The sequence below is a fragment of the Cajanus cajan genome, chromosome 7 (assembly GCF_000230855.2).
Source record: "Cajanus cajan strain Asha chromosome 7, NIPB_CcT2T_4, whole genome shotgun sequence".
NCBI classification, from domain to species: Eukaryota; Viridiplantae; Streptophyta; class Magnoliopsida; order Fabales; family Fabaceae; genus Cajanus; species Cajanus cajan.
In genome coordinates this window covers 6,427,552-6,499,640 of record NC_138523.1, presented here as the reverse complement: position 1 = coordinate 6,499,640, position 72,089 = coordinate 6,427,552, and the positions used below count along the sequence as shown (strand labels likewise).

At 34.3% G+C, this 72,089-nt stretch overlaps 4 protein-coding genes and 2 pseudogenes across 8 annotated transcripts in view; 5 read left to right on the top strand and 1 right to left on the bottom strand.

Moving 5' to 3' along the window:
• The window catches only part of LOC109813736 (serine/threonine-protein kinase CTR1), a 34,844-nt gene extending 5,088 nt beyond the window's left edge, over positions 1–29,756 (bottom strand). Inside the window, exons 1-9 of one of the 3 annotated variants that reach the window (XM_020377984.3) lie at positions 29,371–29,756; positions 27,833–28,134; positions 27,590–27,731; positions 27,242–27,345; positions 25,577–25,782; positions 19,729–19,824; positions 19,388–19,516; positions 19,251–19,291; positions 40–108 (exon numbers count right to left, since the gene is read on the bottom strand). In XM_020377984.3, the coding sequence (XP_020233573.1) occupies positions 40–108; positions 19,251–19,291; positions 19,388–19,516; positions 19,729–19,824; positions 25,577–25,782; positions 27,242–27,345; positions 27,590–27,731; positions 27,833–28,134; positions 29,371–29,583 (1,302 nt within the window). In that variant the 5' untranslated portion in view covers positions 29,584–29,756. Of the gene's footprint in view, positions 1–39; positions 109–19,250; positions 19,292–19,387; positions 19,529–19,728; positions 19,825–25,576; positions 25,783–27,241; positions 27,346–27,589; positions 27,732–27,832; positions 28,135–29,370 lie in introns of all 3 variants that reach the window. The other 2 variants (XM_020377985.3, XM_020377983.3) reach the window with 2 other exon arrangements.
• LOC145949574 (protein SIEVE ELEMENT OCCLUSION C-like) lies at positions 22,926–24,545 on the top strand (annotated as a pseudogene).
• Positions 29,757–37,673: 7,917 nt separating the features above from the next.
• On the top strand, positions 37,674–47,650 carry LOC109813725 (erythroid differentiation factor-like protein). 2 transcript variants are annotated; one of them, XM_020377971.3, is made up of 9 exons: positions 37,674–38,017; positions 38,130–38,260; positions 41,613–41,820; positions 42,562–43,090; positions 43,169–43,420; positions 43,551–43,742; positions 43,821–43,895; positions 44,009–46,525; positions 47,163–47,650. In XM_020377971.3, exons 1-9 carry the CDS (start codon positions 37,851–37,853, stop codon positions 47,460–47,462), a joined length of 4,371 nt encoding a protein of 1,456 aa, XP_020233560.1. In that variant the 5' UTR covers positions 37,674–37,850; the 3' UTR covers positions 47,463–47,650. The 2 variants fall into 2 exon arrangements, with proteins under 2 accessions (XP_020233560.1, XP_082916615.1); XM_083060489.1 differs by lacking the exons at positions 37,674–38,017; positions 38,130–38,260 and adding an exon at positions 41,452–41,506.
• Positions 47,651–51,608: 3,958 nt separating this feature from the next.
• LOC109813744 (putative small nuclear ribonucleoprotein F) lies at positions 51,609–53,890 on the top strand. The gene is made up of 5 exons (XM_020377996.3): positions 51,609–51,767; positions 51,922–52,009; positions 52,153–52,190; positions 52,277–52,341; positions 53,600–53,890. Exons 1-5 carry the CDS (start codon positions 51,762–51,764, stop codon positions 53,667–53,669), a joined length of 267 nt encoding a protein of 88 aa, XP_020233585.1. The 5' UTR covers positions 51,609–51,761; the 3' UTR covers positions 53,670–53,890.
• A 5,994-nt stretch (positions 53,891–59,884) lies between these two features.
• LOC145949782 (uncharacterized) lies at positions 59,885–63,135 on the top strand (annotated as a pseudogene). The gene is made up of 9 exons (XR_014428178.1): positions 59,885–59,941; positions 60,213–60,305; positions 60,413–60,472; positions 60,576–60,698; positions 60,786–60,845; positions 60,941–61,018; positions 61,461–61,572; positions 61,653–61,730; positions 62,866–63,135. The product of XR_014428178.1 is annotated as an uncharacterized LOC145949782 (transcript).
• Positions 63,136–66,579: 3,444 nt separating this feature from the next.
• On the top strand, positions 66,580–69,949 carry LOC109813742 (subtilisin-like protease SBT3.11). Its single transcript, XM_020377993.3, has 3 exons — positions 66,580–66,850; positions 67,576–67,673; positions 69,730–69,949. Exons 1-3 carry the CDS (start codon positions 66,648–66,650, stop codon positions 69,801–69,803), a joined length of 375 nt encoding a protein of 124 aa, XP_020233582.1. The 5' UTR covers positions 66,580–66,647; the 3' UTR covers positions 69,804–69,949.
• The last annotated feature ends 2,140 nt before the right edge of the window (positions 69,950–72,089 follow it).

Sequence of the window (72,089 nt, the reverse complement as noted above, 5' to 3'; positions counted from 1 at the left end):
ACATAAATATAAATTATAAAAAACAATAATGATGCATACCTCCTTCAGAAATTCTTCAAATCGCTCATGATCAAAACCTTGCACTTTAAGAATCTTCACAGCAACATCCTAAAAGATGTGAAGTTCATTGTAAGAGTGCAATTTCTAAGTTCTAACTGACTGTCAGGTTGTTATTTTGGTATCATTTTGTCAGCTGTTTGTAACTGTATTAAGACAGTTCTATTAAGATGTAAAGTATATAAAAAACAGAATTCAGAAATATCATAAAAGTCTTTCCAATTCTCTCTATCTCTCTCAAATTTCTTTTCACTCTATGTTTAACACTTGAATGGGTATCAAGAGCCTGAAAGATCCTCAAATGTTGACATCGTCTTCTTCACCTTCCTCTGCACAAATCACTTTTACGCATGCAATCTCTACTAAGTTAGATGAGACTAATTCTCATCCGAGACCAACAGGTAGAACTTGTTATCAAGGTACACCGTCTTCAACGTTCCATTGCAATTCAAGAACAAATTAGATCGCAATAAAGGAAAACCTAATCTAGAGTATATTGGTTGGGAGCAACCAGATCAAATGTGATGGAAGACCATCCTTGAAAGTCATAGGACCTTTGACAAGGTCTATGGTTAGGAGGCTACAGAAAGCTACTAGAGAGGATGTACTTCTTAAACTTTTGCTTATCATGAGCATAGATTATGTGTTCTCCTCATAGTTGCTTAGTCTCCTATTGTATATACTTTGTATAACTTGCTTTCCATTCCTCTGTATATAGTAGTTAAGTGTGTAGATTGTTTTTATCCTTGTATTTAGCGGTGTATGTGTCTTTGTTTTTAGGCCATGCCTTTAGGATTTAGAGGCATGTTCCTTTTTGAAATGTATTCCATTTGACTTTCTATAATGGTCACCATATTTTAGTTTCTTTGAGTTTAGTAGTTAGAGTGGAAGTAGCCATTCTAATGGTGTGAAAGTAGTAAAGGTATGTTGATAGACTATGGCCAAGGCCAAAGAATCCAAGAGGTGATACATTGAAGGAACCAAGAGGAATGGGATGATGGACCATGGGCCAAGGGCCCAATCTCTAGAACTATGGCCACCTTGAAGACCAGTGGACACCTTGAAGACCAGTGGGCTTTCCAAGCCTAAGGTACTCTTCAATTTGGACCACTCTATCATGAAGAGAAGGCATAGTTCTAGTTGTAAATATCTTGTACATAGTTTTCTTGTATAGGCTTATTTTTGCCTTTGTATTTCTAAGGCACTTTAGTTTCTTTTATTAGTCATTGTATATTGATTCTAGGGTAGGTTACTTGGAGAGTTTGACTCCATTTAACCTCCTTTGTTGATACACTCATTTTCTATTTTTTCAGTAGGAAAAGAGGGGTGGCATTTAGCAATGCTTGAGGGTGTGACTAGTAATTGGGCCTAGGCAAAATTTTACATATTGGACTCATTTTGCTCCTAATTTTTCATAGATTTGATTTAGCTAGGTTTCATCATCATTGGATGAACCTAACTAAACCAAATCAAAGAAATTAATTCAAGGAGCCAAAAGAGACCAAATCCGCCCACCTTGCCTAGTCTCCTTTCTTTGACCGAATTGTTTCTCTAACCTTCAAGGAGATGAGAAGCTTGTGCTACAAGCTTCTCCTTAGCTTGCTTCCCAAGCAAGCTAAGTGAGAAGCTTGCTCCACAAGTTTCTAAACTCACCTAGAAGGTCAACTAACCTTACCATGATTCCTAGTGAATCATAGTTAAGGTTAGCTTGCTCCTTAAGCTACCTACCTCTATATATTTGTAATTTCTACTCTTGTAATCACTTTTGACATTTATGAGACTTAGAATTCAAAAATTCTCTCTCATTTCAAGAGTCCAACTTCGTGGAGAATCTCCTTCTCCTAGAAGTTTCACAAAGGAACTTCTCCTTTGTGCTTGGTTCGTCAAGTTTCTCTCCTTCAAGAGAAACCGAACCACTTTGGGAAGCATCTTCAAGCTTTTGGAGCTTGAACTCATCCAAATCTTCCATTGGCGTGAAGAACCTCAAGAGAAGAAGGGACTTAGCATGGTTCAACTTGAAGAAACATCAATCTTCTCCAAGTAGTTCCATCATATGTGTTAAGATTTTGTGGAGATTTATTAGGGTTAATCATATCTTAGCTAATTATATCATATCATATCATGAAAATCCTTATTTTTTTCATTATAAAAAAGAGTTATGTGTGTTGAAGATTGACACACAATTCCTAAATCACAACATGGTATATAGAGCTTAAAATATTTTTACTGCATGAATAGTGCCCCCACGCATGAGCAATACTGTGCGTGAATAGTACCACAACATGAGCAGTACCTGCATGTGTTGTCATTTTTCGACGACCTCTTAGCAGCAGTTGACTGCTTTCGATGACCTTGTTTAGCTTTGTTTGGCCTCTACTTGACCCTGTTTGGTTTTGGTCTCTCTTTGCCTCATCTCCCATGGCTACTCCCACTTCTACTTCGTCCACAACATTTACCAACATTGCCCAAGTGACCAATGTTGCCTCTCCTGCAAATGTCACTATTTTTGCCTCTGACTATCATGATTTCTTTCAATTTCGGGCAGCCCAACAATTTGCCTTGCCTATCACTACCGTGACTCAGTTCGGTAATCATGTAACTTTTATTTCTTAGTCTCCTTTTGAACCTTGAATTCCTGATTTCGGTGCTTCTGATCATATAACTAATAACCAATTCTCGGATTAAAGTTCATGACATTGAACATACACGCCCACTCCCTAACCTCTCTTTACATTTCGTATTGTTTGTTCTTGGTTGTCCTTTTAATTTAATTTCCATTAGTAAACTCACTCGCACCCTTAATTTCTCTGTCTTGATTGTTAATAATTTTGTTCTTCTTCAAGATCGACATACCAGACAGACGATTGGAGCAAGACATTAGTTAAGGAGATTGTATCATCTTTCACCACTAGTTGCTTGTGTCTCCACTAGTTGTCGATCTTTGCTCATCAATGTCTTGATCACCCCATCTTGGAGAAATTGCGTCTTAGTTCCTAGTTTTTCTCCGATTAAATCCATTCAATGTGAGTCGTGTCAGTTAGGAAAATATGCCCATCAGTCTTATAGATCTAGTGTCAATATATGTGCTACGTCACCTTTTACTCTGGTTCACTCTAATATTTGGGGACCTAGTCGAGTTAGTTCAACTTTATGTTATTCTTATTTTGTTATGTTTATTGATGATTTTTCGCATTACACTTGGGTTTTCTTAATAAAACACCATTATGATGTTTTCAAAATTTTTCCATTGGAATTGCTACTCAATTTGGGACATCAATTAAAATTTTGTGCACTGATAATGCTAAAGAATATTTGTCTTCTAAATTCTAATATTTTCTCTCTTCACAGGGTATTCTTCATCAGACCTCTTATGCTCTTACACCACAACAAAATGGTGTAACTAAGCACAAAAAAGTCATTTGGTTGAGACAGCTCATACTTTTCTTCTTCATCATAAAGTTTCACTTTGCTTCTGGGGCGATGTGATTCTCACTACATGTTCCTTATTTAATCGCATGCCCTTCTATGTTTTCAACATTCAAATTCCATACATTATCTTGTATCCACAACATGACCTTTATCCTGTTCCACTTCGTGCCTTTGGATGTACATGTTTTGTCAATGATCTCACTTTAGGAAGAGATAAACTTTCAACATAGTCCCTTAAGTGTGTCTTTTTTGAATATTCTCATCTCCATAAAGGATATCGTTGCTTTTGTCCACAACTTCAATGGTACCTTGTTTCAGCAGACGTTATTTCTTTGAGTCCTCTCCTTTCTTCTCTAAGTATGTTGATAGTCATCCTCCTTTGGATGTTCAACCTGATGTTCCAACTCCGACGGTAGTCGCTAATCCACCACCTTTACTTATTTATCAGTGTTGAGAGTAATGGTGAATGGAGAGAACATATTCCTTGTGTATTGCAAAGCAAAAGATGTGTTTAAATACAAAGCAGTGGGCCTAGGCCCATAAGATAAAAAAACTATAAGATAAAACTATATATCTAACACTCCCCCTCAAGCTGGTGTATATAGATCATATGCACCAAGCTTGTTACAAATATAATCAATCCTAGGACCCCGTAATGATTTGGTGAAGATATCTGCCAACTGATCAGTAGAGTTAACAAACTGAGTAGTAATGTCCCCAGATAAAATCTTCTCACGAATGAAGTGACAATCTATTTCAATGTGTTTGGTCCTCTCGTGAAATACTGGATTTGAGGCAATATGAAGGGCAGCTTGGTTATCACATATGAGAGTCATCTGTGTAACTTCGCCAAATCTCAGTTCTTTAAGAAATTGTTTGAGCCAAATAAGCTCACACGTAGCAGAGGCCATAGCACGGTATTCTGCTTCTGCACTAGATCTTGCCACTACATTCTGCTTCTTACTTTTCCAGGAAATCAAGTTATCACCGATAAAGACACAATAACCTGAGGTGGATCTCCTGTCAGAGGGAGAGCCTGCCCAATCTGCATCTGAGTATCCCACAACTTGGGTATGATTGTTGTAGCCATATAATAAACCTTTTCCTGGAGCACCTTTGATATACTTCAGAATGCGGATGACTGCATTTCAATGTCCTGCACATGGAGAATTGAGAAATTGACTCACCACACTAACCGCAAAAGAGATGTCAGGATGAGTTACCGTGAGATAATTCAATTTCTCAACCAGTCTTCTGTACCTCTCAGGATCTGAGAAAGGCTCCCCCTGACTTGGTAGAAGTTTAGCATTAGGATCCATAGGTGTATCAACGGGCTTGGAATTCATTAGCCCAGTTTCCTCTAAAATATCCAATGCATACTTTCTTTGAGATATTACAATTCCATTTGTAGATTGCGCTACCTCAATCCCCAAGAAATACCTAAGTTTACCAAGGTCTTTTGTCTGAAAGTGATGGCAAAGATGTTGTTTTATCTGAGAAATGCCATGATGATCATTACCAGTAAGAACAATATCATCAACATACACTATCAAGTAGATGCACCCAACAGTGGAATGTCGATAAAAGGCCGAATGATCAGCTTCGCTTCGAGTCATACCAAACTGTTGGACTACAGTACTGAATCTACCAAACCATGCCCTTGGAGACTGCTTAAGACCATAAAGTGATTTGCGGAGACGACATATCAAACCGGAAGACTCCCCCTGAGCAACAAACCCAGGAGGTTGCTCCATATAAATTTCCTCAAGCAAATCCCCATGAAGAAAGGTATTTTTAACATCCAGTTGATAGAGAGGCCAACGGCGAAGAGCAGCCATGGCTAAGAATAATCTGACAGAGGTCATCTTGGCAACAGGAGAGAAAGTGTCACCATAGTCTAATCCAAAAATTTGAGTATAACCTTTGGCGACCAAACGAGCTTTGAGTCGATCAATGGTGCCATCAGGACCAACCTTGACTATGAAGATCCATCGACATCCAACCACAGACTTCCCAGGAGGCAAAGAAACAAGATCCCAAGTACCATTGTTCTGAAGAGCACACAGTTCATCAAGTATGGCTTGTCTCCAACCAGGGTGGGCCAAGGCATCACCTACATTTTTAGGAATAGACACAGAGGAAAGAGAAGAGAGACAAGTATATTGGGAGGGAGATAACCGGTGATAACTCAGAGTAATATAATGAGGGGAAGGATTACGAGTAGAACGATTACCTTTCCGAAGGGCAATAGGGAGGTCAGACTCAAGTGGTTGGGCCGGAGGAGACGAAGGAGGTGGCACCAAAGTAGAGTTGGGTGGGGGTCCAATGGGAAGGTTGGAGCGTTGCCGACGATGATAAACTTGAAGTGGAGGCGGAGGTGGTGGGTCGGGTGACACAACAGACACAGGAGGAGTATCAAAGACAAGAGGTAAGGGTGAAGGGGCAAGGACAGGTGTAGGAGAAGAGGAAGTAGATGAAAAGTAGAGAGAAGACTCAAGAAAGGTGACATCAGCTGAAATTAAGTAGCGACGAAGGGAGGGTGAGAAACATTTATACCCTTTTTGAGACCTAGGATACCCTAAAAAGACACATTTATGAGATCGAGCGGAGAGTTTGTCAAAACCAGGACTGTGATTATGGACAAAACAGGTAGATCCAAAGACGCGAGGAGGTAGAGGGTGGAGAGGTTGAGTGGAAAATAAAATAGAGTGAGGTATTTGGTTGTTGAGGACAGAAGATGGCATTCGATTGATGAGATAGCAAGCAGTGAGAACAACATCGCCCCAAAAAGGTTGAGGAACGTGACCATGAAGTAAGAGGGTGCGAGTGGTCTCAATTAGGTGTCTATTTTTGCGCTCAGCCACTCCATTTTGTTGAGGGGTATATGCACAAGAAGTCTGATGAAGAATGCCATGGGAAGCCATGAAGGCTTTAAAGGAGTGAGAGAGGTATTCACGAGCATTATCACTACGAAAAGTACGAATAGAAACACCAAATTGAGTTTGAATTTCATTATAAAAAGATTGAAATATGGAAAATAATTCGGAACGAGATTTCATTAAAAATAGCCAAGTACATCGAGAGTAATCATCAATAAAAGTGACAAAATACTGAAATCCTAAAGTGGACGGGACCCGACTCGGCCCCCAAATATTAGAATGAACTAAAGCAAAAGGAGACAATGCTCAGTTGTGGATACTCGGAGAAAGGAACTACGACTATGTTTGCCTAACTGACACGACTCACACGACAAATGAGACAACTTAGACAGACGTGGTACAAGATGTTGAAGCTTGGCAAGGCTAGGATGACCTAATTAAGCATGGATGAGGGAAGGGGAATCCGCCACCAAACCAACAGGAGCAGAGGTGCGTAGGTGATAAAGGCCATGAGACTCACATCCGATGCCAATCATCCGTCCCGAACTCCGGTCCTGTAAGAAAACAGAATCTTTGATAAAAGAAATAAGGCAATCAAGAGAACGAGTAAGACAACTAAGGGATAATAAATTAAAGGGAGATTTTGGGACATAAAGGACATTGTCAATGGAGAGAGAAGGAGAAAGATGGACAGTACCAACACCATGAGATGTGGCGCGAGAACCATTAGCCATAGTGATAGAGGGTAAATAAGTAGAGGTAGAAAGAGATGAGAAAAGAGACCGATTACCAGAAATATGATTGGTAGCACCAGAATCTAGGACCCAAGGGCCAAGAGAGGTGGAGTGAGTGAGACCAACAAAAGAAGGGCCTGTGTGCGCAACAAAAGCAGTGGAATTGGAAGCTTGACGTTCTTCATACCATTTAAGGAAGTCATTGAAGAGAGCTGGGGGCCTAGAGCCAGAACTATCAGAGGGGGTAGCACCAGATGCAGTAGAGACAGGAGAGGCAGTGTGAGCAACAACAGTAAAAGGGCGAGGGGGACGACCATGTAAGACATAGCAACGGTCAATTGTGTGGCCCAGTTTGTGACAGTTATCACACTTGGGACGACCTTTGCCCGGTTTGCGAGAACGCTGACGATCATCACGTTGAGAAACCAAAGCAGAGGAGTCGCCAATGGGAGCTGAAGAAGGTATGTCAGGGGAAAACTTGCAAGGCACACGCAACAGAGTGGACCAAGCCCAGTTCAAGGTAGGCACGGTTGGAGATCCCAAAATCTGATCACGAATGGAAGAGTACTCATCAGGAAGCCCATACAATGCCATCAACATAAAGAATGTTTGGCGTTGCTCTAGTTCCTTGGCAGGAGTGTCAGCAGGAGGCAAAAGTTCATTGAAGTCATGTAGGAGGCCATGAACTTTGCCCAAATACTCAGCCATGGAGCCATCAAGGCGTCGTGGAGAGATGATATTCTGGAGATTTTGACACACACCATAGAGACGTTGAGTATCATTGGTGTATAACACTCGGGCTTGTTCCCATACACCAACACATGTCTCATGGGCACAAAAAAATTGCTTTAGGGAGGGGTGAATGGTCGACTTAAGGACACTACAATTTTGAGCGTCAATTTCCAACTATTAGAGAAGAGAATATAGGATAATAAATACTTTTATTTGCTGTCTTATTTACGTGTATCCAAATATATTTTCGGCTAAAAACCTATTTTGGTCCCTTATAATCTTTTTTTGTTTCAATTTAGTCCCTCATTAATTTTTGGTCTCAATTTGGTCTCAAACTAATTAATTGGTTTCAATTTAGTCCCAAATTAATTAATTGGTTTCAATGTGGGACTTTTCGTCCAAATTGCTTTAACGGTATTAACTTTTGGCCACGTGGAGGCCACGTAGATGCATACGTGGATGCCACGTGGATGAGAATTTTTTTGAAAACACCTGGACCCAGAACGGCCCGTTCTGAAATCGGAACGGGCTTTGGTGTATTAATTTTGCATCCGGAACGGCCCGTTCCAGGTGCAAAATTAACACACTGAAAATGTAACCAGAACGGCCCGTTCCGGTTTCAGAACGGGCCGTTCCGGTTTCTTTTTTTTATATATATATATATAAAATATTAATAATTTTATAAAATATATATTATTAATTATATTTTAATTATGTTATTATATCTAATAAAATAAATATATTAATATATTTTTATATTTAATTTTATTATGTTTATCTTATTAATTTTTATCATTTTATTCTTTTAATCTTAAATAAGTTGCAAAAAATTATAAAGTGATATTTAAATATTTCTTCAAACAAAAAAGAGAAAAAGAAAAAATTATTACTCTATTTATAAGACAATTATATTTTATAAAAATAAGTAATTTTAAAATTTTTACCATAAAAAAATATTTTTCAAAATTATTATATTTTTTAATAAAATTAATCAAGAATATTTGTTTAATTGCATTTTTATCTCTCAAGTATTACAATTGTGCAGTTTTGTGATCTCCAAGATTTTAATAATTTTAGTCCTTAAAGAATTACAATTGCGCGATTTTGGTCCTTCAATTTTTAATTGAACAATTTTAGTCCCTCGAATATCATAATAGTATGATTTTTGTTTCTCCCATTAAAAATTAATAATTTTAATATATATATATAATGTTTTAAAATTAAATAATTATTTATCTATTCAAATTAACGTATATTATAATTTTCGATATTATATCAATAATATTATTAATACATTTATAGATAAACTAATAATTTGATAAATATAACTTGTTATATATTAATATACTTTTACAAAAATATAAGTATATTAATTAGAAATATATATATCTGATCTTATATATTTATATTTTTGTAAAAGTATATTAATATATATTAAGTTATATTTATCAAATTATTAGTTTATTTATAAATATAGTAAAAATATTATTTATATTAATTTATCAGTAATATTAAAATACTAATAATATATAAATTTTATTTATTTAGTAATAATAAATATATATCATTTGATACATTAAAAAAAATAATAATATACGTTAATTTAAATAAACAAACAATTATATAGTTTTAAAATATTATATATATATATATATATATATATATTAAAATTTTAAAATTATTAAATTTTTAATGAGAAAGACTAAAAATGCACAATTATGATATTTGAGAGATTAAAATTGTTTAATTAAAAATTGTGAGACTAAAATTACACAACTATAATCTTTTAAGGACTAAAATTACTCAATTAAAACCTTAGAGATCAAAATTGCATAATTATAATATCAAAAACATAATTAAGTAAAGAATATTTTATTCACAGTTTTGGAACGGGCCGTTTTGAAAGCAGAACGGGCCGTTCTGAAAGCAGAACGGGCCGTTCTGAAAGCAGAACGGGCCGTTCTGAAAGCAGAACGGGTCGTTCTGTTTTCAGAACGTTCCGTTCTGCTTCACTGGTGGAGTTTTTATTTTGCAACCAGAACGGCCCGTTCCGATTTCAGAACGGGTCGTTCCGGTCCAGGTGTTTTCAAAAAAAATTCTCATCCACGTGGATGCAACGTATGCATCTACGTGGCATCCACGTGGCCAAAAGTTAACTCCGTTTAAATAATTTGGGCGGAAGTCCCACATTGAAACTAATTAATTAATTTGGGACTAAATTGAAACCAATTAATTAGTTTGGGACCAAATTGAGACCAAAAATTAATGAGGGACTAAATTGAAACAAAAAAAGATTATAAGGGACCAAAATAGGTTTTTTGTCTATATTTTCTGATTGTATTTTGCTATTATCTTTAGGTTAGTTACTGTTGTTGACTAACTAACTCTTGAGTTAGTTAAGTCCGTTAGGTTTATATATGTAGATAATACCTCTCTTGTATTATCTTTTCAATCAATTCAATTCTCATTCAAAATATTGAATCTCAGAAATTCTCTTGCAATTCCTTTTCTCATATTGAGCACGGTTCGTTCCGTTTCTCAACCCACCTCTCCGTCGTATCCTGCTAATTGCTCGCGCCTCTGTTGCTGTGCGAAATCTCCTCGCTGTTGTTGCTCGCGCGTTTTTCGCCGCGCCTTGTCGCTGATCTTGCTGTTCTTGCTCGCGCGTTTCGTCGCGCCTCGTCGCTGTTCTTGCTCGCGCGTTTTGTTTCGTCGCGCCTCGACGCTGATCTTGCTTGCACGTTCGGTCCTGTTTCTGTCATTCGTTCACACTCTTTTCATCGTGTGACTTCTTCCATCTTGTCGTCTCTTGCCTCCGTTGATTCAATGGCTTCCGCTTCCTCTGACCATTCCGCGTCACACTTTTTCCCAATCTGTTACATGCAAATTGGATGACAAAAATTTCATGACCTGGCAACAACAAGTCACTGCTGTGATCCGCGCTCATGACCTCGAACGTTTCGTGGTTAATCCAAAAATTCCACTCAAATTCTTGACTGCTGAAGATCATGACTCCAACAATGTCAATCCTGAGTATACTGTTTGGGACCGCAAGGATTCGCTACTCTTTTCTTGGCTGCTTTCAACCCTCTCTGAATCTATACAAGCTCGTGTCGTCTCATGTCGGCACTCCTATCAGATTTGGGATCTTGTTTTCCAACATTTCCACTCGCTCACCAAGGTTAAAGCTGCTCAACTGCGTCTTGAACTCCGCACCATCAAGAAAGGGACACGTTCATGCTCCGAGTACTTACTCCGCATTAGCACCATTATTGAAATGCTGGCTTCGATTGGCAGTCCTGTTTCACCTCGTGAGCATGCTGAATGCATCATTGGTGGTTTGCCACCCGAATACAACTCGCTCATCTCCACTGTCACTGCCTTTGCTAGCAGGGATGACACATTTTCCCCTGCAGAACTTGAGCACGTAATTCTTGCTCAAGAGGCTCGACTTGATCAAACCAAAATCGCCACTCTCCAAGAACCTGTAACAATCAATCTTGCCCAGCCTGTCCCTGTTCCTCAAGTGACTCAGAACGCTAATTTTGCCTTTCAACAATCTCAGCTCGCTCACACTCAGCCTAACACGCTTCAGAATTTTCCTAATCAGAACCGCGATAGTGGTCGTGGTCGTCGTGGTGGCAGGAATCGTGGTGCTTCGGTTCAATGTCAAATCTGTCATAAACGTGGTCATGAAGCCTCCACGTGTTATCAACGCTTCACTCCAATGCTTACTCCCTACCCTACCTTTGGCTCTGGGTCTGTCTATCCTCCTCGCACTGGCACTGTTCCACAGTTTGGCACCGCAAACATGCTTGGCCTCTCTGGTCAACCTTCGTGGCCGCCCCCCACCATCGATGGATCCTTTGGGTCTATTCCCTCTGGCTACTATCCTTCACCGCCTGGATTCCATCTTCTCACGTCACAACCTACTCAGCAAGGCTACTCTGGTTCCACTTCCTCGGCTCCAAATGCGGCGCCCACCCTAAACACTGCCACAGTTTGGATTCCAGACTCTGGCGCATCTCATCATGCCACTCCGGATCCTCAACATCTCCTTCAAAGTGCCCAGTTTACAGGAACCGAGCACATTGTTATGGCCAATGGCCAAGGTACATCTATAGCTTCAATTGGTTCTAATGTGTTTAGGTCCCCCATTCATCCCTCCACTATTTTCTGCCTGAAAGACTTATTACTTGTTCCTACTTTAACAAAAAATCTAATCAGCGTATCTAAGTTTGCCAAAGATAATAATGTCTACTTTGTATTCTATCCTCATTCATGCTTTGTCAAATCACAGAATTTGAACGAGACTCTTCTTGAGGGCAAGCTTGGTGAAGATGGTCTCTATCATTTTCAGCCAATTCTTGAAACGAATAAATCCCACTCTGGCAACATACCCAAACACTTTACTAATTCTGCACCTTGTATTTTTCTTTCTGAACAATGTAAAAATGGTGTTTCTCATACTTACAAACAATGGCATTTACGGTTAGGGCATCCTCATCATGATGCACTAATCAAAGCTCTACATTTGTGTAATATTCGGATTCCTCATATTAATAAAATTTCCAACTTTTGTGATTCGTATTGTGTGGCCAAATCTCATAAACTTCCCTCTAAATCCTCTGACCGACAGTTCCTTTGAGATATCTAAGAATTCGTTTGACAACTTTCCAATGCTCTTCCATGGGAGAGCACATGAACTGGCTTACCTTATTAACACTGAAGGCAATTTCAGGTCTTGTAATTGTAGCATACTGCAATGCACCAACTACAGACCTATACAAGGTAGGATCATCAAATGGAGTTCCTTCTTTAGCAAGTTGTTGTCCGCCAATCATGGGAGTGGAGATGCTTTTGGAGTCTTCCATTTTGACCTTAGTAAGAAGGTCAGTAATATACTTGGCCTGGGAAAGGAGCAATTTTCCCTGAGAGAGAGACTTGACTTCAATACCTAAGAAGTAGTCCAAAGCACCAAGGTCTTTGAGAGAAAAAATGTCGTTGAGTTGGGTAACAAATTTTTGCAGCATGGATGGAGAATTTCCAGTGAGAATGATGTCGTCTACATAGACAAGCATGAAAATAGTGACAGTAGAGGTGGAGAAGATGAACAAACTGGGATCACACTTGCTTTTGTTGAAACCAAGCTTGAGTAAAACAGACGTAAGTTTGTCAAACCAGGCTCGAGGAGCCTGTTTCAGTCCATAAAGAGATTTGTGCAATTTACAGACAAGATTTTTATTGGCAGAATCTGTAAAACCAGGAGGCTGAGACATGTAGATGTCTTCCTCAAGCATGCCATTGAGGAAGGCATTATTAATGTCAAGTTGTCGAAGAGACCACTGAAAGGATACAGCAAGAGAGAGAACAGTACGAATGGTAACTGGTTTTACAACAGGAGAGAATGTTTCAGAAAAGTCCAGACCAGGTAGTTGATGGAAACCTTTGGCAACCAACCGGGCCTTATATTTATTGATAGAACCATCAGGATTTTCCTTGACATGAAAAACCCATTTGCACCCAATGGGTTTTCTGCCACTAGGTAGGGTAGTTAGGCTCCAGGTGTTGTTGGTGTGTAAGGCTGTAATTTCAGCTTGCATGGCAGCACGCCAATTAGGATCAGCCAAAGCAGTTTTGACTGTTTTAGGCACAACATGCGACAGAAGAAGTGTGGGATTTCGTCTGGGTTGAACAATTCCATTTTTGGAGCGTGTAAGCATTGGATGAACATTAAGTGGTTTGGCTGGTTCTGAAGCTTCAGTCAAGGCAGTAGAGGTAGAGGAGGAGCTGTGTGATGTGATAGGTGAAGGAAGTTGAGGGTCAGCAGACTAAGTGTATGGGAGACCATCACCAGATGAAGCAGAGCTCTCAGGTAGAGTGGGTTGAGACGGGTTGATAAGAGACGGAATGGTGGAGACAGAAGTGCAAGGATCAGATGAGGTAGATTGGGAAACAAAGAGGTCATTGTAGGGGAATCTGTCTTCATTAAACACTACATCTTTGCTGATGTAGATACGGCCAGACTTGCTTAGGCATTTGTAGCCTTTGTGAGTAGGAGAGTAACCTAAGAAGAGACACTCCTCTGACCGAGGTTGAATTTTGTGCTGGTTGTAGGGTCTGAGTAGAGGAAAACAGGAGCAGCCAAAGATTTTTAGAAACTGATAGTCAGGGTCTTTGTGATGGATGAGATTGTAGGGTGAGTTGTGATCAATAGACGAAGAGGGAAGTCGATTAATGAGGTACACAGCGGTCAGAAATGCATGATCCCAGAACTTGAGGGGTAACGAAGCATGATGAAGTATGGCCAAGCCAAGTTCAACAATATGACGATGGCGCCTTTCAACCATGCCATTTTGATGATGAGTGTACGGACAGGTCAGTCGATGCAGTATGCCTTCTTGTTGCAAAAACGGAACTAACGGACGAAACTCACCACCACAATCAGTTTGAACCGCCTTAAGTGGAGTTTGAAATTGTTTCTCAGCAAGGGCTTTGAAATTCAGAAAGTGAGTATAAACATCGGACTTCCGATGAAGCAGATAAATCCAAACATATCTAGTGCAAGCATCAACACACGTTAAAAAGTACAAATAACCACAACTGGAATCTAATGATGCAGGTCCCCAAACATCAAGAAAAACGAGTTCAAGAGGTTTAGAATAAACGGTGGTAGAGGATTTAGAGGGAAGTTTATGAGATTTGGCCACACAACACGAATCACAAAAGTTGGAAATTTTATTAATATGAGGAATCCGAATATCACACAAATGTAGAGCTTTGATTAGTGCATCATGATGAGGATGCCCTAACCGTAAATGCCATTGTTTGTAAGTATGAGAAACACCATTTTTACATTGTTCAGAAAGAAAAATACAAGGTGCAGAATTAGTAAAGTGTTTGGGTATGTTGCCAGAGTGGGATTTATTCGTTTCAAGAATTGGCTGAAAATGATAGAGACCATCTTCACCAAGCTTGCCCTCAAGAAGAGTCTCGTTCAAATCCTGTGATTTGACAAAGCATGAATGAGGATAGAATACAAAGTAGACATTATTATCTTTGACAAACTTAGATACACTGATTAGATTTTTTGTTAAAGTAGGAACAAGTAATAAGTCTTTCAGGCAGAAAACAGTGGAGGGATGAATGGGGGACCTAAACACATTAGAACCAATTGAAGCTATAGATGTACCTTGGCCATTGGCCATAGCAATGTGCTCGGTTCCTGTAAACTGGGCACTTTGAAGGAGATGTTGAGGATCCGGAGTGGCATGATGAGATGCGCCAGAGTCTGGAATCCAAACTGTGGCAGTGTTTAGGGTGGGCGCCGCATTTGGAGCCGAGGAAGTGGAACCAGAGTAGCCTTGCTGAGTAGGTTGTGACGTGAGAAGATGGAATCCAGGCGGTGAAGGATAGTAGCCAGAGGGAATAGACCCAAAGGATCCACCGATGGTGGGGGGCGGCCACGAAGGTTGACCAGAGAGGCCAAGCATGTTTGCGGTGCCAAACGGTGGAACAGTGCCAGTGCGAGGAGGATCCCAGAGCCAAAGCTAGGGTAGGGAGTAAGCATTGGAGTGAAGCGTTGATAACACGTGGAGGCTTCATGACCACGTTTATGACAGATTTGACATTGAACCGAATCACCACGATTCCTGCCACCACGACGACCACGACCACCATCGCGGTTCTGATTAGGAAAATTCTGAAGCGTGTTAGGCTAAGTGTGAGCGAACTGAGATTGTTGAAAGGCAAAATTAGCGTTCTGAGTCACTTGAGGAACAGGGACAGGCTGGGCAAGATTGATTGTTACAGGTTCTTGGAGAGTGGTGATTTTGGTTTGATCAAGTCGAGCCTCTTGAGCAAGAATTACGTGCTCAAGTTCTGCAGGGGAAAATGTGTCATCCCTGCTAGCAAAGGCAGTGACAGTGGAGATGAGCGAGTCGTATTCGGGTGGCAAACCACCAATGATGCATTCAGCATGCTCACGAGGTGAAACAGGACTGCCAATCGAAGCCAGCATTTCAATAATGGTGCTAATGCGGAGTAAGTACTCGGAGCATGAACGTGTCCCTTTCTTGATGGTGCGGAGTTCAAGACGCAGTTGAGCAGCTTTAACCTTGGTGAGCGAGTGGAAATGTTGGAAAACAAGATCCCAAATCTGATAGGAGTGCCGACAGGAGACGACACGAGCTTGTATAGATTCAGAGAGGGTTGAAAGCAGCCAAGAAAAGAGTAGCGAATCCTTGCGGTCCCAAACAGTATACTCAGGATTGACATTGTTGGAGTCACGATCTTCAGCAGTCAGGAATTTGAGTGGAATTTTTGGATTAACCACGAAACGTTCGAGGTCATGAGCGCGGATCACAGCAGTGACCTGTTGTTGCCAGGTCATGAAATTTTTGTCATCCAATTTGCATGTAACAGATTGGGAAAAAGTGTGTGACGCGGAATGGTCAGAGGAAGCGGAAGCCATTGAATCAACGGAGGCAAGAGACGACAAGATGGAAGAAGTCACACGATGAAGAGAGTGTGAACGAATGACAGAAACAGGACCGAACGCGCAAGCAAGATCAGCGTCGAGGCGCGACGAAACAAAACGCGCGAGCAAGAACAGCAAGATCAGCGAAGCAAGATCAGCGACAAGGCGCGGCGAAAAACGCGCGAGCAACAACAGCGAGGAGATTTCGCGCAGCAACAGAGGCGCGAGCAATTAGCAGGATACGACGGAGAGGTGGGTTGAGAAACGGAACGAACCGTGCTCACGATGATACCATATGAGAAAAGGAATTGCAAGAGGATATCTGAGATTCAATATTTTGAATGAGAATTGAATTGATTGAAAAAGATAATACAAGAGAGGTATTATCTACATATATAAACCTAACGGACTTAACTAACTCAAGAGTTAGTTAGTCAACAACAGTAACTAACCTAAAAATAATAGCAAAATACAATCAGAAAATATATTTGGATACACGTAAATAAGACAGCAAATAAAAGTATTTATTATCCTATATTCTCTTCTCTAATAATCTTGTGCATGCCTAAAACCTATGTGGGCTGATAGCTTGCAATTGTCCCTTGAATGCCTGCTGGAAGTTCTGCTTCCACTGCATGCTCTCCTGCTACCTTTTCCAGCTGTGACACATGGAAAACCGGATAGATCATGGTCTGTCTTGTCTCTGTTCAGGAAGTTTTAATTTGAAAGTTGCAGTCCCAGTCCCCCACTTGTATTTTTATTGGTTTCTACCGAGCATTAGGTCTTGTGCTCTCCCCAAACAAAATTTGAGTTTTATGAATGATCCTTTGCAACAGCTTCTACCGAGACCTCTCCTGGTATAAACTTGGCCAAGGAAGGAGGTGGTCTGCCGTGAAAAAATCCCTAAAGGAGTGCAATGTGCAACACTTCGGAAACTGATATTGTACTAGTACTCCCAGAACAGAATTTTGGTTGTTTGGAACTAAAGCATCTGAGATAGGTCTCCAAGGTTTTGTTTAGTACCTCTGTTTGTCCATCTGGATCCAGGTGATAAGTGATACTCATGTTCAGCTTGGTTCTCTGGGATCTAATAAACTCCTGCCAAAAAGCACTAATGAAGGTAGGATCCCAGTCACTAACAATAGACCTTGGTATTCCATGGAGTTGTACAATTTCCCAAATAAACACCTCTGCTATGGACTGAGCTAAGAAAGGATGCTTCAACAAAATAAAATGCCAATATTTGTTCAACGGACCAACCACAACTAATATGACATTGAATCCCTTCAAACTTCGCAAACCCACAGTACAACCCATACTAATGCCTTCCTAAATAGCATTTGGAACAGGCAAGGGTTGGAATAATCCCTCTGGTTTGGAGGCTTGGTATTTGCTGCGTTGGCACAAATGACAAGCTGCTACAAACTGTGTTACAGTGCTTTTCATCCCTGTCCAGAAAAGAGACTGAGCCAGCCTTCGGTAAGTTCAACACACTCCCAAATGTCCTCCCATAGGTGAAGAGTGAAGCACTTGTAAAAACTTGGGAATCCATGTTGAAGTAGCAGCCAACACTAACCTTCCCTTGTAATATAGTCTCCCATGCTCCAAGGTGTATTGAGGATGAGAGTTAGGATCCAAGTTTAGCTCTTCAATTATCTTTGCCAACCCCGAGTAAGCCTTTACTTCCTCATCAATTTCTATGATATCTTGCCAATACAGTCTATAGATATCAGCTGCAACTCCTTGTCCTCTCTCTGTCTTGAGAGTGCATCAGCCACTCTAATTGAAGCCCCCATTTTATAAATAATATAGACAGAAGACTCCTGTTTATTGACAGAATGATCTTCTCCTTCCTCACAATGTGGCGTTTTTTTCAGGTTCAACATACACTCCATGATCGTTCCCATATTTTTGTCATGTTTCAATTCTCCCAATCGTATCTTCACTAGTCAACTTCTCTAGTTCCCCCACTCGATTCTCCTTCGTGATGCAGGACCCAGCAGGTCAGACCAAAACTGATAGGATCCTCCCCAAAATAAAAACACAATGCCGGCAAAGAAGAGGATGAAAGAAATCAAGAACTCAAAATGGAATTATTCAAGATTTGGAAAAGGAACTGAGTAGATAAGTGTACACCAAAGGAGCACTCTCCTTTCACACTGGTAAAAATCCAGTCGAAAGTAACAATTAGAAAAATATATCCCCACCTCTGCATTCAGAGGGGTATTTATAGCCAAAACTAAAAACTTGTGTTTTTACAACTAATCTGTCCTTTTATTTTTTTTCTCCTATAATAGACCCATAATGCCTGTTTCGGAACTGCATTCTCATGCCTAACACCTGTTATGAATGAAGAGGATAAAAAAGAAGCAACCATGGAAAATCAAAGAAAGATGAGAGTGGACAGCTGGCAAGAGGAGATTGGGGGCAGAGAATTGGAGAACCACAAGTGTAATGTTGAAAGAAATAATATAGGGGAGGGGATAGAACGTGATAGGGTATCTGAGAATTTTCAGTAGTGAAGGACTTTTCCCAGGGGGGATTGTGCACTGTTTCCTTGAGTTATTTTCTGGTTTTCTTTCCAGTTTGTTTTCTCTGTCATGGGACTGATATTTCTATAGGACAGTGAAAGGAGCTGAGCTCCACTCATCTAAGTTGAATATTGTCCACAATTTAGTTTCTATATATTTTATACCATAACTCCATCTAACAAAGAAAGAACACCATAAAAACATAAAAAAAGGGAATAAAAATGATATTAGTGATGGTCATATTTGTAAATAAATCTTCTTTCTTTTTCTGGAAAAATTCAATTGAGTTACCCATTCTTAATTATCTCTAACCATAAAGAATGGTGTAGAATTAGCAAGAGTAGGAGCACTATTATCCTTAAAATCTGGACAGATGAATATGTAAAGAATTAAAGAAACCAATGCTTACGGAACCACGCCAATCTGCACGAAGAACAGTTCCAAATGACCCTGAAAAACAGTTATCAATGTTTCATGACACATCTTCTCCAAGATAAATAGATTGCTTGGGCAAAATTGACATGCACAAGGATTCAAATATAAAACCTGTGCCAATGTTCTCCTTCAAAATAAGTTCACTCCATGGAATATCCAGATCCTCTTTGTCAAGATCAACTTCGTGACTTGGATAATCCATTACTGGCTGCTCTGCTTCATTGAAAGACTCATCTTCCTCTGCACCAGGAACTGCATAAGATGGAATATCAAATAAGGCAAATCCAATACCACTACAATAGAAACAGAGCATGCAGAGCTTATTTATTAAAAATATATTTGGTAAGCTATACATCACTCATTCCAATCATGTATGATATGCTCTTAGAGAAAGACACAGTTCCATTCTTTTCTACTTTTAATTTGGGATAGGAAAAATGGTTAGTTCTTACTCAAAGCAATCAGATGGTTGTTTCCACCAGCATAATTTGCACCCAAAGCATCAGTTTGTTGTAGATCCATTCTGTCACTATGATTAACAGCAGGTCCTGTCATGATGTAAATCAGTAATTTTAGAGGTGTATGACCACGCAGACAGGAACCATGTTTATCTCTTTATATTTCTCATACAACCCTTATATCCTAAAATTATTATTATATTATTTCTTCCCTGACCACAAAACAACAAAATATTATACACTATGTTGTAACAGTCTCACATTTGACCATATTTGTAATTAATGTAATTATTGTAAAATTGTTAGGGCAGATCATTAGTTGATGTAGATTTAGCCAGATTTTAGCAACGTAATAATTCAGTTTAGTCTGTATATAATTCTGTGTACAGTTTCATTCCTCAGAATAATATTCAGTCATGTCCTTTGTTAGGATCCTATTCTTATCTTTAGTTCTTAGGTCCTTTAAGCCCATTATATTAGTATTGATATATTTTATTCGTCTTTTAACAATACTAGGTAAATATAGATAATATTTTTTTTAGTAGATTGCAGAAGGGAATTTGTTAAGAATATGTTTTGAGTGTTTCTCATGTAAATATAGTGTATCTCTCTATCAAAAGTATGAATGAAAAATATCAATGTTAGTGTTTATTTTCTCTATAGTTTTCTTGTAACCATTTAATGGTAGATTTTAGGAGTAGTGATAGTATAGCTTTTAGAATCCTATCAAATGGTGCTTTCATAGTGCCTACTCCACCTCCCATGAATACTTACAGCCACCAATCCATCCTACTATGGTCAACACCACCACAACCATCGCTACTAATGTCATCACAACCATCACCCTACCTACCGACTCCACATCATCTTCCTTATTGGTCACAACCCCAACCCCACCCTTTGTACCACAATCACAAGCACCATCACCACCACCGTACCAACATTTATACTACCCTCCAGAAAACCCTTACACCCCTTATCAATCAAACCATTTTTTTGCAAACCCACTACACCTCCCAAACCCCAACCACCACATCATAGTACACAAACATTTTGAACCCTAACTATCTCCGCTCCCAAACTTCATATGCAGCACAGATTCATCCATTGCATTACACCTTCCAGCAACTAGAGCTGCAAATCGTGGAGAATAGGAAATTGGTGACACCACAAACAAACATATTTGCAACAACCAACAGAGAAGATACAGGCATTTGCAACCACTCCGGTAGAGAACTGTTAGGAACCAAGAATTAGGGAAGAGAAAGAAAAGAAAGATTTTATTGAATATGTTGAAAAGAACAAAAAATAGGAGAGAAATATCTCCTCAAAGGATTTCCCCTTCACAAAGGATTTCTCCTTTCACAAAGAGCTAATGCTCAATTTACAAATATGAACAAATCTCCCTCCTCCCCTCTACCAAGTAACCTCCTATTTATAGATGTGATGGGTCTAGTCCATGATATCTTTCTAACTAATAACTATTCTAATTCCCTTTATTCTATATCCTAACAATACCATCACCTTGAAAATCAACCTTGTCCTCAAGGTTGAAATCTGAAAACTGGAAAAAAAAAATGACATCAAAACACAAGGTAGTTGGGACTAAAGCGAAACAGCACCCCTAAAAAAACTACTTTTCCATAGGTTTGGGCAATTGGACCCACTTTGTAGAATTCCAAATCTACCCCTTCCTCTTTCTCATCCACCAGAGCCAAATCACTTACTCTAACAAAATGTGTCTCTTTGTTGTCTACCCATGATGGGTCAGCAGCAAACCGTTTGACCACTGCATACAAACCCATGTCTGGCGGCTTCAGTGGTAGTGGAGATAAGGGTGGACTTCGTATAACTTGAATCACAATAGCTGCCTTCTTACTTTCCTTTTGCCTAGGCTCCATTGTCTTGTTGTCATCCATAGATGCAACAATGTTTAATGATGAAGGCTTGCCTAGAAAATGGTCTTCCCCACCACACATAGTGTTTTTCTTGATTATTGAAACTTATTTATTTCTGTTTTCTAACTTCAAGAATTGCAATGGGTTACCAATACACCTTAGACAGCTACCCTTCATGTTAATTCTCTGTTCTATGCTTCCATCAAAGATAGGTAACTCCACTTCTTTTTCCCAAGAATGCACCAGGTCACCTCTGCAATCTGACTCACTGCCTTTGGTATTTTCTGCATTTTTCTTGAATCTGTCCAGAACTGGGTTGCTGGTGCCAATGTCTTTTGTCAAGTCCTGTTTTTGCAATAGGTGATCAAGATCCTCCTGAAACTTATCTTTTTCCCCAAGTTTTGTTGTGATCTCATTAACGAGTTTCTTGATCTCTGAAACCTCGTCGAGTCTCTTCTTAATCTCAGATTTTTCACCACCAGAATTCTTGATCTTCAAACTTTCTTTTCCCCTTTTCTTTTCTTTCTTCAAGAATCTTTTGATCAATGATGTGGAGAATGCCTCCCAATCAGAATCTGGGTTCTTTTGGCTCCAAAAGTAGAACCACCGCATTGTCACTCCTTCCATGCTCATGAAAGCATATTGCAACTTATGGAAAGAATGAATTTCTTGCCCTTCAAAGAATTTCTCAACCTTAGCAATCCACCCCAATGGGTCTATACCCACAAAGACTAGCAGCTTCCCCTTGGCCCAAATATGCACTTCATCCATCTCTAGTAACACTGGCTCTCCCTCGAAGATCCGGCAGATCTGACCAGCTGTTAGGAACCAAGAATTAGGAAAGGGAAAGAAAAGAAAGATTTTATTGAATAGGTTGAAAAGAAAAAAAAATAGGAGAGGGTTTCCCCTTCACAAAGGATTTCTCCTTTCACAAAGAGCTAATGCTCAATTTACAAATGTGAACAAATCACCCTCCTCCCCTCTACCAAGTAACCTCCTATTTATAGATGTGATGGGTCTAGTCCATCATATCTTTCTAACTAATAACTATTCTAGTTCTCTTTATTCTATATCCTAACAAGAACTCATTATCGATGATGACAGTGATAGCTTTGGTGAACAAAAACGTCTGCAATGCATGCTCAGATGAAGAAACAGTCACAAGGACTCTCATTGGAGGAGTTTCAACATTATTGTAAATGTAATTGTTGTCCTCTTCTACAAATGCTTTTGAGTTGTCTTCGTCTACCTCAACCTCGTCCATGTCGCTACATCCAACCTCTGTACACCGCCATGTTGCAGTTTTGTTCCAAAAGAACCACCGACATCGTCAAACTCAATTTCGCTCAGTTTCTCGTCTTCACCGAGGTCGAACTTCTCCTCACCACAACCTCTATGCTCAAGCTCATCCTATCAGAAGTCATGCTCCCTATTGTGCATTCGACATCATCATCATTGTGGTAAGGAGACACCTTCCCCACACCCTTCTCAATGAGTTAGTCACCCAGCTTTTCAAATTCCTCTGCATTTCTAAAATAATTGGTTGTGCAGTCCTCATTTCAGTGATCCCGGTTAAATTACTGTTGGAGTTCTATAATGGCCAATGATTTTTCTGCTATCTCAAATGAAGACAACAATGGAAATATCATTCCACCAACTCACCTACAAAGGACTTACCAAGTGGTAGTAGCTACCACTTAAGATTGGGGCATCAATAAGGATGAAAAAATTACCCTAGAGATTGCCTATTGATCTCAAAATTTTCAATTTGATAAGGGCAAGGCAGTATAGTTGGGATACAAAAGTAGTTCTATTACTTGCTGCTTTTGTTGTATGATATGGTGATATCTGGAAACTAATATAGCTATATCGTGGCAATAGTTTGACACCTTTAATTTCTAGTATAAAGATGTTACCCTGCAACTTAAAGCTGATGAAACTGCAACTCAAGGCATTGATCTTGTTGGTTAAGACCATGAGGATGAGGCTACGTGTATCATTAAGTTTGATAACTTGCCCCTTCAACATGTAGAGTGGGGAAATGATATATTCATTGTCACAAAATCTCAAATATTTAGAGCTGCATACTTGATCACAGGGAGCTATTTAGCATGTTTCACCACCAAGAAACATGAACAACTATTCAGATTCAAAAATAGTTGCCGCTTGGGAGTTTTCAAGTTGATTGTATAGATTAAGTGACATATGCAGCAAAATTAGAAAACAGATGGTTCTGTGTCACCAAGAAATAGAGAGAAACTTGTATGTGAAGCTGTTGAACCTTGCTTGCAAGGAGCAAATTGATAATTAGAAGATTCTTACTTTATTTTCTCCTTCCAAGAATTACTTGACATTGAATGACTGCTCAACAGAAGTAAAGGTTGGCGTATCTGAAATGATTCCACTGTTGATCTCAAAATGGCAGCTACTCAACCAGGTAGAATATTCTTATTGGTCTAGCAAACATGTGGTCATCCTCTGACTAAGAAGTTGAAGGAAAGTTATAATATTGTGTGGATTCCCCTTCCATCTACTGATATATGGACAGATGCAGCAGAGAGTAATTTTAATTTTCTGTCAGATTCCTTGCCTTGGCAGGATGTTTGGAAACCAAGGTTACTTAGCTCATCAACGGTGAAGTACATAAGGGAACAATGGAACTACAAGGGTGAGCCCATCATGGTAGCTTTCAATTCAATAGGGAAAGTTAGAAACTACAATGCTCTTGGTACGATCAAGATTTAGGGAGCCATAACATATCCATTTTCAACTTCAAAAGAGGAAGAGCTACTAGAATTTGACAATGCAAAACATGGTTTGAAGTCCTTCTACAACCTTGAGGACAAGGTTGCTTTGGATGGATGGAGTATTGTTAGGATCCTTTTCTTATCCTTAGTTCTTAGGTCCAATTAAGCCCATTATTATTAGTATTGACATTTTTTATTTGTTTTTTAACAATACTAGATAAAATATAGATGATATTTCTTTAGATGGGTTCTAGAAGGGAGTTTGTTAAGAATATGTTTTAAGTGTTTCTCATATAAATATAGTGTATCTCTCTATCAAAAGTATGAGTGAAAAATATCAATGTTAGTATTTATCTTCTCTATAACTTTCTTGTAACCCTTTAATGGTAGATTTTAGGAGTAGTAATACTAAAGCTTTTAGCATCCTATCATCCTTATCCTTTTTTATTCAAATTGATATTAGAGCTCCCAATCTACTAGATTCTGCTTCAACAAATCAACCCTCAACTGCCATTGTAACTATCATAGCAGCCACCTTTGTTACTGCAATGCTGCCTTATTTTTTGTTCTCTTGTGTGCTTAATGCACTCAATCGAATCCACCTCATGATCATCAATGAATTCTTATCCCCTAATTTTGATAAAGTATTGAACCTTATGATCCCATTCATTTTAAATTTTTAATGCGTGGGGACCTACATCCATCTGTTATTTCTAGCACCAAATAGCATGTTTCTTTTATTGATGACTTTACTTGCATGACATGACTATTTCTCATGAGAAATATATCTAAAGTACTCCAACCCTTTGTCCAGTAGGGGGAAGCAATCTTAACTGCCACTGAAAAACGATTAATCATACTCAATTTCATATTTCTAAGACTAATACAAGCCAAACTCAATAACAAAAGTTACAAGAATCAACACCATAATAATCCAAATGGTCTAATTCTATTTCCTTTTGTGCATGAACTAACTTTTAATATTTCCAGTAAAATCAAAGATAAAATACAGCTAAGGTTAGAAATTTCAGAGATATAACTATAAAAACACATGCCATCAAAACCAAGAAAGAGTGGTAATTTTCAGTGTAAAGGCAAATAAAAGGTTGCCTTATTTTTTTCTTAAGACTCTATTTCACGTGGTACTTATATTTTTTGAAGAAAAAAAAACACATCTAGAGTGACAAAGAAAACAACCTGATGTGGTATCAAATACAAGATGCAATGCTTGACTGTCCAAGAAATACAATTGAGCTAGTGTCTTTGTATATTCAGCTGTTTCAACCGGCTTGAACTTTGGATGACATAATGGTGAAGGGACCAACATTGAAGATGCAGAATTCAGTGAAGAATCAGGTTGGTAAGTTGCCCCAGGCCTCCCAACTAAATCAACCATATACTCCCTAAAATGATGTATACAATACTCCCATTTTAATTGAGCTTGTTTTTGTTTTTCTAACAAAACCATGTCATACACATTTTTCATGTAACAAAAAGTTAAAAAAGGTAAAACAATTAAACACATTGATGAAAATGTTCCCTCCAGTTCTGAACTGATATAATATATATATATATATGATGATGAATATTAGTTTCAGATCCCTAACAAATATTCATAAATCCAACCTTCTATTGCATAGCTTGTAGATAAGTTCAATCCCTCCACTTGAAAATGTTGATAAATATAATACTAGACTTTTGGTGGAAAATATTACGAGATTATGGTTAAATTTTCTCTGTGTGTCTCCAATTTTCAGAAAATTTATTAACTGTGAGGCAGTACGAGAGCTACAAAAGCTATAAAAAATAGACCAACAACTATTTGTAACCTTAGCTTTACAGACCTATACTTTTTTGTAAAGAATAAATTCACTGAAACAAAGAGAAAGAATTTCAAAGAACAAGGAGGATAAGGAATCCTTATAAACAAAGAACAATACATAATACAAACATGAAAGAGAGAAAATCAAAGAGCAAAGGAAAGAAACTATAGAAGTTCTAACAGATGTTTGTCAAATATATTTTCAAATTTCAAGGTGTCATAAAATTCTTTTATTGAATAAAAAAGTAAAGATATATCTTGGAGCATTTTCTTTTTCATGAAAATATATCAAAAGTAAATATTATCCGCCCTTATGGGTTAATTATAAGTCAAAATCTTTACTAAATTATTTTTAATTTATGTTTATAATTTTTTATAAAATAACAAACTAAGCATACATTTAAATGTATTTTTTATAATTAATATTTGAATATATTAATTTTATAAGGCCTACCTATGAAAATTACTATTTGATAATTTATGAACTTTAATATTTTTTTCTGATAAAGTGTTAGGTTTTATTTATTATTCATTTGTAAAATTAATTGAACATATATACATACATACACCTACACGCACATTATTGATCACACACTAAGTCATTTTCCAGTTGTTGGCAATCCATATTATGTTCAGAAAAAAGAACTTTAAAGTTCAAACATTACCAAAGAAATTTTCTTCAAACAGTACCTTCACAAATTCATCTCTAATCATTCTGTTATTTTCTTATTCACAGCTAGGGAAAGCATTCTCATCATCAACTATCCCAAAAACACACATATATTAGAAAAGGCAACATTAAGCACTTCACATGATAGAAAAAAAAAAAGTGTAATGCTACATGTATAACAAAAATTGTCAACAACTTGTAAAACATCACTTGTATGTCTATCTCTCTCCATATTTACTTAACAAAGATACTTTGGAACACCATCTTCACTTTTCTATTACTTTCACCCATAAAATATTGCAAATAATTCCTAAACTATTCATACTCAAACTTTCTATTTACTTTTATTTAATTAACTAATGCAACAAACCTGTCAGAACCAAATTGCACTATACATGAAGCACCCACATCCTCCCTACAATACTTGCAGCCCTTAGCAATACGGCATGGTAAATTGATTAAGTCAGCTAACACCTGAAATTTAAATTGTTATAGGGTATTCAAATGTAACATGAAACCAAACTTCAGTACTATGCAAAATAAAAATATTATGAGTTAGAAACTCCATGTTGTCTGCATCACTATGAAACAGTGAAGAGAATAAAATGAAGAACTAGAAGATAAATTTTAAGCATCTCAGACTCAGTGATATTAATGTAAAATAATGTAACCAGAAAATTATCAGAATATGAATAAATCATTAAATAAAGAATAATACTTTAAACAGCAATGCTCGATGGACACAAAGGCCGATGGGTAAGCTTCCAAGAGGAAGAATGACAGAATGCAGACAGCTTTTAAGAAGTTGGGTGCATTCCTTCCAGCGTGTACCTAAATTTTCCTCAGTTAAAGATCCTCCCCTTTAGAAAACAATAAAAGCTCATCAGGAAGATGTCAATGCATTTGTGACTTTCCAAAAGAATTTTATCTTTTCTTCAAAAATTGAAGACAGGTAACTAACCCCATCCTACTGCAAACAAGATTTGCAAGCTGGTCAGTTGCATCTCTCGTTGTGATCCAGTTATTTGAAAGACTTACTACCCTACTTTGCAGTTCTCTTAAACCAGGATCTCTAGATTTATCGATAGCAACCACTACGATCGATGAGTCATCACTAGGTTCAACTGACATCAGTGATTCAAATGATGGAATCATACCAACATTCTGCAGATCAGTACTTATAGACCATGTATATGCATCCATCCCATGGATTAGGTAAAAGCCATCAAGAATTTTGTCAGTGTATTGCAAACAACCATTTACCTGCCCAATATGAAAGCAGAAGAATAGTCAACATATTTTCAGTCAGAGGAGCAGTTAAAAATTTGCACAAGTGACAATTCGAGTTCTATGGATTAAGCATTCAATTTATAGGCACATGGATGATTCCAAAATCCAAAATTACTTGTTTTACACTATCAATACAAGTTACTTGTTACTGTGAAGCATATTACACTCCTCAACTAATGAAGTACAAGCTGAATCACTACATCCTATATATCTTACACCATAATGTATTCAGAGAGACAGAGTATTTGATTCACAAATAAGTGTTATACATTTATCATTTTAACTTATTCCTTCTGTTTGAGAACTTTACCAAATTCGTGGATTAAATTTGTCATGAAATGGAAAAATCCAAGGATTAAGTATCCATTTACATTAAATAGAAATAATTTTGATTAATTGATCCTAAACCATTTGACCCAAATTAATCTGAGTCTAAAGAGTGAGAGCTGAATTATATCAATACATGTTAGTCATTATCAAAGACAAAGATTTTGCATATTTATGAATTATGATGCCCATTGACTCCATGGTTAAGAGGTAATTTTGTGCAGATTTTTGGGTAGTTAGGTTAGAATGGTTATATATAGATTTAGATTAACTACGCTTTTGACAAAACATAATAATTAATAACAATAATAATTTCTTATCCACTAGAAAACACAATAATTAACAACGATAATAATTTATTACCTGCTGGAACCGACCTATTAGTGGGAAGAGTTTGATAGATTGTTTGAGATTATAGGTTTCTAACATATACAGTTTTGTACACCAAAATAATACTAATAATTTTCGTTTCTCTCTTTGCAATCTCTCTTCTTATTCATCTCCATATTCTGATATTTCAAAATTTACTTTAATAATAATAATAATAAGAATAATAATAATAAGAAGAATAAATAGAGAAATACTATTTATGTTGGTCAAAGTTGATTGGAGTTCTGGTCCATATATTTTTTAAACTTTAGAAATTATGATTTTGATCATTTTATTTATAATGACAGGTGAATTTAGTCTTTTATCCTATATTAAGTTCAAAAAGAGGCATAAAATTCCCCAATTATAAGAAATAAAATGATAAATATCATCAATTTTAAAATATAGGAATTAAATTTTGACATGAAGTCCTAAAAACACATTTTTTATAAATATACCAAAATCACTTGTATGATTGAGAGAGTGAATTGATTGGAAAAAAGATGTGAATACCCAAAAGTGGTGCGAGAGTGTCTGAGAAGAGGGAGAGGTAGAGAGATGATCCGAGAAAGAAGCGGACTGAGAAGAGAGTCGAAGGGCGAGTGCAAGCTGCAGCTGATAGCTCTCCTCAGTTTGTTTGGCCCAGCTCTTAAAGGACCTCTCCTCATCGCCACCCGCCATTCTGTTACGCTCAAATACCGATTCGGATTCAGAGCTGTCGTACATTCCCTTCTTTCTCCCAAATTCTGGCTCTCTCCTAACTTTCCAGCATGGCAAGAGTTACACTGCAACAGTTCGTTCTTTGTTCTTTGTTCTTGGACTCTGGGACGGGTTGCGTGAACCAGATTCGCTCTGCTTGCTTTCCCTTCTGTCTTCGTGATTCATTTATTATCCTTCCTTAATGTATTAGAATAAATATGAAAAGTTTAGTTTTGGAAAATTAAATTATAATAATATAATCATGGAAAGTTTAGTTTTAAAAAATACCTTATTGTATAGTAAAAAAACATAATTCATACAGTATTATAAAAATATAATTACATATTAATACTCATTTTTAGAGCCTGATTTTTGTTTACGCTACATTAAGACAAACAAAATTCCAATAAAAAACATCAAATCAACTATCATGTAAGAAAATAATATATTTTATAGTTTAATTTATCAATTTGCTAGCATGTACACTCATTAGACCCCACACAATGAATCAATTCATTTATTTACTTACGTTAAACTTAACTTAAGAAATCCATTCAATTATTTACTTCTATGCTTGTGTATTGAAATGCGTATAACTTTTCTTGGAAAAAGTTTATAAACGAATACTTCACACAAGTTAACATTGAGATCATTTTATATAATATATAATTACTTAATTATAAACAAATATATTTTATACATATTAAGAGTAGATTTTTTTCCTTAACTGTGTAATTGGTGAAGTAATCTTTATAAAGAAATCAAAAAATATTTCTAACTTAGTATTTAAAAAAACTTTAGTATGGATAAGATTTAAGTTTAAACTTTGTTGTTATTTTTTATAATTTTTATTGATAAGAAATAAATATTTATTTTATAACATATTAATATTAAATATGAAATTTTATTTACATTATGTTTTATCTTAATTTCATTTTAAGAAATAAATTTATTAAAAGTTGATTTTCAAAAAAGTATTGATTTCTATTTATAATTTTAAAACAGTTTTTGCATATTGAATTATAAAATACTATTAATTACTCAATTAATATATGACAATAATCATATTTTTATTTATAAAAATAATTTATTTATCATGTTAAGTTCTTTTTTTTCTAATAAAAAATTTTGTTTTGGGTGAATTTTAAATTACATATTTATATATTTTAATTCATTTTTATAATTATGTTCTGGATATTTTAATAATGAAAAAATTATCTTCACATTCAACATGTTTTTAATAATTATAATTAATAAAGACATTATGCATGATAGATTACATTGTGATATTCGTATTTGTCAATTTTTTAAAATATTATTTATTTTAAGAAATTAAAATTATAATATTAAAATTGTGATACATTTATTTAAAATAAATTAAAATTGTGATATTAAATCATGATAAAAACATCATAAATCTAAAAAATATGTTAAATTTTAATCATTACATTAAAATTGTATTAGCAAAATTTTAAATAATTATGAATTGTATTTAATTTAATATTAAGATATGGGTAATTGGTGAGATGGTAGAACTATTTTTTTTAAAAGTAAAATAGTAAATATGAGATAATACCCTCAAGTTTATAAGACAAAGAACGAATGATATGTTTAGAATCTTCATACCAAACATCAATATCTCATACCAAACATCAATATCTATTTAGTTACTAAGTCAAAATTTAATAATATCAAATTTAACTCAAAATCTTATTTATTAAATTAAAAGTGAATAAAAACTCACCATCAATATCTTATTTATTTGTTAAAATTTTATATCTAATACCAAAATAATTGAACTAAATAAACTACAAACAATATAATGGTTCAAGGGACAAAATGTGAACCCAGTCAACCTGTTTCGAGCTAGTGTTTGGAACAACTAATTATCTGTTGGAAGTAATATGATGGGAAAAAAGTTGAAGGTATATATTAAGAATGAGTAGTATTATACAAAAACAACATGAATATTACGTGAGGGACTCATATTTACTATACCTATGATTTATAAATTCAAAAGGTGTGAATTATGGGATGGACACAATAGGCATGCTTGATTTTATTAAGAGAGAGTAAAAAAATTTATGCATAGTTAATTGCGAATTAGACAAATGTATGTATATGTTTTAAGCAAAAAAAAGTTTTATGTGGGATGCCATAAGGTAAAACACATAATATATATTTGTATTTTAGCTAAATATTTGTGTTTATTCAAGAGTATATGTTAAAATATTACCCTGGCCTTTAAAAAAATTATTGTGGCAGCATGATTCAATCTTTCCATCTTTTCATGACTGTGATATTAAACTGTTCGTGATAATAAATTGCATTTCTTATAATAATTTTTTCTGTGATATTTGAATTTAAACACTTATTTATTAAATTTAAAAAAATGTTTTAATTGTGAACTTTAAATTTTAATTATCTATGACTATCAATTATAAAAAAAAATTAATAGACACTTTGAAATCAATAATTCTCACATTATAAAGAAATGTGTACACTTTTCTTTAAACTGAAAATTCCTTGGAACCTTAAGCACGTTTGATCTTTTTTTAGAGAAGAGAAAAATTAAGATTTCACTTCTTTTCACTCTTCCTTTTACTCTTTATTTCTGTGATGTTTAGGGTTTGAGAGAAAATTTTTTGTCAAGGAGAGGACTTTGTTTTAGGTTAGTGGATTTTTATGACCCCTTAAAACTATTATTCTTATCAAATAATAATTATTCCCAAAAAATGATCCTATTTAATCATTTATAATTAGTCTTTAATTATTTATTTATTAGTCCTTCAATATGACACATGTCTCTCATACGAGAAATTAAAATTTTACATTATTCAGCTTGGCTCATGTGACATTTCACATAAGGCCAAATAAATTAATTAATTGGACAATACAAGGCTAGACTTCAAATGAATGAAAATGTTTCTTTAAAATCAATGTCATTCTTTTGAGTAAAACCTTTAGCAACTAATATAACCATGTATCGTTCAAGGTTACCATGAGAGTCACATTTAGTCTGAAAGACCCACTTACAATTGACTCTCTTACAACTTTCTAATAATTCTACAAGGTCCTAAACATCATTATGTTCCACGAATATTAACTCCTCTTTCATGGATATAACCATTTCTTATAATTATCACATCTTACAGCTTGTGAAAATAAAATTGGATCATTATCATTGATGCTTAAGACATTTTCTGAATCATGTTGATATACCATATAGTGGTTTGAAATAGTTGGTCTCCTTTCTTTTTTTAGACCTCCTTAATGTTTCTTCTTGTGGTACTTCTACAATAGGTTCATTTTGAATCATTGGTTCATTTTGTGTAGCTTTTCTTCATTGTTATTTTCCACAATAGTTTTAAAGAACACTCGTTTTATTCATAGAGGCACAAGTCAAATGAACTTGCACTTCAACTTCTTTAACTTTCACTTCCCGTTGAAATGTACTCTCATTGATCTCACCATTTTCAATGAACCTTACATTTCTAGTTCTAACAATTCTTATATCATGATTAGCACAATAAAACATATACCCCTATGATTTTTCTGAATAACCAATGAAATATCTACCAATTGTTCTTGCATCTAATTGTTTTTCTTGTAGATTATAAATCCTTATTTCTTCATAGCAACCTCAAACATGCAAATGCCTTAAAATATGTGTCTTACCAGTCCATAATTCAAAAGGTATCTTTGAAACTTGTAACATCCCAATTTTCAAAAATAAAATAAAAGGTTTTTTTATAAAAAAAATAATATTATGGGATTAATTAAATTATTAATTTTTTATAATATAAATAATGTTTCTATTAATTAAATGAAATATAAAAAAAATGTGTGAAAAGGAATAAGCGTTTGGGTTGGACTCTGAGCCCATCCTGAAGGCTTTTAAAAACAAAAATAAGAGATTATGTTTTCTTTACGCATCCTTTTGAAATTCTACGAGCACCTATAGAGGATAACCTAAAAGAGACCACTATAAAGAGTGTAGTGTAGTGGATAAGGCTACTGTGAAGAAAAAATAGACACAATAATGAGAGTTGAATAGTATCAATCGAAAACTCATACTTTTTCAAGTAGTGAAGTAGTAACTCTAATAGTTAAGAATGTTGAAGAAAAAGCAAACGGAACACATAGTGTTTTTATACTGGCTCTACTCAACTATCGAGACTACGTCTCATTCTCAATTCAACTAAATTGAGTTTCATTATCTTAAAATAAAATACATATATTCTTTCAACAAGCCACTTCTAATGGAAACTTTAGGAGGAGAACACATACTTTATGCTCATGATAAGCATAGGTCTGAGAAGCTACATCAATCTTGCCTCTCCCTAAGGTTGCCATCAACTTCTAGCTCAAACTTATGTGTTCTTTGAATAGTCTCTTCAATTGATCTATCCAAGTATTCTTTTCACACAAGGTTTTTCTAGGCTTCAACATTGAGTATTCTTTCACAGTCAATCCTTTTTAAGTTCAAACAACAAGTATTACAAGTCTCTCTAGGCTCAAACAATAAGTATTATTTTATAAACAAGTCTCTCCAAACTCAAATCCAATACCTTAAAGTTACTGAGATTTACAAAGTTGTTTCGTCTTTTTGACCGTGAAGCTTTTTATATAGTAGCCTAGATAAAGATGATCGTTGCAAAACCTTGAGGGTTGCTCACAAGCTTATTTCATCTGTCTTTATTATAGGTTTCTTGAGATGAGAAGTGTCTATTGATGCATTAATTGTGTCTCACCAAATTGTCACTTCTTATTTGATCAAGGAGGCTACTTCCAACAAATACATTCTTTACCACATGCAAAACCATCAAACTTATCCTTAACATCTATTATAATCTCAATTTCAACATTCAATGAGTATTTAGTAGAGATTAGCATCTTGGATCTTAAGTTTCCTTCCCTAAAAACTCTAACTTTACAACTTAAATGATCATCATCTAATCTTAACATATAGACCATTAATGGGCTAAACAACAAAATTTACAACTAAAAATCACTTAAAGAATCAATCAACAAACTTCTTTTACCTTGATTGCTTCTCAAACGTGAGGAAAAAGAAGAAGAAGGAGAGAACTCCCAAAACCCTCAGAGTCGACTTCTCTATAATAATCCGAGCTCCTCAAGCTTTAATTCCAACTTCTACCACACTTGATCTCAACTTCAAGGGAAAATCTACATGCTCCTAATGATCGAAAGAAGAAATAATCTTGCTTAACTCCAAAGCTTATTTCTCTAAAATTCAAAGAAATAAACTTATGAAGTCTATGTTTTCCTAAAATCTTATATAATGTCCCAATTTTTTGGTCAACTTTGACCTCAACAAATTCTAAACAACTTAGCTTCTAAGGATTCCTTAAGCCTTAAAGCTCAAACAACAACATATAACATCATATATAAACATAACATATCATCATGCAATAAAAGCATAAAACACACAATATTATATAATTTACTTAAAAGGTAATATTTTTACTAAATAATTTTATTTATTTTCAAATAGATTAATATTAGATAAGAAATTGAAAATAAACAATCAACTCAAGCAGTAATGTTAATGTATTGTTTAAATTATAATTATAAAAGTTAAGTAGTTTAGTGATTTAAATGTTGAGTTTTATAATAAAGGTGATGAGTTATAGTCTTCATAATGTTACTTTTTTTTCCTATCATTTTCTTAATAAATTTATATTTTTTGTCATGTCAATACTACATTACAAGTCATCAACAAAGAGTTACCTTAAAGTCTATTTGAGTCGGCATGTTACAACTAAAGTAATAGAACATTAGTACATGCCAATATTAATGTCACATCATATTTTAATTGACAAATGGAGCTTTATAAACTTATTAATGAACAAAAAAACTCCATAATTTAGATATTTGAATTGTAATGGTAAACACAACTTTGTTTACTCTACATCCTTCATCTCAATCTCATCTTTATGAAACTTATAACTTTTTGAATCTCTTCAAGTGTTTCAAAAATGTTTATGTCATCTACCCAAATAACAATCATGATAAACTTAATTTCATATCTTTTCATAAAAATCCATTTCATTTTATATATCATTCTCTTTAACATATATTCATTAAGACAATAAAACCATATCATCCATATTGTTCTAGTTCACAATGTGACTTGCTCAATTTGAATGAATAATCTCCTAAAGAACTTGAACTAATGTGTTGGTTATATTAAATCCTTCATGAAGTTTCACATAAATTCCACTATTAAGTGAATCATAAAAATGATTGTAACATATATTAGAAGTAAATTGACCTTGATAATTCATAAGAAAATTCTTACAAGTATTTTCAAATATTATTCAACATTAAAATTATGACCATGACAAAATTATAAAGTGTGTAATATATGCAATTTTATCACTTAATATTTTTTTATTATAAAATTTAATATATAAGTATATCAAATGATCAAACATAATATAATATATTTATATTATATTTGTTATGTTATCTATCACTTTCTTTTTCAATTTTCAGACAATTTTTTCACTTTTAGTGAGAATTATTTTTTTTTTTTCTTATAACTTATTTTTTATTTTGTCTTTGAGACCAATTGTATTTAAAAAAATTTCACAATAATATAAACAATACAAATATTTTATCAAATACATAATATGGATAATATGATTAGAGATAGAATAATAACCTTGACATATGAATTTGAAAAATATGATTTTCTTTAATAAAATTCTTCATAATTTTGTCTTACATGTTGCAACACCAAAGAAGAAAACACTATTATGTTGATAATGAATTATGAAAATCAACATAAAACTATAAAGTATAATGTAGAAGAAATAACAAAAAAATGATAGAATAATAGAGAGCTAATATATAGGAGAGAATAAAGAGTTCCTTACCTTATTTCTAACAATGAGTATTTATAAACACAAATTATAACAAAATAATTGCCAACAAGATAATAAACACTACAATTAAATATTCATAAGAAATGATAAATATAAAGCATTAATAATAGACAATTATAATTAAATATTCATAAGAAATAAGAGTGTTTATGGATTGGTTTGATTTGGATATGAGGTAAATTAAAGTCTGAACTAATAAATGTTGATTAGTTTGGTTTGGATTAGATTTACCACAAAAATTTTGATATTTGAAACAAACCAAATCAATCAACAATGGATTAGTTTGATTTTAGATTACTTGATTTTCTTAAAAAAATAGTTGATATTTATTTTTTTAAAACATAAAAATACACTATCTTATCACAAAATTTAAATAAAAAACTTATTACTAAAATAGTCTAAACAACATTCAAGCATAAATAAAGAAATAATGTAAAAAATATAAAATTAAAATAGTCAAATATTTAAAATTAAAATAAATTAATTTAAAATTAAGGTAATCCTTTTTTTTTTTGTAAAGATAAGATTAAGGTAATCCCTTAAACTTAACTAAATACTATAAATTATAATCATTAGCCAAATAATTGTCATACATTCTAATAAATCATTATGCACTATTAATAAAATCACAATATTCTAAAATAATAATAATTAAAATAATAAAATAAAATAAAAATCATAATTTTAATTGATTCGATTATCATGTTTTTAAAATACATATATAAATTAAAGTTAGATTTAATTGGTTTGAATTAGGTTCGAATTAACTTAATTATTTTATTTGAGTTATTAATTTTATTAAATTATCTAATAAAATCGTAAAATATAATGTAAAAAGAATAAATAAAAATGATTAAAAAAATACATAAAACAATATAAGAAAAATTTTCTTACTTTATTTCCAACAATAAAATAACCTATTAATAAACATAAATTATAGCCGAAAAATCAAGAATAAGATAATAAACAACTACATCTAAATATTCATAAGAAAGGAGAATTATAAACATTAATAAGAGACCGATTAAATATCGACAAGAAAGGCGAAACTAAGCGATTAAATCAATCATAACTGAAAATGATAGGGATTAATTCATGCTTAAGTAAGGTTAGGGTTCGAATCTTGTCTTATATATATAGTTGCATTAAATTTTGGGATTAGCTATCCCACTCTTTATATTACGGAGGAACGAAGAAAAAAAAAAAATTATAACTGGGACTCGAAAAGAAGAGCTACCATACAAGAGTGGTCGTGAACACGAAACGCATTCCCCGCACCCCTTTTCGAAGGGTTTGGTTTTCAATTTTCATCGTTCGTCTCAAGTCTGAACTCAACTCTCGGTCGCACACACATAGTCGCGGTTTCGGGGGCGAATCGACATGGCGAAGTTATCGTCTTCGTCGTCGAACTCTGAGAATTCCCGTGAGCTGGTGTGCGTCGGAACGCTGGAAATCGCCACTCCCAAACCCGTCGGTTTCCTCTGCGGCTCAATCCCCGTTCCCACCGACAACTCCTTCCACTCCGCTCTTCTCCCCACGCCCCAAACGTACTCAGCAACTCTTATTATTGCTTATTCTTGTTTTTGCTTACACTTGAATTTGAGTTTTAGTTTTGATTCCGCGTTGCGTTTTGATAATCGCGTGTTGCGGTTGATTCAGGGTGAGTGCTCCGCGTTACCGCTACCGGATGCTCCCAACTGAGACCGACCTCAATACGCCGCCGCTTCTCGCCAATTTTCCTGAGAAGGTTCTTCCTGTTGGTGCTGTGCACTCCAAGACTACTGGAGGAGGTGATTTTTCTTCACCCTTGGTAGTGTAACTAGTTATTTATTTGCTTGTAGGTTTAATTACCCTTTTGGCTTCAATAGTTTCATAGTTTCATGAACTTTAGTATTTAGTATCTAATTCCTGTTATTAAAAATAGTTCATTTTAGCTCCTATGCATACACTTTTTGTTTTCTTTTAGTTTTTATAGTTTTATGAACCTTATCTTTTAGTCTCTATAAGAATAGACGACAAAGATTAATAGGGAACATAAATGGTATGCATTGGGACTAAAATGAGGCGTTGTTAAGTAGAGTGGCTGAAAGGTAAAGTTTATGAAATTATAGGGAATAAAAGGGTGACTAAAGCTTATTAGTATAAGTGGAAGTTCATATTCAATGAATTGTATAATTTGATATTTCTCTTGTTTTTAATGTTTTATGGAATACCCGGCTTGTAGTTGATTTTTGTTTTTATCATTATAAGCTCTTAGGACTTTTCATTGAGTTTAGCTGCTTCTATTTAGTTGTAACCACGGGAAAATGGATGCTATGCTGCCTATCAATGAACGTGGAGTGTCCTTTATTTATTCTTGAATAAGGTGATAGTTTAGTTATCCCATCTTGTGGAGAAGGTTTGGTTGTTGAGTTAATGCAACTGTTACAACTTTGTGAACGCAGTTATGTCATGGCGAGGAGATCAGTTTCCTGTTTTATTGATTTGTCTAATGGTAGTGGGACTTTGTTATCGGGCTTACAGTTAAAGGGTCTACGATAGGGAAAATAAGGGTGATGGTTGAGGATTGGGACTCAAGCCTGTTATAGTAATAACTGTATATTGGATAGTTAATAGTTGTCACCGGTAATTTAGTTTATAAACAAAATATGATATAGGGTGTTAGTTAGGACTTAGGAGCAGTCATTGATTGACAGAAGAAGGTGAAGTGAAGGCTCAAAACTCTTAAATCTCCTGGAGTAGGAGAGCTATCACACTTGCGTCGAACATTGTTCTTCAGTATTTGATTAATACAAGTCCAAAGATGGAGGAGTTCCATCAATAAACCAAATGGAACCAAGATTGGTAATGGTAAATTTGGAGAAGGGTTACAACATATGGACGAGACTTATTTGAGATGTTTAACAGGGACTGGGCCCAAGTTGTGAACTAAATGGTTGAGTGGGAAAAATTCTGGTGCAATACCAATTACAGTAGTGCTACGAGACTGACTCCATTTCAGTCTCCATAGAGCAAAGACCCTCTGGTTTTACCGATAGGTACTACATTTCCCTCCACAGTTAATGAAGTCCACAAATTGACTACAGAAAAAGATGAAATGCTAGCAGAGTTGGTAGCTAGTTTGCTTAAGGCTTACAATATGATGAAAGTCCAAGCTAAATAGCTAATAAGCATAGGATGGAGGTCCAATTTCTAGAGGGGGACTGGGTTTTTCTAAAGTTTCAACCTCACAGACTCAAGCTACTATCCAAACAACCAATGAGAAGTTAAGCCCAAGATTATGACTCATTTCAGATTTTCTGATTTTCAAAAGTATTGGCCAAGTTGCTTACTACTAGTTGTGCTTATTGGGGAGCCAAATCCATCGGTGTTTCATGTTTCCTTGTTGAAGAAGGCCATTTCTTTGCGAACATATTCCCAGCCATTACCCCCAAATAGGTTCGGCCCACACAGATTGTGAATGTCTTCTTGTGATGCCAAGGTGCTGATAAGTGGCAGAATCTCCATGATTATGAGAATTTATGGGGATTAACACCAACTATTTAAGACAATTTTCCCGATTTTGACTTTGAGGACAAGGTGAAGCCTTTTTATTTGGGCCAAGAAGGGGTTATTGTTAGCAGGCCTCCAATTAAAAGTGTCTATATTATGAATAAAAAGATGATGTTACATGGGGCATTGGTCTGTTACTAACAATTTTCCTATTTCTTTGCTAACTGTCTATCAGGCATAGTTGACATGTATAATCAGAAATAATTGAACATTGTTAAATCCTCAATTAAATAGGTACACCCCAGAAGGGGGAATAAGGAACACAAAGAGTTAGACAAATGGTAGGAATGTAGAATCCAAGAAGGGAGGGGGGTGAATCTTTTTAAAATTTTAGTCCCCACACAGGTCTCAAATAGGATTTTTGAAAATTTCTTCAAAACCATTTGCTATTAATTGATTTATAATTATGGGATGCATAAGAAATTATCAATGCAGTCCAATTACAACTTAAATGATCATGCTATCGTGAATGTAATGATTTTTGTTCAACTTCGATGCAATGTTAAGAATGTAAAGTTGAGAGAGAGATATATAAAGAGAAGAAAACAAAGCAATTTGTCCTGGTTTAATGACACCTCGGTGATCTACATCTAATCCTCAAGCATAACAATTGAGGTTTTTTACTATCAACAATTCTTTTTTCTACAAACACTCAATTGCACACACAATTGATAAATGCAAAACCCAAAGTTTCTTGAAACCCTCAAGAACATTTTTTTCACTGGTGGAAACCTACTACAACACAACCATAAGAACAACATTTAGATGAAGCAAAGTAGAGATATCACCTTATCCTTGTGAAATTTACACCATTGAAAACCCTTAGCTGGTGACTTCTATTGAATCTTGGTCAAGCTTCATAAAAACCCTTTGCTTTATTATAATGAAAAGCATTGATAATCCATGACGTAGTACTTGGTTGAAGCTTTTCACAGTTCTCTCACGTTACAATGCCTTAGAAAAAGTTTTTGAAGTCACTCTTTGAAAAGGAGCAAAAATTTGTTATTTTATAGATGCAACTGAAATAATTGATTATTTGCTTCACATAATTGATTATTTTGTTCATTAAAGCTCTAGAGTTTGAATTAAGAACAATATAATTGATTACTTTACTTCTTCAACGATTTTTACAGATGACATGTATTTTCAAAATGTCAAAAATCTGTTATTTCCTCATTTAACCAATTATTACAATGATATATTTTTTTTCTTAAAAACAACCAAGAGCAAAATAACCGATTATTTTAAGTATGTAATCAATTTTTGTTCCTAATGCTATTTATCAGGAAATTTGGAGAGGACTGCAAACCTTCATAGAGCTGCATTATCTTTTTTTTCCTTTGTATTTTCTTCTTTTCCAGCACATTGAGAGAGTTAAATCTATAGTTCTTTCTTCCTGGGTTGATACTGTTCTCGTTATTAGTCAAAGAAACAGAGTGCTGTAATGAAATACAGATGTTCGAGTGCTATCATAAAATACAGATGTATGCTTACACATTTAGACTGGTTTCCATTTCTTTATCATGGATTCATACATTTGATCTTACTTGTGCTTTTTGTTGTTTTGAAAACTCAATTTGTTGGTGACAGATTTTCCTTGGGAAGGCACTGCTGTTGCATCAAATTTCAATAGAAAATGTGAGGCCCTTGCAGTGTCTGGCTTGGTTGATTATGGAGATGAGATTGATGTCATTGCCCCAGCAGACATTTTGAAGCAGATATTTAAAATGCCATATTCGAAGGCTCGATTATCAATTGCTGTTCATCGCATTGGTCATACTCTTGTTTTAAACACAGGGTGTGTATTTGACCTGCTCTTGATTCCATTTTGTTGCCATGAATAACATCCACTTAATTATATAGTTGTCTTATAATTGCTGTTGCTAATTGTCTTTCGAACCATGATAAAATTTTCACTTAAGAAAATTGAGCTCCCCTATACTATCTATTGCATTTTGAAGCCATAAGAATTTGAATTCTTTATTTTTATCAGAAGAAAAGGTTAATAGTTGAAGATAATGATATATTATGCCTCAGCAAAGAAGGAAATGCACGGTTATCGTCCAAGAATTTATATAGTTGCATATTTTGGTTTTAATGCATCCACCATTTATAGATCGTGCATTCTAGTTCTTGTTGTATCATGTGTGATACATCAAAGATGATTTTTTTCTTAAAGGTCATTATTCAACTTTATTTAAAAATTAAAATATAATTCTTAGTTAAGGTGGTTGCACTGGTTATTAGCTTTTGCTAGATTAAATCCTCTGTAATTTCTGAATCCTGCTATTGGACTTCTCTTTACTTTGTTGAGAGGGAGAAAAACCAGAGGTCATGTGATGAATCTGTGTGTTGACTGCACAAAGGCTTTTATTTATAATTAGAGTTATAAATAACAATGGATAACACTTACGATTATACAGTTCATAATATCCCTAATTTCAATATTACCCTATTTACGCTATTACATAATTACAAGATTCCAAACAAACAATATTCAAGCATTTGATTTATAAGTGACATTATTTATAAAATGCAGGCCAGATGTTGAAGAGGGAGAAAAATTGATTAGGAGGCATAACAATCAATCAAAATGTGCGGATCAATCTTTATTCTTGAACTTTGCTATGCACTCAGTCAGAATGGAGGCATGTGATTGTCCACCAACACATCATGTTTCATCAGAAGAGCAATCAAAATCTTCTGTACTTCCTGGAGGAAAACCACCCCATATTGTGGTACAGAATGATGATGTTGTTCAAGCTGAAGGATACAATTGCCATTCTGAGTACTCACAGGTTGAGAAAGAAAGCTTTTATTGGGGAAGCAAGAAGAATAGGAGAAATAAGAATCATAGTCCAGTCAAAAAGGTGTCACAAGTTGGTGAAAAACCCAGATCATCGATGCAAGAGTCTGAAAAGCAAAGAAAAGTTGGAAATGATAACTTCCTTAGGATTTTGTTCTGGCAGTTCCATAACTTCCGCATGCTCTTGGGAAGTGATCTACTTTTATTCAGTAATGAAAAATATGTTGCTGTGAGCTTGCATTTATGGGATGTCACACGACAGGTGAGGAACTTTCTTCTAAATATATCTTGTATTTCATATTTAGCAGATTGTTAATGTTTGTTTTCTCAATTTTGATAGGTCACACCTTTGACTTGGCTTGAAGCATGGCTTGACAATGTCATGGCAAGTGTGCCTGAGTTGGCTATATGTTATCATCGCAATGGTGTTGTTCAGGGGTATGAACTTTTGAAAACCGATGATATTTTTCTTTTGAAAGGGATATCAGAGGATGGGACACCTGCATTTCATCCTCATGTTGTGCAGCAAAATGGTTTGTCTGTTTTGAGATTCCTTCAGGATAATTGCAAACAGGATCCTGGAGCTTATTGGGTACTGTTATTTATTTATTTATTTTCAATACATTTATATATTTGCTTCTTTTAGTTTTATTATGTTAATTTATTTTTAACAAATTTATTTTGCTTAGTAGTACTAAGAGCCCTGACTTAGAGTTTTGCAGCTTTATAAAGGTGCTGGTGAAGATGATATACAACTTTTTGATCTTTCCGTTATTCCCAAAAACCGTTCGTCAGATGATAGTGATGATGCTTCAAGGTCCTTGCCATCGTCAATCAGTAGGGGTAGAAGTGATGCAGTATATTCGTTGGGAACTCTCCTCTATCGAATTGCTCACAGGCTTTCTCTCTCAATGGTGTGAAAGAATGAAATGTATTTCTGGGCTAATGCTGCTTTCAGTGGTTTTTACTAACTACTGTCTCTTTTCATGTAGGCTGCTACAAATAGGGCTAGGTGTGTGAGGTTCTTTAGAAAGTGTTTGGAATTTCTGGATGACTCGGACCATCTGGTATGTTTTAGGAGTAACAATTGATTTATTCCCCAGTCCCATGTGGCTGGAGTTTCCATTTATCTTCTGTTGAGATAGATGACTGCATTTTTGATAAATGTTTTACTGAACAGGCAGTACGAGCAATTGCTCATGAACAATTTGCTAGGCTGATTTTAAATTATGATGATGAGTTGAATTTAACATCAGAATCTCTGGCCCTAGAATGTGAACTAACTGTTACTGAAGCCAAAGAGTCTTGGGATGCTGAAAACAGCAATTCTGAACAAGGTGCCCATGAGGTATTTTATCTGCCTGCTGATGAGAAATCAGGTGAACATGGAAATATGATTGAGAACTTAGAATCAGAATGTCCTGCTAAGATTGTTTCTGAAGAACACAAACCCACATCTGGGGAACTGATAGCAGTCAGTACCACAGGATTGAGCAACCAAAGAGGGGATGAACCAAGCTTGTATCCTGACGTTAGCTCTTTGGTTTGTGAAGTATGTCCAGTTTCCACACCTGTGGTTCAGACAGTTGCTGATCCAATCTCGTCTAAGTTGGCTGCTGTGCATCATGTTTCACAGGCCATTAAGTCTCTGAGATGGATGCGACAGCTTCAGAGCACTGAACCAGAGGTGATGAATCAATTTAATGAAAATCACGATAGACCATCATCATCTTTTAATGTTTCTGTCTGTGCCTGTGGAGATGCTGACTGTATTGAAGTTTGTGACATTCGAGAATGGCTTCCAACATCCAAGTTAGATCATAAGTTGTGGAAGCTTGTTCTTTTGCTTGGAGAATCGTATTTGGCACTTGCAGAAGCTTATAAGGAGGATGGCCAACTAAATCAAGCTTTAAAGGTCATACAACTATCATGTTCTGTTTATGGATCAATGCCTCCACATCTTGAGGAGACAAAATTTATTTCTTCAATGGCTAGTGGTTCATCCTTACAGAGAAAACTCATTGATCTGAATGAAAACACATGGCGGGATGATGTAAAAGATGAGACTGTTAATGGATATACTGAAAGAAAGTCTTCTACTTACCTCTTCTGGGCCAAGGCGTGGGCACTAGTAGGTGATGTTTATATTGAATTGCATAGGATAAAGGGTAAAGCAATCTCAGTACAAGATCTGAAAAAACCTGCAACTGCAACCAGAGAATTAAGAATGTCATCTGAGGTTGTGAAGGAAGTTAAAAGGCTGAAGAAGAAGTTGGTTCAAATGGACCAGAACTGCAGTTCATGTTCCTTGGTAAATTGCAGTTGCCAGAGTGACAGAGCTAGCAGTGGGAACAGTGCAAGCAGTAGTAGTGCAGGTGCAAGCTCCATGGCTCATGGTAGAAAGCATAGTAAACGATTGTCTGCTAAAAATGCAAATTACTTGCCTCCAAAAGACCTAGGAGACGAGTTCATTCATGACAAGGAGAATAGAAAAGATTTTGACAGCAAATACATCGAGCACAGTAATAATGGCGGAGACCTGAATTTGACAGATAATCTTGAGAATGGGGTTGAACTTAAATCTTTGGATGCTATAAACACTAGAACCCTTGAGGGATCCTCAGAGATGGGCGCCTCATGTTCTAGTGTTGTCTCTCAAACTGAAAATAATTCAAAGGAAACAGGTAAAGTAAAAAATGGTGGGATATTTGAGTACCTAGTTGAACCTCTAGCGGGAGATGTAGAGTCCAATCTTGTAGCTGCTTTAAAGTGCTATGAAGAAGCTAGACTAGCATTACTTAAACTTCCAACTAGTATGTCTGAGTTACAATCCGTGGTTAAAAAGAAAGGGTGGGTTTGCAATGAATTGGGCCGAATCAGACTTGAAAACAAAGAGTTAAGTAAGGCTGAACTGGCATTTACTGATGCTATAGATGCATTCAGAGAAGTTTCAGATCACACCAACATAATATTAATAAACTGTAATTTGGGCCATGGCAGACGGGCTTTGGCTGAGGAGATGGTATCTAAACTTGAGAATCTAAAACTACATGATATTTTCCATAATGCATACAATCATGCATTGGAAACTGCAAAACTGAAATATATAGAATCCCTTAGATATTATGGGGCAGCAAGGTTAGAACTGAATGCCATCCATGAGGATGATGATTCTGTGACAAGCAGCTTGAGGAATGAGGCACATACGCAGTTTGCTCACACATATCTGCGGCTTGGAATGCTTTTGGCAAGAGAAAATTGTACGGCAGTTTATGAAAATGGATCGCTGGGAGATACAAGTGTAAGTCAAACCAAACTCCATGACAGAAAAGCCAGGAAAGATATGAGAAAGCATGAGATTTCAGCTAATGAGGCCATTAGGGAAGCCTTATCTGTGTATGAGTCCCTTGGTGAACTGCGCAAACAGGAGGCTGCATATGCTTACTTCCAATTGGCTTGCTATCAGAGAGACTGTTGTTTGAAATTTATGAATTCTGGCAATAAGAAAAGCATTTTGCCAAAAGGAGAAAATAGTGCTGTGCAACGAGTAAAGCAGTATGCATCTCTGGCAGAGAGAAACTGGCAAAAAGCCCTGGAATTCTATGGCCCCCAAACTCATCCAAATATGTATTTGACTATTCTTATGGAGAGATCAACTCTTTCATTAAGCCTTTCAAGCCATTTACACTCCAATGTGGTATTTTCCTGCACTTCTTTTACACATCAATTTTATTCTGTCATGACAATATTTTACTGAAATTTTCGGTTAAGTTATATAATTCATCATCACCCTTTTCTGTGGTGCTATGTACTTTCTTGTACATATATTAATAAATTTTCCTTGAAAATTAACATATTTGGGCAGAGTCCGTTTATCTGTTTGTCAATGTAATTATAAAATTAGCTTAGACCCTTTATCAGCTACCAAAAAGATTATAAAATCCATAAAACCTGTTTCTGTATTTAAGTTTACTTCCCAGTTGAAACTTGGTTAAAATGTCTCAAAGGTATTCTATTAAGGTGATAGCTTAGATGTGTTTTATTGTGATATGTGAACTGCATAATTTGCCCAAGTACTGTATTTGACAAACATGACCATGTTCGGTATAAGGAGGTCAGAGAATACATAAAATGATGAAAACTCTTGAAGAATTTTCTGACTTGAATTTTTCAGAACTAATTAATTGCCATAAAATATCTTCTATGATATTCCATGAAAATTTGTAAAGACTTTACTCGAAATAGTTTTATTGAAATTTTGTTTTAGATAGACCCATCAATTGAACCAGTGCATATTTCTGTCATTTGTTGATACTTCCAGAATTTTGTTGCAGGTGCTGGAATCAGCTTTGGCTCATATGCTTGAAGGACGCCATGTTTCAGATACAAATGACGACACTTTCAGTATTAGTTATCCTGAACTACATGCAAAATATTGGAGTCAATTGCAGATGCTTTTGAAGAAAATGTTGACCACAACCCTTTCATCAAGTGCAAACAAATCTCCCAGTCAACCATCTTCAACATCTAGCAGATTTGGAGATGGTGGAAAGATCAGGGAGCTCTACAAGATGTCCCTGAAGGGTACTGATATGGCCCAATTGCATAAAATGTACACCTTGTGGACATCATGACTGACAGGAACTCCATGCTGACATTCCCCTCTTGCTTAGATCAGATCAAAGTAAATTCTTTCCCGCTTCTTTCTGATTTTTGTCTTAATATTTGTTGTTGTTGGGCTAACTGTTTTCAAGCTGAAACTAGAAAGTACTTATAATGTGGTTGTCCTCCTGTAGTAAATTTATGTCACGAGGCTCTCTAATCTGTTTTTTTCCTCTCTCAAATCTTTCATCTTATAAATAAGCAAATAAGTTAAAGTTATCTTGTTATAAAAGATGAAAAGGATTTGAGAATTTATTGTTATTAATATATAATAATGCAAATTATTTTATTTTATTTTATTTTTAAAGCAAGAACTGAAGATTGCAATTTTTTTCATAACATTGTAAAAAACAAACTTGTTTTCAGATTCAACGTCGGTATGAGTGTTAAAGATGAAGAGAAAACGAGACGTGAAATCTGCATCGCCTACGTTCTCTTCTTGGTTCATTTTTTTTAAGAAAAAAACTGATTGTAAAATAAACTTTAGCTTATTTTCTTAAAATATCAGTTGTTTTTATGAAGCTGAGAATTTGAAACTTATTATTTTTTAACAGTTTTTTTCAAGTGCATTTACTGCATAAAAAATAATTATTTGATGTATTCAAAAGAAATTAAATATCTAAATATCATTTTTCATCATGTTTATTCAAATAAAATTTCATTATGATTATAGTTGATTGTAACAGTAATCAATTATATATTTAATTAATTATTGAAATAGTTTAATTTTTACAATTTTTTAAATGAGGGAGATTATAATCTCTCATTTTAACAGGTTTTTTTTTTGAAAAAAAAAAACTGTGCTTGAGGCAAAACTTTAAATTTCTATATATATATTTTCTGGAAAAATGAGTTATCTTTATGAAGCTAAAATTAGAAGTTCGTATTTATTTCAACGGCTTTTTTCCTGTTTCTAACACACTCTCGAGTTCAATCTTATTAGGTATAATAAAAAGGTTTAATTTTAGTAAAAGGTAAATAGATTTGAATATTATTCATCCTTCAAATTTAAAGGGAAACTTTGTTCTTTTCCCCATAGTCAATCTCAAAGTTTAGGTAAAAGAATAAAAAAAGGTTTTGGACAAAAGGATAAGAAATGGTGGTGGAATGAAAGTGTGTGAGAAACAAAACAGAGTGTAAAATTGAGCGAGACATGATCCAAAGCTTTTTAGGAGTTTTACAAATATTGTGGAACAAAGAATACAAAAGGATAATAGTATAGATATGTCAGACGATGCGTCATAACCTTATGTTTCGGTTTAAATAAAGTTTGACTTGATCGAATTCGTTTATTAAAAAATGTTATACTTAGATTTTTTTAAAAGTTTATTTAGGTAAAAAGGCCTGGTCTTAAATTTTTGTAAAAGTCTATTATTGTATGTTTGGATAGGATAATTTATAAGTCAATTTATTTATTATATATATATAGTTTTATTATATATATATATATATAATTTTATTAAATATAAACATATTATTTCTAATATATTCAATCGTCAAATTTGTACACTTATAATGAATTAATATATAATTTTTAGAGTGATAATTATGTCACTTGCAATAATACAACAACATGAAATATCACTGGATTATCATTTTTTGCACAAATAATTTTTCTAAGGGGGGTGTATTGGTTTAGGATTTCGTAGGATTTTAAAAGACTTTTTTTGAGTAAAAAAATCCATTGGTATTCAATCAGGATTTTATGTCACTTAAAAACAATCCAGTGGTATTCAATCTGGATTTTTAGGATTTTTTAAAGAGTCCATTAAAATCCACTGGTATTCATTTGAGATTTTTTACAACTTAAAAACAATCCATTGGTATTCAAAAATTTAAGGATTTTAAAGGATTGTTGTGTGAGAGGGATTTTGAAAGACTTTCTAGTGTTATCTATAAATACCAGATTCATAAAACAATCCCATCCAAACCCATCGGATTTTGAAGGATTGTTTGAAATGATTTTTCAAGTGTTTTAAGAATTTTCAAGTGAGTTTTTCATCTTTTTTTCTATGCTCCTGTCTTCTCCATTTTTTCTCTACTAATAATACTACACTATTGTTCATTGCTCATATATAATACTATTCTCATACCATTCTCCTATTTTGTGAAACTCTAATATGTAAATGATAGTGTCATTGACTTGTTTTATTTTTCTGTTCGTTCTCTTTAATTGACTTACTTTATTTTATTCTATGTAGTTGAATTTGTTCCTTTATATAACACAAAAAAATACTTGAAATTTTAACTTTTAAGTGATAATTTTTTTTATGACACACGTTAAGAAAAGAAAAAGGTGAAAGATGAAATTGATATCATAATCTCAACAATATATATATATATATATATATATATATATATATATATAAAAGATGAATTTGTTAGGGTTTTTGTGAGTAGAATGAGATAAAAATGGATCTTAGTAGGGGGAAGAACCCTCTTAGCATAAAAATTGCGAATTCTCTATTTCCCTTGAATTTGTTACTCTTATCCCTCCTCCTTTTATGACTCAACAATTATTTTATTTTTTTTACTATGAATTTTTCTTTTTTCTTTTTATATTATGAAATTAAGATTTTTTATATTTTAAAAAAGAAAATTAACATAAGACATTGCAATATCTAATTTTTTAGGATTTAGGATTTATGCCTTCATTAACTTATTTTTTAAAAAAGAAAATATTGTTAAAATATTTGTTAGAATAATTTATATTTATAAATATCGTTAAAAATTATCATATATATATATATATATATATATATATATATATATATATATATTCTCTATATCTAAATACTTCTGTTTATATAAAAAAATTATATATCTAAATATTTTTTCAGTATCGAATATACTAATTTTTTTATATAAAAAATTATCTTATGTTTCTATATTTTCGTTTTTACATTTTTTTTTTATAATAACTGAGGTATTTGATCCATTTGGATAGCAAAAATATATTCGATCTTGTATGATGGTGTGCTTCTAAAAATAATAATATAATTTTATTGATTTTGTCTATTATCCGTAATTATTTATATAACTATTTTTTAACATATATTGTTTTAGTAATTCAAATGGGAGATTCACAAGGAAATAATAAAGAAAAATGAAAAGAGAAAGAAAACTATGAAGCTTGGATTAAGGATGATTCCGATGAATTGTTACAATTGATAGTGGATGCTATAAAAAGAGGATAGAATAGTATAGAGAATTATTATTATTATTTATCTAGACATTATTTTTTTTATTTATTATTTTTATCTTTGACTCTTTTTAAATTTGAATGTATAATTTTTTTTAAATCTTATCAAATGTCAAAACTCCACAAAATCCCACAGAATCCATTAAAATCCTAATTTAAAAGTCTTGCAGAATCCATTAAAATCCTGATTTTAAGTCTTGTAGAATCTTGCAAAATCTTAAAAGTCATGAAAATCCTGCAAAGTCTTTTAAAATCCGCAGGATTTTTTTTAACTAAAAAAGTCCTTTAAAATCCTAATCCAATACACCCCCCTAAATTTAAGCAGTCACATCACAAAACCAAAATTACAAATATTTTAAAATTAGTAAATCAAAATTGTCTATTTAAAAATTAGTTCTACACTTTACAATCTTTATAGTATAGTCATTACACTACTACAACTTCTTTTACATTTTAATTCTAAAACACCCAAAAATTTCTCATTTTAATTAATATGTGAGTTTTTTCTTCTTCTTTAATTTATTTGTTTATTTTTATATATGTTTTATTCTTATCAACACCTCTCATTTTTTTCTTCTTCTTTTTCCCTCTACTTCCTTTTTTTTTTCTTCATCATCAATACTTTCTTTCTTATTTATTGGAGGACTCTAATAATTATACACATACAAAATATTAAAATATTATGTGTAATTATTTAAAGAGGGTATAAGAATTTTTTTTTTATATCTGATAGATATAATGATGTACAAAATAGTGGAGATATGTAACCCGTTTATAATAAGTAGAGATTTTGATGAAACTTGTTGCATTGTTTAAACTTGCCAGCATAAAATACTTAACTATACAATTTATTAAACCCTTCTTATATTAAACACTCCCTTCGTTTTCTGGTCAGGGGTGTATTAACAACATAACTAAGCCCATTGGGCTTCGCCAAAAAAGCCCGAACCCATCCCAGTTCCTTTCTTCCCCTGGCCTTGGGCACAAAACAAAACCCTAACTACCGCTGCGAGCTAGCCTCAACAATTTCAGGTTTCAATCGCGATCTTGCAGAGCACTGCATTCTGCCATGGCTGTGAGTATCTTCTTCTTTCCCTCCCCTCCATTTTCTCTGACGCACTTAATCCACATCTTCTGAACTCAACGATTTCAATGCTCGTTTTGCTTCTCGCTCTAAGCGAAGCTGATTGAATGTGCCTTATTTTCTAATTTTCGTTCATCTTTTGCAGACCATACCAGTTAATCCCAAGCCTTTCTTGAACAATTTGACTGGGAAGCCTGTAATTGTGAAACTTAAGTGGGGAATGGAGTACAAGGGTATGATGTTTGTTATGGATTGGTTTTTCTGCTGTTATTTCACTGTTACTCGTTTCATTTCAGTGTTTTTCATTAGGTGGTCAAATGCTTCATGGATTTTTTTTATCATGTGTGGTTTTTTTTTGTTTTTTTTTCTTCTTCAGGTTATCTTGTTTCTGTTGACTCCTATATGAACTTGCAGGTATATATCTAAATTGTTTTTTATGTTCGTAAAATAATTATTGGCTTAGTTGAACTGTTTTTAACATCTGTGATTTATCTCTGTAGCTGGCCAACACTGAAGAGTACATTGAGGGACAGTTTACTGGAAATTTGGGAGAGATTTTAATCAGGTAACTTGGATATCAACTATCCTGTTTGTTAGTGGTTTTTTTGTTTTGCTAACACGAGTTTTTTAATCCAATTGAAGCCATTTTAAACCAGTATATCGAGAAAAAAAAACTGAAAACCAATCAAATCTGTATCAAGAAGCCCTAAAGCTTTTTTTTTTTTTTTTTGGTTGGAACGAATCAATTTCTTATTTCATTTTAGAATCGAATCTTACAATATCCCATATGTTACCATTGTTGTGGTTATATTTTTCTACTCCACCCCAATTAAAATCAAGTGACCATCCCAAATAGTAAACGGAAATGACCATAGGAATGAATGTCATTGGATTACTGCTAAACATGCTTGAATCCTTTATGCTATTTAGGTGTAAAAAAGTTAAAATCACACCCATTACTTTAGATAAGCAAGCTCTGGTTTCTATATTCAATTATTTTTATCTAGAGAGATGCGTCAAGTGTAAGTCTTTTAAACACACCCTATAAGTCTTTCTTATCAGTTAGAATTGATTGGAAATCACAAATTTGTATGATTCCTATTTCTTATTTAATGAGTGAGATCTCGCTAATGATTTTGTAGTTTCTGATAAATTTTAACTACTACTAGAGGTTATGTTAAAGAATGTTGCTAGCACTTCTCTTTTCATATATTTAAGTGGATTAGAAAACAAACTGGTTACCTAAGTAACTAATTCTTTAAGAAAATATGCAAAACAATTAGATAAAGGGAGAAAATATACAAGTGGAATTGTGCTATTTGAAAAGTGTCAACGTACTAATGTAATATTTTTAATAGGATTAGCAAAAAAAAAAAAAACTGAATCATCTAATCCAATAAGAAACTATATTCAACATATAATAACATGGATAAAATTGGTAATATTTACATGTATAGGAACTAATGTAATAAATTTTTATGTAAAAAAATCAAATCGAGACTTCATGACACATATAGGGACTAAAATTATATGTTTAACCTATTATTGACAATGCAGATTCATCTCCTGTCTCGTCCCCGTATCTGTGTTATGTATATAATTTTTTTATATATTAAAAAGCATCGACATTCTGATGTTTTATTACTTCTGAACATGATCAAAATATCCAACAGAGTTTCACAAGAAAACATGCATTTCCTCCTTTTAGCCTTTGTATAATTTTTCTTCTTAATAAGATTATTCCATTTGGTCACTCTGACCTCAGTTGAGTGTTATCTTTTAAACACGATCGTCAAGTCTTATTGAATTGTTTGTATTTCTAGATGTAACAATGTTCTGTACCTTCGAGGAGTACCGGAGGATGAAGAAATCGAAGATGCTGCAGAAGACTAGGGAGTGATAAATGCTGCTAATTGTTGAGACATTAACTGAACTCAATTTATTTTTTCACTCTTTGTATTTTAGTTTAGATTGTAGTTATGTGTAGAGATTCGAATCAATGATGCACTCGCTTGTGAATAGGGTGCCTATGTAAATCTCTTGATGCATTATGGTTTTCAAATATTTCAAATACTTCAAATACGGGTGAGACTGAGATTAGCTTTTCTAGAAAATGCTTGCGGCTCGATTTGATAATTATGGTTTTTCATTTAATTTGTGGTGGCAATTTTATCTTACAGCTGGAAATTTATACTTATGCTTATAGTTAAGGCCCCAAAGAAATGGCTACCGTAAATGTTAATCCAATTTTGGATTTTTTTTAATAAGGAGTTATAACTTATTATCAGATTGGCTTTTATAAAAATAAAAATGATATTTTCAGGCACAAATTCTTGTCTATGGGGGAAATGGGCCTTAAATCTTGGTTAAGTAATACATATGTTAAACCAAGGTTTGGGTTCTATGTTTGTTCTTCTAATTACTCAAATATTATTATTAAAAAAGAAAAATAAATAAAAAATAAATTATATAACTTGATTTTCTATAAAAAAAAATAGTAATTCACTATTGAATTAATTATTCTTGTTCCTTCTGTATAATTAAAATTTTTGTGATCATTTCATTATATATTTGATCAAATAGTCTCTGCAATAATAGAATAGTTTTTTCGCTATGTGTGCGTGTGTGGTGTTGTTTTTGCAAATGTGGTAGGTTTCCATTGCGCGGACTTGCAATTGTATTTACTTGATGCCCCAGCTGAGACAGCGCAACGTTGAATTTAGAGAGTCTGCTATTGAACAGAGACAACGGTAGTTGCTAAATATGAACATTCGAGTTTCAATTAATGTTGGTCTCTGAAACAAGTGCATTTACTACAGCATAGAAAATTGAATGAAACAGTAATTTTGGAAAACTCAGGGAAGTACGTTGTATTATTAATGAGGATGCTTGTCAGACAATATAAGAAATTAGTACCAAGAGGTACTCTGAAGGGGGATGAGGGACAGAGAGAATAAGATGAGAGAGAGAATTCAATGCAACAATCATCACTACTCTTATTCATCCTGAGAGATTCTTTAAAAGGAAAATCACTGGCCCATCACGTATCCCCTTAGGCGCACATTCTCACGTTTCATTCGGTCACTTTTCCTGGGGTGCATGATCCAAGGAAATTGCTCCACGTGTCCTTCTTGCATAACCGAATTTGTCTTCATCTGATTGCCAATCATTTGCTCATTCATTCCATTTTCTGTTGAGCCATGTGGACCTTGACTCTCATTTCCTTCTCTTGGCCAATGTGGGCTTGTTACATTACCTCCCCCATTGAAAACAACCTTGTCCTTAAGGTTGAAAAGAGGATAAGATTGTTCAATGGTGTTTCTGTCTTCCCATGAGGCTTCCTCTGGTTGCTGACCTTCCCAATGGACTAGAACCTGTGGAATCTGTTTGTGCTTCTTGAGAATTGTTCTGTGTTGCAATATGGCCTTTGGTTGTAAAGCAAGTCCCTTTTCATCAATTAACAAAGGAGTTGGTATTTGAGTAATAACCTCATTGCCGCGAAATGCTTTCAATTGAGACACATGGAAAATAGGATGTATCTTGGCTGTTGCAGGAAGAGCAAGTTTATAAGCTACATTGCCAATTCTCTGAGTAATGGTGAATGGACCAAAATACTTCATGCTCAACTTCTGATTCTGTCTCAAGGCCACTGAGTGCTGCCTATATGGCTGCAACCTAACCCACACTTTATCCCCTTCAGCAAATACAATGTCTTGTCTATGCCTGTCTGCTTGTAGTTTCATGTGCTGCTGTGCTTGAATCAAATTGTCTTTGAGCTTGGCCAGCAGTATGTCTCTGGAGTGTAACACATCCTGCACTGCTTGTATATCATACTGAGAAGGTGCATATCTAATAATAGCAGGTGGTAGTCGGCCATAAACAGCTTGAAAAGGAGTCATCCCCAAACTGTGATGAAATGAAGTATTATACCAGTACTCAGCCCAGGGCAACAACTTCACCCAATCTTTAGGATTTTGGCTTGAAAAACACCTAAGATACATCTCCAAGCATTTGTTAAGAGCTTCAGTCTGACCATCTGACTGGGGGTGATATGCTGAGGACATGGCCAATGTTGTTCCTTGCAATGTGAAAAGCTGTTGCCAAAATCTGCTCATAAAGACCCTGTCTCTATCAGAAACTATGGTTTTTGGAATGCCATGAAGTCTGACTATAGAGCTAATGAAAGCTTCAGCAACTTGTAAACTTGTAAAATCAGGCTTTAGTGGCTGGAAATGACCATACTTTGATAGCCTGTCCACCACCACTAGTATCACAGAATACCCTTTAACTAGTGGCAACCCTGTAATAAAATCCATAGCAATATCCTCCCAAATTTGAGAAGGAATTGGTAATGGTTGAAGGAGTCCTGCAGGCTTAGTGTTCAGATGCTTTGCTTGTTGACAGATAACACATTGTTGTACATAAGACTGAATGTCAAACTTCATTTTAGGCCAGTAAAATTCATTTTTGATGCGGGCTGTTGTTCGAGCCACACCTGAGTGTCCACCCACAGTAGAGTCATGGTATTCATTCAGAATTTGTTTGATAAGGTCAGAACCTTGAGGGATGATTAACCTTCCCTTCCAAAATAGCAAACCGTCCCTGCTTGTTATATGAGGACTGCTGGGCTTGTTTAATGAGCAATTTGTTAATTCCATCTGCCAATGAGAATCTGAGGAAATTTTTGTCTTCAACTGCTGCAGAAAATGAGGTACTGTTTCAGACCAAGCAAGATAGAAGGACCTGGACAAGGCATCAGCGGCAATGTTGTCCTTCCCTGGCTTATATTCAATTTTAAAGTCAAAGCCCAAAAACTTATGTAACCAGTTCTCCTGCTCAGGTGTGTGAATTGATTGGTCTGCCAAATGCCTTATACTCTTTTGATCTGTCCTGATGATGAAGGGATGACCAAGCAAATAATGTCTGAATTTTGCTAATGATTCAGTGATAGCATATAATTCCCTAGAATAAGCTGACTGTTTCTGCATTCTAGGAGACATTTTTTTTGAGAAATAGGCTATGGGATGCTTAGTCTGGCTTAACACAGCACCGATACCTATGCCAGAAGCATCGGTTTCCAATATAAAAGGCTTAGAGAAATCAGGCAAGGCTAAAACCGGGGCCGTGGTCACTGCATTTCTCAAAGCATGAAAAGCAGCAGCAGCTTTAGCAGTCCAAGTGAAGGCATCCTTTTTGAGAAGATCAGTCAGTGGCTCAGCGATTGTTGCATACTGTCTTATGAAACGTCTGTAATAGCCAGTGATACCCAAAAATCCCCTCAAGTGCTTAACATTTTTGGGCTCTGGCCAAGCCAAAATTGCCTCAATTTTTACCTGATCCATAGCCACCCCTCTCTGCGACACTGTATGGCCTAGGTACTCTACTTGTTTTGTGCCAAAAACACATTTAGAGAGTTTAGCAAACAATGAATGTTGCTGCAGGATTTGTAACACCTTCTCCAAATCTTGTAAATGAGCAGACCAAGTAGGGCTGTAAATTAGAATGTCATCAAAAAATACTAGCACACACCTTCGTAGTAAGGATCGAAAAATGTCATTCATGAGATGTTGAAATGAAGCAGGAGCATTAGTGAGGCCAAAAGGCATAACAAGCCACTCATAATGCCCTTGATGTGTTCTGAAAGCTGTCTTGTGCCTATCCTCTGGTTTGACCAAAATTTGGTGATAACCAGACCGTAAATCCAGCTTTGAGAAAAACTGAGCACCATGTAATTCATCCAGCAATTCATCCACTGTTGGCATAGGGAAGCTGTCCTTTACAGTGATGTTGTTCAAAGCCCTATAATCAGTACAGAACCTCCAAGATCCATCCTTCTTTTTGACTAAGAGGATTGGAGAGGAAAATGGGCTTGTACTAGGCTGTATGATACCCTCTGTTAACATCTGCTGTACCATTTGTTCAATAGCAGATTTTTGGCTGTGAGCATATCTATAAGGCTTTACTTTCACTGGATTGGAACCTTCCAATAAAGGAATGGCATGATCATGTGATCTCTGAGGAGGTAAACCTGTGGGTGTATTAAAAACTCCTTTGTAGGTAAGAAGTATCAAAGCTAGTTCAGGATCTAGGTCCTTTGGAAGATCTGTTAATTCATCCGCAATACAGTCAGGAGCTTGTAGCTGAATAGTGAAACATTCTGCTATAGCAGCAGTATGTTGTAACCGACGGATGTGTTGGTACTGAGCCTGTTGAGGCAAGACAGGTCTCTCACCTTGTAATGTAATAAACTGATCATTCAACATAAATTTGAATTGTAAAGCACTATAATCAGCCACATGAGGACCTAGTGTAGATAACCAGGCTGCACCCAAAATCAAGTCAGCGCCTGCCACAGGTAAGAGGTATACAGGACAATGAATTTGATGGCCTTGAACGTCCACAACCAAATCAGAAATTACGCCTTCAGCTGTCATGGAATGACCATTACCCACCATCACCTTAAACTGCTCCGCAGGTTGAATTGGTAACTTCAGAAACTGAGCCACTCTTGGTTGAAGAAAATTATCTGAACTTCCACTATCCAAGAGGATTTTCACAGGATGACCTTTTAGCTGACCAGTGAATCGAATTGTACCAAGGCCACTGTTACCTTTCAGAGCATTAAAAGAGAGGTGATGTTCCTGATCTGGAATAATTGCTGCAGCAGCAGAGTCCTGTGTTTCAGCTTCAATAATGGAAGGGTCATCATCCACTTGCAAAATCATAAAGTGTCTATTGGGGCATCTATGTTGTGGTGTGAACTTTTCATCACATGTGTAGCAGAGACCTTTGTCCCTTCTTACTTGCATCTCTGCCTGTGTCATTTTTCTAATAGGGTTGGCTGGGGTAATTTGTGGGTTTTGAGTGTTTGGATAGCTAGGTTTTTGGTTAGGTGTGGGTAATAATGGTGGTTGTGAGTTGTGAAATTTGGGATAAGTATATGTGGTTGGTGTGTTGGCTGGTTTTGTGTAACTGATTTTTGGTTTAGTATTGTATTTTTCTTCAAAAAGCTTGGCTAAGGAAACGGCTTTGAGTAAGGATAAAGGGCTTTGGGCAATGACATCACGTTTGATTTCTGGTTTGAGGCCACTTATAAAGCAATCTAATAAGGCATCTGGACTTATACCATAGACACGATTTGCAAGTGATATGAATTCCATATAATACTCATTTACTGAGGCAGTTTGGAAAAGTTTAAAGAGAGTGGATCTTGGACATTCAAAAGGAGATGGTCCAAACTCAGATTCCAACGCCTTAGTAAATTGTTTCCATGACTGAAAAGGCTGCATTCGAGTGATCATTTGGAACCAAGGTACAACATCCTTGTCCAAATGCACAGCAGCTATAGTCATTCGATGTTCATCCGGAGTATCATAGAAATCAAAAAATTGTTCAGCCTTAAAAATCCATGACAACACTTCCGTACCATCGAACCGAGGAAAGTCAATTTTAACGTTCCTTACCTGAAACGGTGGTTTGGTCCATTGAGGATGAGCAATTGTGTTGGTTGGAGATCCGGTAGTCAGAGCCTGAAGCATCTCTTTCAGCTCATGAAGTGCAGCAGTTTGTTGTTGGCTCTGTAACGAATGCTCAACATCTCGTTGTTTTAAGTACTCTACCGCCTCCTTAAGATCTCTGATATCACCTTGCATTTCTCTCATGCGTGTGTTTTCTGCCATTGCAGACGATGATGAAAGCACCAAATGAAACAAGTGCAATTACTACAGCATAGAAAATTGAATGAAACAGTAATTTTGGAAAACTCAGGGAAGTACGTTGTATTATTAATGAGGATGCTTGTCAGACAGTATAAGAAATTAGTACCAAGAGGTACTCTGAAGGGGGATGAGGGACAGAGAGAATAAGATGAGAGAGAGAATTCAATGCAACAATCATCACTACTCTTATTCATCCTGAGAGATTCTTTAAAAGGAAAATCACTGGCCCATCACGTATCCCCTTAGGCGCACATTCTCACGTTTCATTCGGTCACTTTTCCTGGGGTGCATGATCCAAGGAAATTGCTCCACGTGTCCTTCTTGCATAACCGAATTTGTCTTCATCTGATTGCCAATCATTTGCTCATTCATTCCATTTTCTGTTGAGCCATGTGGACCTTGACTCTCATTTCCTTCTCTTGGCCAATGTGGGCTTGTTACAGTCTCGTAATATATTATCCGTGTGAGTTCAATTTGTTTTACTTTTGATGCGGTAGATTGTTGTCTGACATATCGAGATTGGAGGTAAAAGTGGAGAGGCTTGTAAGGAGATTCTTGGAAATCTGATTTTGGCTAACGTAAAGCATGTTATTGTTATCTTGCTGAAATGAAATGATCAGAAGCGTCATGTCTATTATGCAAGTGTTCAACTATTTCCTTTTTTATACAAAGTGATGCTACTGGATTTTATTTAGTTAGTTAAATTCCTGTGATATAGGAAGCTAAAAACACTGCAGCTCTGAAGGCCAAATTGACAAGCTGCAACAGGAGAGGGGTGAATTTCAGAGAATGGTTATTGGTAAGCAATCAGGTTAGAAGCTTGAATTATGCTTATTGCAGTTTCTTGTTTGGCTGGCCCTACTTTTAAATGGATGAGCCTCTGACTCTTGTCAATCTGACTATTGAATGGCGTTAAAGCAAGTAAAGACTCAACAACTGCATGAGATGAAGAAGGAAAAGGAGTACATAAAGTTGCAGGTGTGATATCTTTTGAGTATTTTTTATTCAAATGAGAACTGTATTTCGGTGATTGTTGTTTACATGATAGGAACTTTACTACTGAATTATTGCATGAGGCCAGGGGTTACTAGATTTGGAAATGATGAAGGGCTGGTATTTTGTATTACAGGAAAGACTAAATCAAGTTTTGATGGATAAGAAAAAAGAGTCTAGGTCAGGCATGGAAATAATGAACTCGCTTCAGGTATCAGCTATCCATGTAGTTTGGACCTTGCTTGGTTGGAAGATATTCAATTTCATGATGGTTTGGTATTATGATGTGTTTAAACAGAAGGAAGGGAGGCAACGATGGAATGGGAAGAAAGCTGACAATGATTTTTATAAAAAGATTGTATGCAAATTGATAAGCTTTCACCCTGTCATTATGGCTCTTTGTATCCTGGACACATCCTCTTCTCTTACAATTTAACTTTTAAATGTTGAAAGGTGGATGCTTATGAGGCAAAAAATCAAGAACTGATGGCAGAGAATGCCGACTTAAGAGCATTATTGGGATCGATACAGGTAGGTTTCTGATACGTAATTATTATTATTTGATGAATTTTATACTTGCAGATAAATTTTCTACATTCCATAAAGAGGTCTCTCTCCCTGATATTCCGTTTCTTTCCATGTGAATATGTGTGTGAATGTGTGTATACATTTTTTGATGTGTTCTGGGAATCAATTATTTTGATGTGTTCTGGGAATCAATTATTTTGTGATGCAAAGTGCCAAATGATGGATGGTCATCGTAACTAAATGGGGACTGGAGAACATTAAATCAGTAGTCAATTTGTGGTATTGGTGGCTTTCAGCATATTATTTTATTTCATCCAATTTTCTAATTTTGTCACCTATGGTCTGTACTTCCCTCTATATGAAGGACTTTATTCTGTGATGCACCTCCCTCTATAAATCAGGTTCCTTGACCTAGATTATGAATTCATGAGTGTACTGATTACAGGTGGACATGCGTGATTTCTTAAATGCTCCTAATGGACTACCAAAGCAACCTATCACTGGGAATGAAAGAGTTGAAAGGTGATCCTTCACAATCTCCATTGGTTGGAAAAATGGTATGGAAGGTCATTAATTTTTCATACTTTGTTCTCCATGTCCAACTGCTTTATGAAATTAGTGAGGTTTTTACTTGCAGGACGTATTTGACCTTCCTTTTCACATGGCAAGTGATCAAATAGAAGAAAGTCTTCGAAACAAAATGACTTCTATAAAGGTAATTACTTATTTTATCCCTTTCCAGTTTTCAGAATGTAAAGTTGAGAGATAGATATATAATGAGAAGAAAACAAAACAATTTATCTTGGTTCAATCACACCACAGTGATCTACATCTAATCCCTAATCAAAAAAGTTGAGATTTTTCGCTATCAACAATTGTTTTTTCTACTAACACTCAATTGCACACACACAATTGACAAACACAAAACCCAAAGTTTCTTGAAACCCTCAAGAACATTTTTTTCACTTGTGGAAACATAATACAACACAACCATAAGAAGAACACTTAGATGAAGCAAAGTGGAGATATCACCTTATCCTTGTGAAATTTACACCATTGAAAAACCTTAGCTAGCGACCCCTATTGAATCTTGATCAAGCTTCATAAAAAACCTTTGCTTTGATATAATGAAAAATATCGATAATCCGTGACGTAGTACTTGGTTGAAGCTTTTCACAGTTCTCTCACGTTACAATTCCTTAGAAAAAGTTTTTGAAGTCACTCTTTGAAAAGGAGCGAAAAATTGTCATTTTATAGATGCAACTGAAATGATTGATTATTTGCTTCAAATTACCGATTATTTTGTTTATTAACTCTAGAGTTTGAATCAAGAACAATATAATTGATTACTTTACTACTTAATCGATTTTACAGATGGCATGTATTTCCGAAATGTCAAAAATCTGTTATTTCCTCATTTAACCAATTATTACTGAGATATGTTTTTTCCCTTAAAAACAACAAAGAGAAAAATAATCAATTATTTTAATTTTTAAGTATGTAATCAATTGTTTTGTTCCTAATGCTATTTATCGGGAAATTTGGAGAGAACTGCAAATCTTCATAGAGCTGCATAATCTTTTTTTTTTTTTTTTTTCTCCTTTGTATTTTTTTCTTTTCCAGCACATTGAGAGAGTTAAATCTATAGTTCCTTCTTCCTGGGTTGATACTGTTCTCATTATTGGTCAAAGAAACAGTGCTGTAATGAAACACAGATGTATGAGTGCTATCGTAAAATACAGATGAATGCTTACATATTTACACTGGTTTCCATTTCTTTATCATAGATTCATACATTCGATATTACTTGTGCCTTTTGTTGTTTTGAAAACTCAATTTGTTGGTAACAGATTTTCATTGGGAAGGCACTGCTGTTGCATCAAATTTCAATAGAAAATTTGAGGCCCTTGCAGTGTCTGGCTTGGTTGTTTATGGCGATAAGATTGATGTCATTGCCCCAGCAGACATTTTGAAGCAGATATTTAAAATGTCATATTCGAAGGCTCGATTATCAATTGCCGTTCATCGCATTGGTCATACTCTTGTTTTAAACACAGGGTGTGTAATTGACCTGCTCTTGATTCCATTTTGTTGCCATGAATAACATCCACTTAATTATATAGCTGTCTTATAATTGCTGTTGCCGATTGTCTTTCGATCCATGATAAAATTTTCACTTAAGAAAATTGAGCTCCCCTATCCTATCTAATGCATTTTGAAGTAATAAGAATTTGAATTCTTTATTTTGATCAGAAGAAAAAGATTAATAGTTGAAGATAATGATATGTTATGCTTCAGCAAAGAAGGAAATGTGCGGTTACTGTCTATGAGTTTATATAATTGCATATATATTCTGGTTTTAATGTATATAGATCATGCTTTCTAGTTCCTGTTGAATCATGTATAAATGAAGCATTGATACTTTAATTTGTTTCATATATTCGTATCTAATATGATATTTTTGGATATTTTATCAATATGGAGGTGAAGTATCCCGATTTTTAAAAATATTATAAAAATTTTATTTAATTTCGATACTTTTAAATGTGTTGGGATTCATCCCAAGTCCCACATCTGTAAAATGAAGGAACATTGGCTAGTTTATAAGAGTGTCCACCATTCCATATAGTATGAGGCCTTTTGGGAAGGAGCCCAAAAACAAAACCGTGCGGGCCTAGCCCAAAGCGGACAATATCATACCATGGTGGAGCAATAGGTGGACTATCGGGCCCTACAAGTGGTATCAGAACCAACGGTTCGGCTGGGTTTGATGCAGGACAACCCTCAGTGTTGTGCCTCGCGATGGAGAAGAGATCTGCACCAATGGCGTGGTGACGGATTATCGCTTGAGGGGAGGAGGTCACGAGACATGTGGTCCTTGGTTTGAGAGGAGGTTTGTTAGGATTTATCCCAATTCCCACTCCCACATCTGTAAAATGAAGAACATTGGCTAGTTTATAAGAGTGTCCACCATTCCATATAGTATGAGGCCTTTTGGAAGGAGACCAAAAACAAAAAGAGATCTGCACCAATGGCGGTACAAGATGATGACGGATTATCGCTTGAGGGGAGGAGGTCACGAGACATGTGGTCCTTGGTTTGAGGGGAGGTTTGTTGGGATTTATCCCAATTCCTACATCTGTAAAATGAAGGAACATTGACTAGTTTATAAGAGTGTCCACCATTCCATATAGTATGAGGCCTTTTGAGAAGGAGCCCAAAAATAAAATCGTGCGGGCCTAGCCCAAAGTGGACAATATCATACTATGGTGGAGCAACAGGTAGACTATTGGGCCCTATAAAATGCTTCATTGATATTTATCAATAATACGTGTTGATAAAGTATCCAAATTTTAAAAATTATAAAATATTTATCACAGTTAAATAATATGTTTAATATAGAAACATAGAAATATAGGTCCTTGATAAACTGTAAATGAAAATTATTTTTCATACAGATAAAATTAAGAGAAAATGAGATTGATAATATTATTTCTATTTATAAATAATAAAAATTTATAATAAAAATTTATAATTTATTTATTTTTAGTAATATATTTAACTTGAATTTGCAAAATAACAATTATATATTTAATGTTTATGAATTTTAATCAAAATTATAAATACATATTTAATATATTACATCAATATTTATACATGATACATATAATGACACTTATCATATCTTATATATAACTCAATATATTTATCTTATATTATATTTACACATAATTTTATTATATAAAATATCATTTCAAATATATTCAACAGTCAAATTTGTACACTTATAATGAATTAATATATAATTTTTAGGGTGGTAGTTATGCCACTTTCAATTATACAACAACATGAAATATCACTCAATTAAAATTTTTTACACGAGTAGATTTTCTAAATTTAAGCGGGCAGCATGCGATGACAAGATCAAAATTGCAAAACTTTTAAAATTAGTAAACCAAAATTGTCTATTTAAAAATTAAAAAAATTAATTTGAAGATTAAGAATTAAAGACAATTTAAGCATAAAATTTTGTAGAGATGAAAATTAAAAATCATCATTTTTCATGAACTAAATATATTTAAATTTAATTAAAATATGTTCATATTTTTTAGGAAAAATGTTCACTATTGTCTCACGGCATTAGTTAAGGAATAAAAATACATTTTTTTATTATTAAAAATATAATCGTACATTTTCTTGTGCAATTTTAATATCTTTTTAGTATTAATCTAGTTTTTATAGTTGTGTAAATTTTATCCTTTAATTTTTATACTTAAAAATTAGTTTTTTTTTTTTTTGTTTTTATACAAGTTTTTTAAATTATATTTTAGTTTTTATTGTTAAAAAAAGTTAATATTGTTAATGATAGATGATAACCGACTTTAATTTTTGTTACATTTTACATTTTAGTGCTTATATTTATATTATTATTATATTCTGACATGTATATTTGGATAATCTCTATATTTTAGTTCTACTCCTTACATTTTTTTCTTTTACATTTTTATTTAAACACCTATAAATTTCTCATTTTAATTAATATGTGAGTTTTTTTTTGTTCTATAATTTATTTGATTATTTTTGTATATGTTTTTTAGTCTTATCAACACTTTTTTTTTCCTGCTTCCTTCTTTTCATCATCAACACTTCCTTTCCCATTTATTTTGATGGAACTTGTTGCATTGCTTAAACTTGCCGCATAAAATACTTGACTATACAATTTATTAAACCCTTGTAATATTGTATGTTAAATTGCATTTTTTTCTCTTTATTTTTGTTAATTTATAATTTTAATTCTTTTATTTTAAAATAAAGATATTTAATTTTTATAATTTAAAAGATATAAAATTTGAACCTTTTTATTAAATTGACATCTATTAATTATTAAATTTTAATATTCATTTATACTTAAGTCTTGTATTAATATGATATTTGGAAATAAAAAATCTAAACAAATTATGCAAACAAGACTTATTAATAAAATAAATGTTAATCATTATATATTACATTAAAAATATGAGAGATTACTAAAAAAAATTAAATTTAAATACTCGATCAATGTTCTTATTATTAAGACAATAAATATAAATTTTATTCATAATAAATGTGATTAAAATATTTTTAAAATATAATATATACTTTATATATAAAGTTGTAAACATAAATATATTTAACTATTTTTTTAACTCGTAAGAAATTAAGTTTTTATATATACAGGTCCCGATGGAACAAATATGAGTATTTATTGTAAATACTCAAACTGACCCTAATTTTTGAAGACATCATTATGTTAGTCTTTGAAATTAACAAATAGTTAAATACGTATCTCAAAGTACAAATTTACAATTATAATAATTCAAAACTAAAAAATATGTATAATTAAAGTAATATATATATATGATTAAAAAAAATAATTAAGTTTAAAAATAATGTGATACTCTATTTATTACAAGATAATATTGGCAGATCACAGCCAAGTGGCAAAAAAGTTCGGTGACACCAAGGCAACGCGTTGTCGCGATTCAACAAGAATTGGCTTCATACTTAAGCAAAAAGTGCTTTGAAAAGTCGTGTTCGTGTGCATTCCTTTGATTCTTCCTTATAAAACCCCAAAACAAAACAAAACCACGCCATGCCCATTCTCAAATTCTCCAAACTCGCGATCCTCGTTTTGTTCTCTCTGCTCTGCATCGCCATGTCGGATTCCGCCGCCAAACCCCTCGACCAGCACGCCACCGCCTCTTCCCCTGCGGTTCACATCGTCTACACCGAGCGTCCACAGGACGAGGAGCCTGAGGCTTACCACATCCGAACCCTCTCCGCTGTCCTCGGCAGGTACGTCCCTTCTTCTCCCGCTAAATTCTGCTATTCAACGTGCTTCTGTTTCCTTCTGTATGCCTTTTTGAATAAACGGTAATTTTCTTAAAATATTCACGAGACCTAATTTGGTCCAATCCTAAAGAGTATTTTGTTAGTGCTTTCTTAAGAAAATTCACCAGACCTTTGTGCAAGGTTCTACTTTTTTTAGGATTGGTGGGTTTGTAGAATTTAATTGGAATATATTGAAATTGTCATCGGAGTTATAGATTGTCGTCTATAGTAACACTGTTGATTTAAAATTCATGTTTAGGTTGGGGCTGAATTGAGTTGTTATTGTAAATTTTAGATTTTTGCTCTAAAAAATTATACTTCCAATTTTGTAACTGACTTTGAATTAGTCTTCTTTTGTTTTTTAAATTCTCTTTTCAAGATTGACTTTCTGATAATTCTAGGAGGATTTTATTTTATTTTTTTTAAAAGGACTAATTTGAAGTCAGAGGAAAAAATCGTGCTTCGGTAACTATTTACCTTTTAAAGATTAGTGAAATTGGTCATATTAATCTTTACATAATATTTCTTTTAAGGACTACTATTTGTGTTTTTCAGGGGCCGGGGTAAAAATTTTACATTTTTAAGAATTCATCTATCTGCGGTTATAGTTTTCATCTGAGGAACTTCATAAACCGGACTTTTTTTTTCGTTTGTGTAATTGTTTGATTGATCAATGATTGCACTTGCAGTGAGGATGCTGCGAAGGAAGCTTTGTTGTATAGTTATAAGTCTGCAGCTAGTGGGTTCTCTGCTAAGCTTACTCAGGAGCAGGTTGAACAGATTTCAAGTAAGTTTGCTTGATTTTTAATCTTTTTTTATTGCTCATTTTACCCTCTTTTTTAAACTCTGGAGGTAATATGGTTCATTTATGTTATTTTATTTTTTACCCTTCTGGTTAATGATTTCTCTCCTTTTCAAATTCCTTGATGTACAGTGGATCTTGTACAGTGGCTCTTTTATGCTAATTGTTGATGTTAGCATTTAAGCAATATTTGTGTTTCAGACGAGTGTCTGATATCTTTGTTCTTGGGTTTTGATTTACAGTAGTTTGTAGTATGGTTACTATTACAAGATTTTATTTAATGTTTATTTGAAGAAAAAAGTTATTCCTGTTGATTTGGGTTGAGTAGTTAGATCTTGGTCTAGCTAGAAACTGGTGGTTGCTTACATATGTATCACACTATCACTGGGTTTACTTCAATGATTACACTGATAAAATTTTAACTATCCCATTATAAAAAAGAGATAAAATAGCAAGTGACATGCATCTATGATTTTGCTTAATTTTATGCAGAAGTAGTTTTTTAGCTGAATGAATGCTCCCATTGCACCGTTTTTATTGCAAATTGGTTGGAACACAAAATAAGCCTATTCAAACTGCATTCTTTAGTTTTTCTTCCCGGACAACCTTAGTTAAACGGGCTTTTAATATCAATGGCAGATTAGTTTCTGGTGCCTCCGTATTCATTCATATATTTGACCCCCCATATCCCCGTTAGCATTGTTCTTGGAATTTTTTGTGAAACACTATTGTGATGTTCTTTTATGCTCTGATATCTTTCATGAGAAGGGTTTCAAACAATGAACTGATAGAACATGAACCATTTTGTTAACCTCAATCAAGTTCCTGAGGTTTTCGTGATGCTCTTGCTTCCCACGATGTTACTTAATCATGAGACTTCTCAGCTGTGTGCCCTGCATGTATGTTTCCACTTTCCACAAATTTCTCCCTTCCATGCTTTGAAAGTTGTTCATCGCAATCATAGCAATCTAAAGATTATGATGAGTCCTGAATGAACATACAGAGAATTTTGGCTTTATTGGAGTCATGATTATCGTATCTAGGGGCAGATGAAGGGAAGAGTACAAATCTTAATCTAATATTTAAGAATAAGAAACCATAAGTTGAGTGTTCGTATCTAAATTAAGGAAGTTTAGTTAGGGAAGTGAATATGGGAACAAGTGTTCCAATTGTTTATAGTAATATTTATTTAGAGCGATGAACCGGTGAAGTTCCTCCTATAACAGTTCTACATTAGCAAAGTTCCTTCTTTGTGCATCATTAATTAGTTATTCATTTTTCAGTCGTCTCAGCCACTTCTTTTTTATCCATTCGCACTCACTCACACCATACATTTGCATGTGGGCAAAGGGTTCAAAATTGCAGTGTGCTGGGAGTCTTTGTCGGTTCTCAACTCTGAAGTGGTTTATTCTTACCGTTCTTTGTTGTTGTAAATCTAAATCTGTCTTTTTGCTCTATCATAAGATTATTGTCACATCTATTTTGAATATTTTACTTGACTATACCAATGAATAAACCTTCATAATTCATGTTAGTTCTTAAGATTGTAAGCATCAGACATTTTAGTCCGTTCTTGACTATACCAATCTAAATCTGTCTTTTTACCGTTCTTTATTGTTGTAAATCTATATCTGTCTTTATTGTCTTTTCTAAACCCTCATCTAGTTTAAGACTTTGTAAAATGTTACTCACAAAATTATTAAAACCCTCGTCTTGTTGGTAACAATTTATTTGCCAAATGACTTGAAAAGCTTGACTCTGTAAAAAGTTATTTACTAAATGATCAGAAAAGACAAGGACCGAAGCACCTGATTTTATAATCAAAACTAATTGTGACTTGCACATTTTTTTTTTCAATAGAAAAATTCTCAAAAGTGTATCCAAGTTTAGATTCAAACATACCTTTTAAACTTATATTCAAACACACACAGTTACTGAATTACTAATCTTGATTATATATGGTCAAACATTATCTCTTCCTGTGTTCTTTTGTGCATACTGTTGCTTGACAATTTAATTTTTACTGATTTACATTGTGCAGAGCTACCAGGTGTTCTTCAAGTTGTTCCGAGCAGGACATATCAGCTTCATTCAGGACCAAATAACCTGCATTAGAGGATGTTCATCTAAAGATGTATCGGTTCCAAACCGTTATCTATACCATGTATAAACTACTTTGGCTCAGCCTATACTTATGTCAATAAGAACATGGAATCAATATGTAATAACACATTGCTAATATTATGGTAGATGTTTATCAATGTCTCGTGTAATCAAAATGGCACCAACACCGTTGTGTTGAGCAAATTACCCGGTTAAGGATTTGAGAACGTATTTAGATTCTGAGTTGTAAATCCTAGCCACATTTGTCACCATTAACTTATTCGGCAACAGTCGGTGTCAAATTTACGATGTAACCAATTGTTAAACTGGCTTATTTATTTAATTATTAAATTGCGTTTAATAATATTTGATGTCATTATTTGGGGTATTAAAATTCTTTTAGGATAAAATCCTTCAAAGTTTAAATATCTTTTAGTACGGGAAAGGGTATGTCAGAAAGTAAAGATTTTTTTTTCTTCTAGAGCATAAAGAACTCAAAGTGAGTAACAAATAATGAGTGTGTCCCGCTCTTTAACTACTTACAGGCCTATCATGAGATCGTTGTATTTAAGTGTTCGTGTAAGGAAGTATGAGTAGTATTTTTTAGGTGTGAGTTATATGTTGAATGGTGGGATTAATCTCTAATATTTTTCTTTGTTGTATGTAATCATCTCAATTTATGATCATAACTCACATTTCAATGTTTTATGTGATTCATCGGTATTATATTTGTGTGTAATTACTAATCTAGTGAATCTTTGATTGTTCATAGGTTCTTATAGAAATCTAGAGAAATAATGTATTGGGTTAATGAGGGATAACTGAAATGTTTTGTATGAATGAGTAAATTGTTAAGTTATAGATAAATAATGTATTGGGTTAATGAAGGATAACTGAAATATTTTGTATGAATGAGTAAATTGTTAAGTTATGGACACATTTTGACTCGAGGAGTGTTTTTTTACCAATTATAATATGTAATTCAAAGTACGTATCTTGTTGTATGCAATTTCATGTTCTTTGCATAATTGTGATTTATGGTGTGATGCCAAGTATCACTATGGGTTGTATCTTGTTGTATGCAATTTCATGTTCTTTGCATAATTGTGATTTATGGTGTGATGCCAAGTATCACTATGGGTTGTCGGGTGGTGTGAGAGTGGTTAAGAGCATGATTTGATCTCTATTGTTAAGTTAAAAGATTTTGGATCTCTTAAGCTTTAGAATTTTAATGCTAATAAATAAAATATTTTTATAAGAGAAAATGTCTTCAAAAACGTATTTGAAATATCTTTGAAAATACTTATTAGACATGGTATAAGACAGATTATCTATAAGATAATATAAATCAAATGAAGCATATAGTTTATCTCATATTCATTATTTATTGATACGACAAAATTCATTTTGAATCTCTTATTCTTTAACAGATCAAACTAAAAATTTATTTTGGAACTCACAAATTTATTAAAGAGAATGAGATCATGCTTTCCATTAAGTCCAATAATGAAGATTCCTAAAATCACAAAGAAAAGCAGGTAAAGTCACTACTATTGCACTACGTTGACATTGCTTCTGCAAGTTACTTTGGTATAAAAATATAATAAGTATAGTTTGATCAGATAAGAGATACCATTTAGTGAAATATATTTAATGCTTTCATTACATGAATCAACAATTACCTCCCATCTCAAGGAAAGACATTGAAGACAGACAAAACAAACTTGTGAGTTGAACTCAAAATGTTGCAACCATCATCTTCTCCAAGCTATTATATAACAAGATTCGAAGTTCAAAAAAGATAGAGAACACAAAAAGAAGAGACTTGTACAGAGACATACAAAGAAACACTTTTTTTTTTGTAAATTATACTTATGTACAATCCTTATTAATTTTGGTAAAAGCCTACTACTCTATACCGGTTGTATAACGTCTAAGTAAGATAAATACAATATCATTATAAGATTGAGTCAGAAGAGGCTTGTCTATAAAATAATACTTATTTGAGCCTAAGGAGGCTTGGTTGAAAAGAATACATGGTTGTTAAGTCTAAAGAGACTTGTTGTTAAAAGAATACTTGGGTAGTTGATCAAAGAGGCAAGTTAGAGAATACTTAGGATTGAACTAGAAGTGGCTTGTTGAAAGAATACTTGTATCGTTGTTGAAAGACAATAAAAATCAATCTGATTAAATTGAGAATTGGATGTAGCCTCGGTACTTGAGATGAACCAGTGTAAAAATATCTAGTGTTTCATTTGACATCTCTTTTCACTCCCTTTGACTGGCGCTACTACTTTA

Bases quoted from the DNA above. Each gene is read 5' to 3' on its own strand.
- LOC109813725 (XM_020377971.3), top strand. From the start codon at position 37,851: ATGGCGAAGTTATCGTCTTCGTCGTCGAACTCTGAGAATTCCCGTGAG. The intron at 41,821-42,561 runs GTGTGTATTTGA...TATAAAATGCAG, and splicing joins ACTCTTGTTTTAAACACAGG to GCCAGATGTTGAAGAGGGAG. The intron at 43,421-43,550 runs GTACTGTTATTT...AGAGTTTTGCAG, and splicing joins AGGATCCTGGAGCTTATTGG to CTTTATAAAGGTGCTGGTGA.
- LOC109813744 (XM_020377996.3), top strand. The intron at 52,010-52,152 runs GTATGATGTTTG...TTTCTTCTTCAG, and splicing joins GTGGGGAATGGAGTACAAGG to GTTATCTTGTTTCTGTTGAC. The intron at 52,191-52,276 runs GTATATATCTAA...TTATCTCTGTAG, and splicing joins ACTCCTATATGAACTTGCAG to CTGGCCAACACTGAAGAGTA.
- LOC109813742 (XM_020377993.3), top strand. From the start codon at position 66,648: ATGCCCATTCTCAAATTCTCCAAACTCGCGATCCTCGTTTTGTTCTCT. The intron at 66,851-67,575 runs GTACGTCCCTTC...TTGCACTTGCAG, and splicing joins CTCTCCGCTGTCCTCGGCAG to TGAGGATGCTGCGAAGGAAG. The intron at 67,674-69,729 runs GTAAGTTTGCTT...TACATTGTGCAG, and splicing joins GCAGGTTGAACAGATTTCAA to AGCTACCAGGTGTTCTTCAA.